Source organism: Microplitis mediator, chromosome 7 (genome assembly GCF_029852145.1).
Source record: "Microplitis mediator isolate UGA2020A chromosome 7, iyMicMedi2.1, whole genome shotgun sequence".
NCBI lineage: Eukaryota > Metazoa > Arthropoda > Insecta > Hymenoptera > Braconidae > Microplitis > Microplitis mediator.
Genome location: NC_079975.1, coordinates 25,605,822 through 25,660,691, shown reverse-complemented (window position 1 = coordinate 25,660,691; position 54,870 = coordinate 25,605,822). Strand labels below are relative to the sequence as shown.

The window sequence follows — 54,870 nt, the reverse complement described above, 5'->3', positions numbered from 1 at the left end:
TTTATTTCAAAAATTTATCAACTAAAAAAAAAAAGTTTATTTTTATAAATTTTTAGTGACCAAATTTGCCTCTTATATAGAGAAACGGCCGAAAAATATGAAAAAATGATTTTTTCGGAAGTTTCGGCTGGTCCATTTTGCCCCAGGTGTTATGCGTAGGGCTAGAAAAGTGGAATTATAATAATTTTTTTTTAATTTGACGATAAAAATATGAAAAAATCACTTTTTCAAAATTTTGGGCTTGTCCATTTTGCCCCAAATGTCATGCGAAAAAAAAAAAAAAAATTTTTTTTGATCAAAATTTCAGGGGGGCCGCTTTGCCCCACCCTCCCCTATGTCAAATTTTATTAAATTCTGAATGGTAATTCGAAAACCGACAGTACTACCTTAATATAAGAATATAGTCATCATATTATTTATATTTCAATAGATTTTAAATATTAAGATTCCTAAATTCTATACTTATTTTTCCTTGACAAACAACTGCACATAGAAATTGATAAATCATAAAACAATAATATTTATGACTCATCCATCCAGTGACACTAAAAACTTAAAATAGCGAAAAAATTGGAATTACCGACATTAAAAGTTAATTAGTAAAGTAATCATAGGTTTAAATTAAGACATTTCGGCAATCCTTTTAACGAAAAAATATTATTCTCTATCGGTTAACTGACTGAAAATGAAGTATTTTCCGCTTATTTGTGCACTTGAATTTTTAATTTTATTCACATCCGAGGTAGATTTGAGTCTAATCACAGGAAATTCGTTTGTGCGTAATGGGGAGCTACTTAAAAATGTATTTAATGATGCAGCAGAAAGTGAATATTCACAACCGATATAGACAGTACGTAGGTCACTTGTTACGGCAAATCGAAGTCATACTTGGGATCAAGGTATCGTTCCTTATGAAATTGATAATGTTTATACCGGGTTACAACTTGTATAAAATTTGCCAAAAGAAGCAAAGAGCTGGATGAAGATTATATATTCTTCACTAAAGCAACATGCAGGTAAATTATTTTTGTATTTGTCTATTAGAATGTCTTGGAAAAAAATAAATATATTTTTTCTTTTCGTTTTTACTCACAACAAAGTTAGCAGATGGTAAAAAAAAATTTTAAAAGGCCGCTGAAAAAAGTATTTTGCTATATGCTAAATTTGTTGGTGACGCGACCAGAGATCTGCGACATTAGATCCGACCGATATTTGATCTGAAGACGTATATATAATAAATCGTAAAGATTTAATGTCGTTCGGATCTATTGTCTTCGGATCTTCGGTCGCGTAACCAAATTTGTTAAAGGTGAGAGCGTGTATAAGAAAATTTTTTTTTTGGGCCATCCTATTGTCTGTACCGAAGGGGGGCGAGTTTAGCCAACTTTGATTCGCTTCATCACATCAAAGTGTTCAAAAATTCGGAGAGTAGAAAATTCATCGGGGACTGAACAAGTGGATAATAGCTTCTTCGAAACTGAATTTTAACAAATAGAGGGACCCATTTTAGACTGTGAAGGCGAGATTGGGTCTCTCTATTTAGTTCTGATGCAATCTGTTGATCAGTACAGGAAATTAGTGCCAGGGGAGGCCTCTGCAAACCCACTTTGACCAGGGTCTCTTTATTTCCTGAGATAGGCGAAGTGTATGGCCCACAGAGGTATGAGCTCGTGGTTAGATATCACACACAATGAGGATTTTTGATCATACCTCCGATTAATGTCCACCCTTAGTTATTAGATAGATTAAATTTTTTGGTATTACCAATAATACGGATTGTGTATCAAATAGTCTAGAGATCCGAACTAGTTACTGGAGAAATACTGGTATCATAGGTGCGTTCTCATATTTTTTAAAAATATTAGTTTAAATATCAAGTGTATAGTCCCAAAGATAGCTTGGGATTTTTTTCTAACAGTTTCTTCCCCCACCACCATAATATTAGAATGAGCGCATGCGCGATTACATGTGCGCATGTGTCAAAGCTACCAAAACCAACATTTAAAGGGTGGGGGAAGAAACCGTGGTGGGGAAAAAATCCCAAGCTTTCGTCGGGACGACTATAGTTGTGTATAAGACGTGAGTTCCGACGATTTTCAACACAATGAATGTCTTCTACAGGACTGTCCCCCATTGAAAAAATTTATAAAAAAAATGTATGATAAAATATATTAAAAATATATATTTAATATATGTATAAAAAATATGTTTTAAATAGCTAACTTTTGGCCGATTTTTGTATATATTTTATATATTAAAAATATATCTTAGAATGTATAAAAAATACATGTATAAAAATATACAAAAAATATATTTTTTTTATATTTAAAATATAAAAAAAATAGGTATGGTAATATAAAAAAATATATTAGTAATATATTTTTTATATAATTTTTTTATATTTTTTTTTACCTAGGTTGTTGGTTGAATTAAAAATATATTACTAGTATATTTTTTTTGTTACCATACCTATATTTTTTTTATATTTTAAATATAAAAAAAATATATATTTTTTATATATTCTAAGATATTTAAAATATCTACGAAAATCGGCTAAAAGTTAGCTATTTAAAATATATTTTTTATACATCGCGTGCCAAATGCCAAAAGGGCGTATTACAGCAGTTAGATAGGGTTCCATGCCAAAAGGGCGTATAAAAAAATTTTTTTTGTCATTCTTTTTAGAATCGCTCGAAACGTAAAGATCTGCAGAAAAAAAATTTTTGACGTACTATCGCCAAAAGGGCGTATATCTTTAGATCTTTGTATCTTTGTATCTAAAGATATACGCCCTTTTGGCTTTGGAAATTTTTTTTTTATTTTTAGGCTTAGAACATGTTTACAAAACGATTGGCACCAAAAACAAAAAAATTATACGCCCTTTTGGTTCTTCAAAGCCAAAAGGGCGTATAACTTTTATACGCCCTTTTGGCATTTGGCACGCGACATATTTTATATATATTTATATATTTTTTATGTATTTTGATATATTTTTTTTATAAATTTTTTTTATGGGCGGTACTAGATATATAGGTTAGTTTTTGTAAGAAATACTCGAAAAGTACGCCAATGAAAGCCTACAGGCGGCAGGTTACCGGTTGCAGATAATAAAAAAGATGATCCAATGAGTTACTTCGATATTTTTTGCACGCATGCTATAGTGTATGCAACTAAAAAATATAATCTTTTGCTTTGCTAATGTCACAATTTGAATAATTAAATACTTTTATTACCCGCCGTATTATTTATAATATTTTTAACTGACTATAGGCACTTAATGGTGGCCATTTTGAGTATTTGCACAAAAATATTATCATTTAGATTTAAATTCGTTATTTATAACTAAAAATTAAATTTCTTTCAGCTCAATATTGCGCAAATGTCAATACAACTGTTATAGCTAATAGTAATATTGTAGTAATTCTTCTTAAGTTAATGCACTACGAAAAAAATCATCTGGATTTAGTAATAGAATACGAGGCCGTTTGCGGAAAAAAAATTTTCATTGATAGTAATGAGACATTTTACTTGGAATCACCAAATTATCCTGGACTATATCGACAAAATGAAGTGTGCAGCTGGAACATTGATGTACCTATCGATCATTTCATATCTATAGAGTTTTATTATTTCGATCTCGAAGATAGCCCAAATTGTCGGCATGATGTTTTGGAAATACGAGAAAGTGATCATTTTAAGGGATCATATATTAGAAGTTATTGTGGAAAATATGATAAATTAAAAATAGTTTCATTACGAAATCATTTGTTGGTCGGGTTTTTTACTGATAATTCGAAAAACGGAAAGGGTTTCTCTGCTGCTATTACTGCGCGATCAGTTGATGATTACTAATTATTACTATTTTTAATTACTACGAGTTTTTGATTATTTTTGTTCAAAAAAATAAAATACTTCATTCAGGAATTTTTATAACTTTTATTTGTATCAGAAAAAAAATTAAGACGATTTCGAAGTGACAAATAAAATTCGTTACTCTGATTTTCGGGCAAAAGGCAGCCACTTCTCAATAATAAAAAATTTAACAAACTTGACATGTAATTTTAGTACGATATATGTATGGAATATTGTATAAAAATTGAAATTAAATAAAACTAAAACATAATATTAAAAAAAAAATAATTACAAATTACTAAGTAAAACCATTTCCACAAATATTGTTATTTGAGTCGCAGCATTCAACTTTTTACTCTTCTAAATCAATTTCGGTAGACATTTTGCGACTAAAGTAACTCTGATCGGGGTTCGAGGGTGTAAGTATTTTAGGGGTGGCGCCCACGTACGTTAAAATTTTGACAACGCTAGACCATTATTAGAAATCTGGTGCCCATGTACACTACAAAAAAACTTTAGACGGATTTCTCCCATTATTGGACACCCGGTATTTTTTTTCTGTATTTTAAATACAATTCGATTTTTGATGGTTCAAAAATAAAACTCATTTTTTTCAATACCGATACTGGTGGTATTTTAACACCCATTTTAGGGTCAAATTTAACACCAATAACGTAACCAGGATAGCTAAATTTTATACAGTTTTTTTTACACACTTTTACATCAAATTTGTGCGAACTAATAGGAAAATTACAAAACCCCCGGTCGATATCGAAGGTACACTTCAAGAAGTGCATGGCGTTCAACACCATACTGGTATGGTTTCAAGACAGATACTGTAACGAGTTCGAGAAGTATGGCGTTATTTACTATACCGTATAGTACTAGAGCTATTGTATTGCTCACACGTATGCATAGTAGGCACGGCGAAACAGCATGGCCCTGAGACCCGCCAAGGGCACAGTGCTACTAGTTTTTCCCGCCATAATTTCTGGCGTGTCAATCAATGTATACTATCGTATTACCGCCAAAACTATAAAGATGTCGTTAGACTTGGTTTATCGGCCAGAAGTATTATGGATACGGCGATGTAGTATGGGCTCGACGGCCATACTGACATTGCGGCATTCGCGACAACTATTGCCAATGTGTATACTATCGTATTACCGCCAAAACTATAAAGATGTCGTTAGACTAGGTTTATCGGCCAGAAGCAATGTGGATACGGCAATACAGTAAGGGCTCGACGGCCATACTGACATTGCGGCGTCCGCGCCAACTATCACCAATGTTACTATTCCCGCAATGGTTGAATCATCTATGCATACAATTTTATAACCTATAAAAATCTTCGATATCATACAATATGGCGTTGACGCCCATACTGGCATAGTGATATCCGCAGAATATTTATTAACGTGTATTCTAGAAATACCTCCCGCTTACAAGTAGATTCGAACCCAGTTCCTCCAGGTGAAAGTCTTTCATACTTCCGACCCCACACGTCAGTCATTCTATCAAATATTGTCTTTACAAAATTAGTAACTCATTTCCCCTTCTTTGGCTCCCTGTCCACAATATTTTCTATTTTTCACGATTATTAACACAATAAAATTATTTTTCAAACTAAATAACAATAGAATACATCTCTTACACCCATTGTTCGTTCAACAATTCCGTAAAGCGGTAAACCACATAATAACTCAAATGTTATCTCCAAGTTTATGTTAAAAAAATACTGCGGTAGAAATTTTATTTGTCGCCGTCCATTGAAATAGTCGATAGTCCATTAAGAGGCCAACCAAGATTTATATTTTGTGGTTTTGAGTTTAAACTGCACACGCACCAGATAAATAAAAATTATTTCACCTCTTAATTTAAAATACCGGCAATAAAATATTTTATTATTATTCATAAACCTGTGAGCGTAAATCATAATTATTTGTTTTTAAAATTAAAATAATTATGTCATTGAAAAGTAATATTTAAAATAGTTGTTGCTCAAGTGACGTGTTCATATTAAACTATATTTCGCTTGTGCAAATCGATAATACAGGATTAATACTACTTTCGAGTCTCGATAAATTCGTCGTGACGTTTATGAGCAAGTTAAAAAAAAACATATGTATTTGTATATGCATGATTGAATTTTGTCAGGTGTGATGAATAAGTCAATGCAATTATAGACAAATTGGTTATTATTTTTATAATTAATATCGCGATATCTTGTTCGTTATGTAAAATTTATAAATCTTGTTTTGTGTTTTATATATTTTGATGTGTGATATATGATATATATATGTAGTAAAATATTTTTTATATTACTTATGTCACCGCTGGAATTTATTTTTATTTTTAATTTATTCTGCTCATAACATCTGTTACATAACACGCGTTTAAATTTCCGCTCTATTAATTTTCGTAAATTTTTTTTTTTTCATTTTATTTTGTTTAGATTAAGAGAAAAAAATTTAATGACTGGGGGCTTTGTAGAAATGAATGGAGTAGAGATTAAGATTTCGCTTGTCAATTTTGAAATTTTATTTGTGTAGGATTTGCAAAATTAATTGAGGTGGGGGTAAACCGGATGTAGAACGATAGAGGTTTGTTTATGTTTTTAAGACTTTCGATTGGGTGAAAATTCAAAATTTAGTGGTCTATTTTGAATTGCATGAAAGTACAGAAGGGTAGAATGGACTGTGGAGAAAAAATTTGAAATTCTGAAATTAACAGATAATTTTTTGGTTTTTTGTTTTAACAATTAAATTTGAAGAAAAAAAAAAAACTAAAAATATGCACATGTAGAAAATTTAAAAGACTACAAGTGCAATTTTTTTAAATATTTTTTTTTTTCATAATTTATTGATTTTTAAAAAATTCAAAAATTATTAGACGTCGGCTAATCTCAGTATCATAAATAGTGACACATCTTTGAGAAAAATTAATTTTTTATTTTTGTCGGAGTGCGTAGTTATGGTTTGTAGAAAAGAGTGGGGTAAGTTGGTCAGCTAGAATAATGTGACCAATTAAAAAATTATTTTTGGAGTTCAAAAAGAACACTGAAAAAAAATAATCGGTAGCAGCCACCTGTAGGCAATCGGTAGCTACTACCGATTATTTTTCGGTAGCCGCTACCGATTATTTCGGTAGCAGTTGCCAAAATAATCGGTAGCTGCTACAGATTAATTTTCGGTAACAGCTGCCGATTTTTTTTTCGGTAACTGGTACTGATTCCAATCAGTGACGGCTACCGAAATAATTGGTAGCTGTTACCGAATAATTAGTAGCAGCTACCGAAAAATAATCAGTAGCGGCTGCCGAAAAATAATCGGTAGCTGTTACCGAATAATCAGTAGCCGTTACCGAAGTAATCGGTACCAGTTACCGAAAATTAATCGGTAGCAGCTACCAAAAATAATCGGTAGCTGCTACCGATTATTTTTTTCAGTGAAGACAATAAAATTTGTGCCTCGATTCCTGTTATTTCAAAATTATATTTATCAATTAAATTTATATGAGCATTAAAAATTTAGTGATGTAAAAATAAGTAGAATTTAATTTTTGAAAAATTTCTATTCTTTAGTCATTTTTTTTTTTTATATTTAATTTTATGTTGACTATTTTTATGTGAAGCTAAAATTGAATGCGTAATTGTTCATAATAAAAAATTGTATTAATATATATTTGAATTTACTTAAAAATATGATTGACAATTCAATCAAAAATTCATGAAAAATAATTGATCATCAATTACGTAAATTATCCTCTTAATAAAAAAAAAAAATTTAATAATCTCGAATCTCAATATTTATTCATCGCATTTAATTTTTTTGTGAATAAAAAAAAATTTTAAATAAATTCAGCCTCAAGGCAAAATGCAAAACGTCAGAATATAAATGCGGAATGAAAATATAAAAAATATGTAAGCTATCATATAAATGATCGCGTATATTTTAGCATATAAAAGGTGAGAGTCTTGGCAGTTGGATGAAATGCGTTTGAATACACAGTTCCCATTTGCAAAACTAATTTCAAAAACTTTCTTGCACTTACCCACACACACAACATCTCAACATAAATACAATAATAATAATAATATCAGTATCATCCACAAGATCGTTCATAATTACCAAGAGAAATTTATTTAACGACACAATAAAAAATGAATCCTCACTCGAAAATATTTTCATCTTTATTTTTTTTCTTATGTAAGTATTTTTTTTACAAATATATTAGTGTCACAATATCGCTAAATTCAAAATTTTTAAAAATTACAAAAATAATAAAATATTTTCTATAATAAATTTTGTAATAAAAAATAAATAATTACTGTCTATAATTAAACTATAAAATATATAATAAATAAATCCATCGTCTTTTTTTTTAATTCAATTTTTTAACACCCAGTTCATTGACTCGTACTCCCTAATTTCGCTGACTCATGCAGAATATTGACAATGAATATACTCATATATTTATTAATAATTAAAAAAAAAAACATAATCTCTTTACAGAGTTTATGTCTGGACTCTGACAATGATAATGAGATTAGATCATTACTTAATCGTATTATCTGTCAGCAAAAAAAATAAATAAACATATATAAATATAAATATATACATATATTTATTGAATTTAATGGTATGATAAAAGTTCCAAGTGAATAAATTGATTGGAACATTTAACATAACCAGGACTGATTTCTCTTCATAGCATCGAAGGTCATACATTTCTTGTATTAACTTTAGCACAATTTCCCGTCACTCAATCTATATGTATATATACAATACATATACATATATTGTGATACAGCTCTTTAAATCATTATTGAATAAAACTGTCCATTGCGTCATTAAAGTATCCTAAGGATCATATTTAATGGGATAGCTTAATAATCACATGACTGTTTTAATAGGCAATGAAAATGCCGTGGCTGTGGTTTAATTGATTTATCATAATCCATAATATTTATTATTATAAGAAAACACCAGTGTCTCGTCGTCTGAGATAAAACGCGTTACTTAATATCTGTAAAGTAGTATCCAAGATGACGAAGCAGAATTATTCATTTCATTTATTTCAATGGAAAATATGTACAGTCGACTACCCGTTATAAGCCTGGCCTGAGCCTCTTTCCCTAAATCGGCGGTTACTGAGTCGAAACCAACTTCCCCTTGGTCGTTCTTTTGAAATTTTCAGGCAGCCTCTTATAGGCCTGCGGTGAAATTTCAAAGTAGGAATAGGAAAAATTTCTGAAGAAAGTTTCCCTAAATCCCAGACCAGGCTTATAACGGGTAGTCGACTGTACTTTTTTTAGAGTTATTGTAAGTTCACCTTCGATGATTGTGCGCTCTGAAGTCTTTTCTTAGAAGTAATATGCCCAGAAACCTGAAAAATATCAAAATACTGTTTAGTTTTATTTTTGTTGTGGATAATAAATGCGGTCACAATAAATCATTGGAAAATTTTTTTAGGAAGCCTAATATTTACAAAGACATCCGGGTGAAATAGTGATTTCATTTTTACAAAGTTATTATTTATCGTCAATTAATTATAGCAATGATTTTAAAATACCCTTGGCAAGCATTTCTGTGGTAACTGTTTACAGGATAACGTCTGGTAGTAATTATTTCTGCAGTCTGTTTCTTGGCAATAAATTCAAGAGCTGCCGTCCCCTTTATAGAATTTATTTAATTGATGTTTGTAAGTTACCGTCCCTTAGAAGTTATTTTCCGAGAGACTATTTCTTTACAATCCAATTCTGAGTCATAATTTCTGTAATAACCGTTCCGTGATAGCGAATAGTACAGTAACTGTCTTTAGTAACGATCTCGCGAGGAAATATAAACATACATACATCCGAAAAAGCTATGTAACATCCGTTTTTTAGTTACCGTCACTTATTTATTATTTTCATAACAACTATTCGATAAAAAAGTTTCTAAATTACGGTCCGGTCATAGTTACTTTTACAGCAACTTCGAAAATATCGATTCTTAGTGTTCCGCAGTGAAAATTTTGTAAGTAATCGAGTTTTGGTTACCGTAGAAAAATAACTGTCACCTGGTCTACAAAAATAGTTACCATTTTTCAATGAGGATTTTTAGCGCAACTGTATTTCAGTAAAATTTTCCAGAATCAATGCATGACTACTACCATTTTTCAGCAGTTGTTTTCCAAGCTCCAGTTTCCAGAAATTAATTTCTTGAATTACCGTTTGCTGTTACTTTATTCTATGGTAATTATTAAGAAATTACCGTCTCGAGAAGTATTTAAATGTCACCTAGTCTTCAAAAATGATGACCATTTTTCAGTAAAAACTTTAAATGCAACTGTATCTTACTACCGTTTTCCAAAATCAATGCATGCATGTTTTCAAAGATTTAATTGTTGACACAAATCTCTTAAATTACCGTTTATTGTCACTTAATTGTATGGTAACTATTAAGAAATTACCGTCTCGATAAGTATTTAAATGTCGCCTAGTCTACAAAAATGATGACCATTTTTCAGTAAAAACTTTGACTGCAACTGTATCTTAATAACATTTTCCAAAATCAATGCATGCATGTTTTCAAAGCTTCGTTTTCCGACATGAATTTCTTAAATTACCGTTTGTTGTTACTTTATTCTATGGTAATTATTGAGAAATTACCGCCTCGATAAGTATTTAAATGTCACCTAGTTTACAAAAATGATGACCATTTTCCAGTAAAACCTTTAAATGCAACTGTTTCTTAATATCGTTTTCCAAAATCAATGCATGCATGTTTTCAAAGCTTCAACTTTTGACACTAATCTCTTAAATTACCGTTTGTTGTTACTTTATTCTACGGTAATTATTAAGAAACTCCCCTCTCGATAAGTATTTAATGTCACCTAGTCTACAGAAATGATGACCATTTTTCAGTAAAAACTTTAAATGCAACTGTATCTTACTACCGTTTTCCAAAATCAATGCATGCATGTTTTCAAAGCTTCAATTTTTGACACTAATCTCTTAAATTACCGTTTGTTGTTACTTTATTCTATGGTAATTATTAAGAAATTATCGTCTAATAATTATTTCACTGTCGCCTACTCTACAAAAATGATGACCATTTTTCAGTAAAAACTTTGAACGCAACTGGATCTTAATACCATTTTCCAAAATCAATGCTTGAATGTTTTCAAAGCTTCGTTTTCTAACTTGAATTTCTTAAATCACCGTCTATTGTTGACATACTTCGAAATATCCATCAGTACATTACCGTCTGTTAATAACCGTTTCAAAGAAACCGCCCCAAATATGGACCGCTTTGCAAAAAAAGTTTCTAAATTACCGTCCGGGAAAAATCATTTCCGCGTAACATTTTTTGAAAAATCGTTTTGACAGCAACCGTTTTTTGATTAAAATTTTTAATACAGTCATGTCTTAGTAATATTCAGTAATTGTATGTAAATTACCGCCCCCTAGAGGGAGTTACCAAACAATAGGTACCAAAGTAACCGTACCCGGAAACCTATTTCTGTAATAACCGTTTGCAAATTTCCATCTTCTGATACTGGAAACTGGGCTATCGTCCATAGAAATACTGATAAATAATCTTTCATTAAAAAATAGTTTAAATAACAACTATTTCAAAAATGTCTTCCTCATAAATATTGAATACAAAAATAATCAAGTCTTGAGTAACAGAAGTGGAATGAAAAAAATGGGATCATTGTCATGGACAAATGAGTTGTTTAATTGGCTGTAGGAGTTTTTCTTAAGCTATGAGCAATCCGAGTAAAAAGTTATCTAAAGTGTCACGTAGTCGGAAGTTATTTTCTCCGTAAATAAGATCTTGACCCTGACCAGTTAATCCACAGATCGTTGCTCTGTATACATCTGAGTAACAGAGCCTAAGGCGGTTGTTAATCGCTCGAGGTCACACAAAACCTGAGAGATCTCGACCTTGTATACCATGACCTCGTCTAACCCGTTACGCCGTTGCGTACTCAGTTTATTATAAATCCACATATATATAAAGACGCGTTTATAAACCCAGGAAGGCCGTAAACTAAACGAGTTTGTGATGCCTCAAGACATCAGACATTTAAACGCTTTCGCTTTCTCAATGTCCGGAAGAGCTATGAGATGCAAATGTTCAAGAGAATAAGATTCATTGTCGATGATGATCAACTTCACTATTTAACACTTAAACTCAACTACCGTTACAATGCAGGAAGACATTATTTACATCTACCATTATTACATACCCTTATTATTATCATTAGTATTCATTTTAACACAACATTAGTATATTTTTGTGCTTACTTACTATAAACAAGTGCATTCTACTCAGTGTTGGCAGACGAGTGAAACATTATTATTGTATCGGGGCCGTAAAATTATTGTACATTTCAAATTTATTTATAATTTTTTTTTTAATTACGTTAGTTACTAAGGATATAGTATAAATGTTACCCTAAATGTTTATTCTCAATAAATTCTGAAATTAATTAGCGACATTTCTTACAAAAGTTATAAATTTTTTTTATTTAAACTTGACATCTTATTTGGCCAACATATGGCGCGAAATTCAATTAAAACATTGAAGTAAAATTAATGACATTACTTCTAATTAATTTGTTTTCATAGTAAAAATAAAGCATATCGTTGAGATAAAAGTTAAAACAAGTGAACATTTGATAATATCTATTTTAATTTTTAACATTTTATCATGATGTCATTGGCTGATGTCAAAAAAAAACTACTGGCAGGCTGTCTTTTAACCATAATAAGAAATAATTACTATCGATACATGGCGGGAAAATACGCGGGACGAAAAAATTTTTGTAAAATAATTTTATTAGCGTAAGCATAGCGATCATTAGAAATTATTGTATTTTTCGTTGGATTGTACATTTAGGATTGAGGATTGTAGAGTTCATCAAATTATGGTACGTGTACAATAATTATTGTACGTATGCCAACACTGATTCTACTTAATTACTTAACTATAAATTTAGTATTAATTACAAAAAAAATTTCCTTTATTTCCTTAATTATTTAATTTTTTACGGGAAAGGAAGTAGAAGGAAGGAAGTGACTATTTTTATTATTTATGGTTATAAATTATTTCCAAGGTACTTCTGAGGTTTATCAGTCCGAGAAAATATTATAAATTATTTAAATCCATTTTCAGAGACAAGGATTATCAGGAATTGGATCAGGGTAAAATTTATTTTTTTATTCAAAATTTTTTATTTCATTTTTTGATTGACTGTTTATTCATTCGTGTGAGTTTAATGATATAAATACGTGAGGACTGGATGAGGATGATTTGATTTTTTTTTATAATTTGGGTGTATATATAGATATATATGATGATTGAAATTTAGCTATTGGTGCTTGTTAGATTTAGTTACAAATTTAAATCCAGCTGTTGAAACTAATTACGGGTGATTTGTTAAAGTAAATTGACTATCCATTGGATATTGGCCCTTATCGACCGTTGATATTGACGCCTTTACCTGAGTTTGGTGGCACGAATCCAAAGCCACTGGCTCCGACTATTACGCCGCTTGATTCTATGCGCTCTGACGGCGGGCCTGGTGGAAATACAACAGGTCCTGCAAGGCGAAATTAATTATTAATATTTCGTGTTTGTTAAAATTAACAATAGATCTTTTTTTCTCATGATAAAATTATTTCTACAATAAATCACAATATTTTCTTTACTTTTCATTACTTTAAATCTGCTCTTGCATAAAAAAAATTCAAATTAATCGTGACCGAATTTCTAAAAGTCGTAACCCGCGAAATTTGAAAATTTTTTACTATCAAAATTAAAACTCCAGAGTATTTTCCAGCTTATAGCCGAATATTGCCGAAGTGTATGCGAGAATTTTTAACCCAGCGCCATCTAACGGAAAATTTCGTAACTAAAATTTTATTGTTTCATTAGATGGCTTATAAAAATATTTTGGTATGAAAATGTGACTCCTAAAATAAAAAAAATTGACACTATTACTCAAAATTTTTATTTTGCCGAATTATCTCGCACAGAAATTTATATATGCGTATATATATGCATATATGCGTGCAAATAGTAAATATGTGAAATAAATTTGGTATAAATGTGGCGACGTTCATAAACTTTTTTCATATAATAATTTTTGGATTTTATTTTAGACAGAAAATTATAAAAAAAAAAAAATTTGAAAAAATTGCACCTGTAGTTTTTTTAATTCCCTACAAGTGCATTTTTTTATTTTTTATTTTTTTGTAATTTATTTGCTGGAAATAAAATCCGAAAATTTTTAATTATCTGCTAACTTCAGGATCATTATTTATTTAGTTAATATTAATTATGTCAAATTTTTATGCTGGTACACTAAAAATTTCAAAATGCTTGACTTCAGCAAAATAAAAAATTATGGAATAAAAAAAAAACACTAATTTCTTAAACTATCATTGATGATTACTCGTATTAAATAATAACAACAATAATAACGTAATAACAGTGCTATTATGTAGCAAAAGCCACAAATGGCGTGTGAAGCAAAATATAAATGAATAGATTACCCGTATTTTTATTAAAAAATAATGTGTAATGATTCGTAGCAAATAAATTAAAAAGAAGCGCTTTAATATTATAGTAAAGTTGTCCGTCACTGACCAACGAATAAAATAACTTTCTGATTTCTACACCTGTTAATATTGAGCGGAATATCGAATTATTACATGCGCTTACATTAATAAATGGTAATATAAATCAGTGATATTTTTCGTATCCATCAATTAATAAATTGCTAGCAGTGAATTATTGGTAAATAAATAAGATATTTAAAAAATAGTAACATTCCGATCATTGAAGCATAACATGAAGGTCAACGATTGGCTTAAGACTGTGATTACAAATGGATATGATTTGTTGATCTTGCTGTCGTATAATCTGCATTAATATCAGGCTTCTTTTACAGGCTTATATTTAACAGAGTCTATAGTTCAATATGCTACTATATATATACAGAAAAAAAGGATTTTTAAGTGTGATATATTTTTAATTACCCTAAGAAGAATTTTACTTGCAACAAGAAATTTTTTGTAGTAAGAATTGAAGCTAAAAATTTTCTTAGGACTAGAAAATTTTTTTTTAACCCTTCAGCACCCGCGTAAAACATTACCCGCGTGATGAGAAAAAGTCTCACGCTTCGGCGCATCGTAAATTTTAAGTTAAATAAAACAAAAATATTATGCACACTGAAAAAAAAGTTTTTTTCCACCTAGAAAATTTTTCCCTCCCGTAAAGAACCTGGTATTCTAGTTTTTAAAATACCAAAGTTTTTTTCCCACACACGGAAAAAAATTAATCGTGAATGCAACATGATGCAGTCTTGGTAAATAAACATGATGAAATCATGTTGCATTCACATGATTTGTCATGTTTCGGCTACATGATAATCATGTTCCGGTAACATGAGAAAATCATGTGGCATTCACATGATAATCATGTTTCGGCTACATGATAATCATGTTGCTGCCACATATTGTCATGTTGCATTCACATGATTTTCTCATGTTACCGCAACATGATTATCATGTAGCCGAAACATGATTATCATGTGAATGCCACATGATTATCATGTAGCCGAAACATGACAAATCATGTGAATGCAACATGATTTTCTCATGTTACCGCAACATGATTATCATGTAGCCGAAACATGACAAATCATGTGAATGCAACATGATTTTCTCATGTTACCGCAACATGATTATCATGTAGCAGAAACATGACAAATCATGTGAATGCAACATGATTTCATCATGTTTATTTACCAAGACTGCATCATGTTGCATTCACGATTAATTTTTTTCCGTGCACTAATAAATATTCTGATTGCTAAAAAACTCGGTTTCCTTCTCAGCAAAATACCAAAATAAAAAATATGGCTGACTTAACCTCACTCAGTTGACACATATTTAAGTAATGTTTATTTTACTACGAGCCTTTTTTTAATAATACTAAATTAACTACTAATTTTAAAAGTTGTATTTATAATAAAATTACTGGAAAATTTAATTTCTATAAAATGCAGTGATTAGGATGTAATTATAATTACTGCGGTTGCTATGGTAACGCAGCATTAAGTTTTAGCTCTAGAAAAAACTTAGGTATTCTCAGGAGAAAAATACCAGTTTTTTAATATTAAAAAACTTATACTGGATATTAAAATACTCGGATAAAAATATTTTGTATCCTGGGAGGAAAAAAACTTTTTTTTCAGTGCACTTTCCCAGTTATGACGTAATTTTAATTTATTTGAATATTTCGCTTGTTTTTATTTTTAAAGTTTCTATAATGTACTTGTTTTTTATTTTCTAAGTAATGACAGATGTAACGGCTGAAAAAAATGGCGATGATTAGCGAAAAAATTCGGAACTGTCCGAACTGAGCCGAACCGTATTAATTTTTACGTCTTACTTTACTCGCGTGATGAGAAAAAGTCTCATGGCTTTTTAAAATAAATCTTTTAAAAATATTATTTATGTTCGAAATAATTTTTAAATTTCAAAATCATAAAAAGCATAAAATTTTATGAAGATAAAAAAAATTTCACTAAGTCATTTTATTTGAAATTACTTAGAAAAAAATATTTCAAGTCAAGTGTGAGAAAAAAACTCATAGCGCGGGTGCTGAAGGATTAACACCGGGTAAATTTGAACCATAACCTTAACAGCGGGGTAGCGTAGACTCATGCTGTTTTTTTTTTTAAGTGTAGGTTGTATGTAGATCTTTCATGTGTATCAGTGAAAGTGCTAGTACATGTAATTAATTTAACGGATGAAGACGTTCACCGTAGACGGAAGTTACTTTTTCATAGTTTATGGTGCTATACATAAATTACTATCAACATCATCGCATTTAACGGATGAGTTAAATTTAAATAAAAATATAATTATGGTAATAGAAGACAAGTGAGTGAAAGAGGGAAAATTTAATATGTATGGATATATTCTTACCTGTATTAGATCTTGGATCTCTCATTGGGGATACGGCACGATAGTACGGACCGAAATCCGAGAAAAATGAATTGTAGTCATAAGGTATCGCCATTGCGGTTGCTAACATCGTGGAGATAAATACAAATATGGCGGTCTGAAATGTTAGATAACAAAAAAATATGTAATATTATTAATTAGTTAATTTGGTTTTAATTATAATTTACTTAATTATACAGTACAGATTTTCTTCCTTAGAAATCGAATGGTGTAAGTTAATATCATTAATTATCAAATAAATTACTTATGACTCATGAATAATTGCATTGGCAGTTAATATTAATCGCTAATTTTAGAATAGTAATATCAGAAAATATATAAATAAAAAAATATAATTTACTCCTTGAAAAATGAAATTAAAAATCTGACATGATACAGCCAAATCAGCAGATTAAATTATATCTAAACACGGCCGACAATAAGCCCACGCAATGAACACAAGTTCAATAAATGGACAAAATTTGGCTGAAATTACGCCAGATCAATTTATCGGCTAACTTTAGGCTTCTTTAAATAAAATTATATGGTTTCAGTTCGGGGGTCAGCAAAATTGAGCCTTTTTGGTCTCTTCCAATTAAATTCTACGGCTGCAGCAAATTTTCGGCCAAATTCAGGCTGTTTTAAATAAAATTCTGCTCTCTAATAACGAATTAGTGAAAATCACGTGATAATCACCATTTGGCAGTGAACCGAATATAGTATAGTGCCGGATAGCTCAACTGGTAGAGCACTCGGCGCATTACCGAATTGGTTTGTGTTCGATTCCCAGCTCGGGCTATCTATGTTTTTCTCAATTTATCTATAAATTGTCTTATTGAGAAGGTTTGCATGCTTAGGTTTCCACTATATATTCAAATATTGCTAGTGAAAAGTATACTATTGTTTGAATTAGTGACATACACTGAAAAAAATAATCAGTAGCGGCTACCAATTATTTTTCGGTAGCCGCTACTGATTATTTCGGTATCAGTTACCAAAATATTCGGTAGATGCTACCGATTAATTTTCGGTAACAGCTACCGATTACCAATCGGTAGCTGATACAGATTCTAATCAGTAACGGCTACCAAAATAATCGGTAGCTGTTACCGAAAATTAATCAGTAGCCGCTACTAAAAAATAATCGGTAGCTGCTACCGAAAATTAATCGGTAGCTGTTACGGAAAATTAATCAGTAGCCGCTACCAAAAAATAATCAGTAGCTGCTACCGAAAATGAATCGATAGCTGTTACCGAAAATTAATCACTAGCTGCTACCGAAAATGAATCGGTAGCTGTTACCGAAAATTAATCAGTAGCCGCTACCAAAAAATAATCGGTAGCTGCGACCGATTATTTTTTTAAGTGTACTTTTCACTAGCAAATAGTAAATAGTCACTATTTTCACTGTTTTAAATTTAAAAGAGTATGAGTTCGGTGCGATTTCAGTCAATTACTCTTACCCGGGTATGATTACGTATTAGTATAGATCTTATAGGATCTATATTTTCAATTTTACAGTATGAATTTGTTTCCAATCATAATCTAGTAGACTTACACAAATTTGTAATCGCAAGTACGGTTATAATTATACTTAATTAAAATTTAAGTAATTGATATTCTAGTTGATAGTGCACTTTTTACAGAGTAATGAAATATTAAATAAATTAAAATATTTAACGAGTAATTGTAAAAAGAAAATAAAACTAATTATTTAAATAGAAAACATAAAAAACTTATATCGTGTAATCTTAAACGATTATTTTTTTATAATTTATTAATATTTGCGCTTAAGTAAATGACTTGTAACGTGGAATATATGCCTACAAAAGAACTGTTTGTGAAAGTTATATTTACAACAATTATTATTTCATTTATCAAAGTCTTGTAATAAATAAATAATGCTCACTACATTTAACTTTTATGAAAATATGATAGTGATAAAATTATAAGTACTGTTAATGCGTGTACAATTTTAACGGGTAGCTAAATGTAACTGTTAGTTTCATTATTCACAAGTCGGAAATGATAACATTGCCCCCATGAAAATATATATGAATATATGTAATCTATGTAGTAAAGAAAATTCACGTGATATATTTATTATATATAACACGATTTATAGAAATGGATGTAAGTGAAATTTCGAAAATGTTAATCAGTTTCTCAAAAAAAGTCTGGTATTGAATATTTGGAAATTTACTCAATAATTAAAAAAATATATGATCATTATCGAAATTTGATAAAAGTTTTTGATTGTCAAAATCGTCAGAACTAGTTATTATAATATATGAGATATATATTCAATTTCGCTCATATATATCCTGGATTTATTAGATACCATCAAAAAAGGACTCTCGTCACTCTGTCAATTAACAGCAGAGGTCCTGTCTCATGATTGCTTCAAGTTTGAAATAGAACAGTTCTGAAATATATTTTTTACCAAGGATACTGCACGTATTTCTATATTTAGGGGAGAGGGGGGCAGAGTGGGCCCCTTAAGGAAAATAATTATAATATCTAATTTTTTTACGCGTTTACTTCTTTTTAGACCCTTGATACTTATTTTTACTTCATTATGCTGCGTCCATTAAAATTGAAAAATCAAAAATTAGGGGCAAAATTGGGCCCTCCAAAAAATTTCGGATTTGATATTTTTTATTCTTTACACGTGTGATATTTGCAAATAACTATAAAACAATTGTATTAGTCTGCTGCGATATAACTTTAAAACGTGATTTTTTTATCTTTAACTTTCTCAATAAATTATGATTAATGAACAGTTTTCGTGGTTTATTTGAGCCCTCATTGTATAAAAATACGGAAAAAAATGATTGACAATAATTGTAGTTCAACTTCTAATTATTTATGTTATGTTCAATAACTAATGTCGTTTCAATCAGTTAAATTATGATTTTAATGTTTAAACTGCTATAATTAACAGTTAATCGTTGAAATATACTGCTTGACTATTTAAAATTTCTACTTGAACCTTAAAAAACTACAAGACACTTGTCAAAAAAATGCGTCTGTTATTAATTTCTTACGTTCTACTCCATAATATTTGTTGAGATTCGGTCTAGGCGCGCTGTTGACGAGAATCTCAGTAATATTTACTAATATTTTTTTTCCGTGAAATTTTGATAAGCTTATTATTCGTCCGAATTTATTAGCGTATAGAAAATTTTTATTTGCCCACTTTGCCCCCAGGGGTCCACTTTGCCCCCTCCTCCCCTATCTTTTCTCCCAAAAAAATTTTCTCTTGTTTTGAATCTCGATTCTAGCCAACACCAGCGAGAGTAGTTTGGTGCTCGCCACTAGATCGCGCCCAACTGCCTGTTGTGTCCCTGGTAAGAAATATATTTCGGAACTGTTATATTCCAAACTTCAAGGCAATTTTTTTCTGGGTATCTCTCTGTTGTTCTACAGAGTGACAGCTGCTTTTTTGATGGTAATAAATCTTGTAAGACTCGTTATAAAAAAAAAAAATTTGAATTTGGAAATGAATAAAAAATTAAAAAGACAACGCAATGCATAAATCACTTACAACTTAATTCAATGTAAAATAAACTAAGTACTTATATCCTGTTGCTCCTTACCATTAATTAAATAATGTCATGCCATAATTGCACTGATATGTCAGTATCCTTATAAATGAGTAATAAAATAAAATGAACAATTTTCCCGACGAAATTAATTTTTAAAAACTAGATTACTGCCCATAAACTAAATAACCTAATTGGCATAAGTATATTTCACCAAACCCACGTGCATTCATGCGAAAATCTATTATTTTTTTGCATATTTGATTCCTGAATTAATTATTTACGGCCTTCTCTTACTCGACGTTAAATTTTGCAATCCCGGTTTAAATAAAAATATAAATAAATAAACACTCGATCGGCTCAAGCATACACGAACATTATAAATATAAATGATAAAATAAAATAAAATTACATATATATATATATATATACATACATAAACTATCATATATTCCAATAAATGGTAATTAGCAAATGATAAGCATCTTTTTAAATGTTGACATTAAATTAAATATTTTTTGAACCTTGGATCAATTAAATAAAATTTAATTATTGGTATTTAATATATAAATTTATGATATTTTACATTTTGTAACTAATTATTATAGAGCAAGATATTATTATATTTGCGTGACTATTAAATACATGGAAATATTGATATATATGTATATATATATATATATATATATATATATATATATATATGTGTGTACATAATAAATAAATAAAAATTAAAATAGAGTTAGAGTTTAAGTAACAAAACATGTATTGAAAGGAGGCAAATAGGTGAGGAATGTTCACACGATATATGAGTATGTATACATATATATACTCATATATGCGTAACGACAATGATCAAAGCATAATATATAATATATAATACAGTACTTGCCAATTTACTCAGCACAGCTACTTTATGACCTCTTAATAGAGGGTTTCATATATTTCATATTTTATATTATGTATTATATGAAATTCAAGGTTTTTTTTTGTTAAGTATTAATATTATGTGTGTAGTAAAATTACGGTAATAAGCAGCGTAATATTTTAGTTGGTTGATATAAATTTTTTTGGACTCGATAATGCGATTTTTGGAAAAGAAGATTTAAGTTGAGTTTTAATGGGGTAGTTTAATAGTTGTATGGAAAAAAAGTTGATTGATAATTTAGGTTGAAAGTGTTATAAAGATTTATGGGTATTTATTGCTTTCGATTTGTCTGAATCACTTTTGTAATCGATTGTCCTTGACTCGTTTCCAATAGAGTTTAAATGTTGATAATTATTAAATGAGTAGCGGATGTGAATTTTTATTATGAAAATTTGAAGAAATATTTTTGTGATTTTTTTTTTACCCGCAAAAATTTAAAATTGTAGTAGAAAATTTAAATTTTTTTAATTTGGACTGAAATTTTTCAATCTGCGGTTTTTTTTCTGATAAAAAATGAAATTGCAGTCATAGAATTTTTTTTAAACTGTACACGTGTGAAAAAAGAATATATGGTTAAAATATATAAAATATTATATGTGAAACAAAAAAATATGTGATATATTATATTGTATATTATAAAAAATCATATAGAGATTTTTGCCGATTTAATATAAAATTACATACAGTAGTAAATATATGTATTCCATATATGTAACTTATATGTTTTTTATATTAAGCTATATATACATTTACATTTACCTTATAATATATTGTATTGATATATTTCCTTTTATATTCAAAAAATATAAAATTTTTATATGAAATGAAATATTTGGTAGCATATAATTTATATTATATATGGCACCATATATTTTCTTTGTTATATTTAAGCATATATTTTATTCGGTGTATGTATATGTATATGGGTATATATATTCGCATCAAATTAACTAATTTTGAAAATTTTGACTGCAATTTAAAGAGTATATTAAAATTTAGATCTAATTTAATTGGAGTTGGTCATACGAATAAGAAACTTTTTTTTTCCATACACAATATAAATATATGTTTTTATATATGATCAGAATATATTTTTTGTATATGATAGAAATATATATTTTTATGTATGATAAAAATATAGTTTTCGTATATGACAAGAATATATATTTTCATATATGATTAAAATATATTTTTTGTATATGATTGACATATATATTTTATATATGCTAAACATATACGGACTCGTATATGATGAATATTATATATTTTAATATAAAAAAAAATATATCAGAAAATATAGTTAAATTGACCACATATATTTTCTGATATTTATCATATATTTTTACATATATTTTGACCATATATGTTATTTTCATATATGAAAATATAGTTTCCATATATATGACAAGAATATATATTTTCATATATGATAAAAATAAATTTTTTGTATATGATTGACATATATATTTTATATATGCTAAACATATACGGACTCGTTTATGATGAATACTATTTTTTTTAATATAAAAAAAAATATATCAGAAAATATAGTTAAATTAACCACATATATTTTCTGATATTTATCATATATTTTGACCATATATGTTATTTTCATATATGAAAATATAGTTTCCATATATATGACAAGAATAAATATTTTCATATATGATAAAAATATATTTTTTGTATATGATTGACATATATATTTTATATATGCTAAACATATATGAACTCGTCTATGATGAATATTATATTTTTTAATATAAAAAAAAATATATCAGAATATATAGTTAAATTGGCCACATATATTTTCTAATATTTATCATATATTTTTACATATATTTTGACCACATATGTTATTTTCATACGGGTACAGAGGCAAGATGGGCGATACGAAATTGAAAAAATAAATTTTTGGAATTTTTTGTGAAGGTCATATTTGTTGGGATTAATTAAAATTTTTTTGACAACTGGGTCATATTGACCCTGGATATTTTGTCAGTTAATCATAAAAATATTAAAAAATTGCCACTAATTAAAATAATCTCAAGTTCGAATTTAAACTGACGCAAATATTTCTCAATAATTAAAAATTTTATTGGATATTTAGGCGGTGAAATATTAATAAGGTATAATAAATTTTTATATTTATCGCCGGTTCTATAATAATATAAATTTATGAAATTATATATTTATATTCAGCAAGTTTCATTTTAAACTGTAGCATAATTATAATAAAATTATCATAAAAAAAATACTTTTTTCAAATAAATCAAATCTTGAGGCTACTGTATTTTGTAAGAAAAAAAAATATGGTGTTATCGCGTAAGAATATGCAATTTTACATCGACACTCTATATTTTCCTATCCTATAATGATGAAATTCAAGTAAGACATTAAATTAACATACGAAACACATAAGATAGAATGTATAGACTCGGGGACTTTATTTTCTATTCTAAAGAAATATAAAAAAAAAAAAAAAAAAAAAAAAAAAAAAAAAAAAAACAATAAGTAGTGAAGTAAATTTTCTATAAAGTCAAATAAATTCAAATAAAAATCCTGATCTCTACAGGCAATTTACTCATTATTCCCATAAAAAAAAAAAATTTGCCGTTAAAATTTGCTATTAATATGAAATGAATAGACTAATGATTACGCGGAAAGTGTATAAATCTTGAATTACAGGAATAAAATAATAAATTAGTAATCACGATTAAGTCTAATGTTGATAGCACACGAATAAGGACTACCTGCAGCAACGGCAATTACCCGAAGTGTGTAAAATTACCTTGTTATTTTATAAATATGTTTTTTATTAATTAATTTGTATACGTAATGCATTAAATCAGTTTAGTTACAGAAATCGTTCTCCGAGTCATGAAACTCGATTTCGGTCGTAAATCTCAAGTACGTTAGTTTTATAATACAAGACTCTTCCTCATGAAAATATAGACAGTTAATATATGTACTGAGTACGTGTGTACTGTGTAGTCTATTTACGGTAAATAAAGAGATGTATGGCTGAGTAATATAAGCGAGGATGTAATTGTTAAGGAGGAGTCGAAACATACTATTGCGTACTATTTTTTTTCCTTTTTTTTCTATTCGTTTCAGTGACCGCATTACGTAAAAAATCATGTATATATATATATAGATATATTTATATATATATGATGAAACTATTATAACGTTTTGTGATCCAACATATCTTGTGTTTACGTTGACGATCACAGTAACGATTCAAATTAAAATGGAGAATGTGCCCTTTATATGTGATACTCGTTATATTTTATTATTGTTGTTGTTGTATTTGTTCATGTTGTTGTTGATGTTGCTGTTGTTGTTGTATGTGTTCATATTGTTGTTGTATTTGTTCATGTTGTTGTTGTATTTGTTCATGTTGTTGTTGTTGTTGTAGCCGTTGTTGTATTTGTTCATGTTGTTGTTGTTGTTGTTGTTACGGTTGTTTTTGTTGTTGTTATTGTTTATGTTGTTGTTTTTGTAGTCGTTGTTGTATTTGTTGTTGTTGTATTTATTCATGTTGTTGTTGTTGTTGTTGTTGTTGTTGTTGTTGTTGTTGTTGTTGTTGTTGTTGTTGTTGTTGTTGTTACTGTTGTTTTTATTGTTGTTATTGTTTATGTTCTTTTTTTGTAGCCGTTGTTGTATTTGTTGTTGTTATTGTATTTGTTCATGTTGTTGTTGGTGTTGCTATTTTAGTTGTTCATGTTGTTGTTGTTGTTTTTGTTGTTGAGCTTGTTTTTGTTATTGTTATTGTTTATGTTGTTGTTGTATTTGTTGTTTATGTTGTTGTTGTATTTGTTGTTTATGTTGTTGTTGTTGTATTTGTTGTTGTTGATATTGTTCATAGTGTTGTTGTGGTTGTTGTTGTTGTTGTTTTTATGTTTAAAAACTGTTACTGATGTTCTTGTTAAGATAAAGTATATATACTTATGTATTTATAAATATATGAACATATATTATTTAATTACAGGTATTACTCGAGTTAATTGAAGGTAAAGTTTAAGAAAAGAAAACACTATTGTTATACAATCGGATGTTACAAGAAAATTAATATTAAATTAAACTTTACAATATTTTAGTTACTGACATTAATTATTCCATGAAATACCAGGTCGTTTTTAAAAATACGGTTGAAAGATATTAATGATTGGATATTAATGAAAAAATAGTGAATGTGTGTATACCTTTTTTTTTAATAATAAATTTGAAGGGAAGTAATGAATTTTTAGACAAGGAAATTGTCTTGTTGGGACTGAGTATATTTCAAATATTTAGTCTACTTTCACGTGTCTACGTCATGTTGTTGTATTGAAAGGTATGAGATATGGACGTTTTTTCGACTTAATTATGCGGGCTGATATTTACTTGCGGTCATATATTGTGGGAGATAATATATTCATTGGTAATTAAAGGAAATGTGGTTTAGTAATTGTCATTAACTTTTTTTTTTTTTTAATTATGATTAAGAATTTTAAATGGGAACTAAATTTGTATCGAAAAAAAAATTTCACTTAATTATATACTTATTATTTGTTACAAATATTAATAATTATTATTGATATTAAATAAATTATTATTACCAGTGTCGTAATAATAGAATAATTAGCAATTAACATATAATTGTTATGTAAATCAATAAAATATTATTTAATAAAAAAAGAAATGTCTAATTAAATAATAGCCTACAATTATATTATACAATTAAATTGAATTATAATTAAATTTATGATTTTATTTTATTGTGAATTGCGGAGCAAGACTTTGAAAAAAAAAAATTAAAATTTTTTTTAATAATGAGTGAAGTTAAAAAATTTGTTTTATAATTTTTTAATGATGGTATTCTAGTAAGTGTAATTACAGGAGGATAATAATTCACGGGTATTTAATTTTTACAGAGAGAATAGAAAGTATCAATGAATCAGCATGATAGTTCGAATTTGTTATTTTCGTATTATTTTTTAAAAAATAACTTTCTATCGTTAGAATGCGTTAATTATTGTGTGACAATAGACTTTTTATTCTAGTCATCATATTTCGCGTGTTCTGTAATTCAGTATAGGTTAGGTACGAGTCCGCGCCCATCACCGACGCCGACTATTCCTTACAAGGAAAATAGTAAATAATGTATGTTATGGTAGGTAACAATATATCACCTCGGAAGGATCTCATGGGTCACGGTGATCGCACATGTGTGTCGTACGCCTTATCTTGGCCTTGCTTTTTTTTTTATTTACTTATTTATAATTAATATAAATTTATATAAATAATTTCTCAGCGAATTTCAAAAATTTATATCAAATTTTTTTTATAATTACTTGTAAATTTTTCATTTAAAAAATTTAATGATATATATATGATTAAACAACTGAATTCGAGCGAATTAAAAATTTTAATTTTGTTATATTCTGTCGAATTCAGCAAAACAGAATTGAACTGAATTGAAAATTTGAATTTGAATTGAACAGAATGAAACTGATTTAAAAATTTCAAATTCGTTTTAATTCAGTTTAATTCGGACTCAGAACCAGAAATTGAAGAATTATTTTCGAATTAATCAGAATTAAACTGAATTCGACCGAATTAAAAATTTTAATTCTGTGATATTTTGTCGAATTCTGCAAAACAGAATTGAACTGAATTGAAAATTTGAATTTGAATTAAACAGAATAAAACCGATTTAAAAATTTCAAATTCGTTTTAATTTAGTTTAATTCGGATTCAGAACCAGAAATTGAAGAATTATTTTCGAATTAATCAGAATTAAACTGAATTCGACCGAATTAAAACTTTTAATTCTGTGATATTTTGTCGAATTCTGCAAAACAGAATTGAACTGAATTGAAAATTTGAATTTGAATTAAACAAAATAAAACCGATTTAAAAATTTCAAATTCGTTTTAATTCAGTTTAATTTGGATTCAGAACCAGAAATTGAAGAATTATTTTCGAATTAATCAGAATTAAACTGAATTCGACCGAATTAAAAATTTTAATTCTGTGATATTTTGTCGAATTCTGCAAAACAGAATTGAACTGAATTGAAAATTTGAATTCGAATTAAACAGAATAAAACTGATTTAAAAATTTCAAGTTCGTTTTAATTCAGTTTAATTCGTATTCAGAACCAGAAATTGAAACCGAATAGAAATATTTAATTTGGAAAAATTCTGATTTTCCTGCCAAGTTAGACAGAATTCATTGTTAAGTTATGTACCGAATTAACAGAATTTATCTGAATTAAATAGATTTAAAAATTTAATTCTGTTTAATTCGATCGAATTCAGTTGTTTATTCAGGGTAGGTAACTATTTGATTAAAAAAGTCATCCGAATAACCTAAAAATATAATAATAAGTTGTACGTACTATTCTATGAAAAATTATAATCATATGGGCTAATTAATATTTTTTATTATCGTATTAGTGTATAATTATTAAATTAATTTAATTGTCTGGCAATTTTATCCGTTAGTCATTAATGGCACTATACCATGAACTATGCTAATATGTTGTACAGGGTACGAGAGGACGAGGTAGCCGATAACATGAGAAGTAAAAATTCATTCGATTTCCGAGTTTAAATAAAATGATATATAACTTTGGTTAGAATTATTTCTCTTAACAATTTATTTTATTAATCGTACAATTAACTAAAAAAATAAAATTAATCAACCCAATGCAGTGCCAATAGTAACTTATTTGCAATAATAAACCATCAATGTCTCAATAGAGCATTAAGAATTATTTATTAGACATTTTAATAACAATAACATGTCCAGGGCTCTAAACTAACAGTATAGGTTACAATAGCTATCGAAACCTCAGGATATAAATCGATAAATAACGTCATAAACCCGCGGCAGCACAATAACCCGTACTATGGAGTTTTAAAATGTCTGGATAAAGTCTGATCATTACGTTCCCGTTTTACTGGCCCCCGTCATGAAAGACGGCGGCGTCATGTACTATATCTATAACCAATATCGATATCTAACCAATATCCACATTCCTTAAACTCTTATGCTACTATTTCTTCAGTTATCTTTTACATTTCATTATCATTATTATTATAATATAGCCATAACTATAACTATAAACTATAAAACACAACCGCATAATATTTAATTCCGTTCTATTCTAAAATAATCTAGAACCCGCACATGTGCATTACCATAAATCGGCTGAAAAAAATATCTTTACAACTCGCTATTAAATATAATAATAATAATAATAATAAAAAGTAAACTATTATTTCAAATTATTAATATTAATTTTTATATTCAATTTACGGCAATAAATTAACTTTTTCCCCTTTTACTCAACTGATTGACAATGATTTAATCTTCGATACTTTATATAAATGCCTAAACGTCTCAAAAGAAAACTAATGACTCGTTTATATATTTTTATATTTCATAAATAAAACAACCAACGAATCTTTTAGTCACGAGTTATTATAACGACTCAGTTTATCTTACATCGAATCGAGGATATTATTAAATTTTCATCAGTGTGAGAATAACAACAACAACAACAACAGCAACAGCAACAACAATAATGATGAAAATAGTTACTGGTAAATTATTGTTGTAACTGCATTCTATATATACATATACATACATTTTTTTTCTTAATACACATATACCCCCATAAAAAAAATTTATAAAAAAAATCTATTTTTTATTTAAAAAAAATATATTAAAAATACATAAAAAATATATAAATATATATAAAATATGTATAAAAAATATATTGTAAATAGCTAACTTTTGGCTGATTTTCGTATATATTTTACATGTTTTAAATATATCTTGGAATATGTAAAAAATACATATATAGAAATATATTTTTTTTACATTTTTATACATGTATTTTTTATATATTTTTTAAATATATAAAATATATACGAAAATTGGCCAAAAGTTAGCTATTTAAAAAATATTTTTTATACATATTTTATATATATTTATATATTTTTTATGTATTTTCAATATATTTTTCATATAAAAAAAATCTATTAAAAATACATAAATATATCTATAAAATGTGTATAAAAAATATATTTTAAATAGCTAACTTTTGTCCGATTTTCGTATATATTTTATATGTTTTAAATATATCTTGGAATATATAAAAAATACATGTATAAAAATGTTCAAAAAATATATTTCTACACATGTATTTTTTATACATTCTAAGACATATTTTTAGTATGTTTAAAATATATAAAATATATACGAAAATCGGCCAAAAGTTATCTATTTAAAATATATTTTTTTTTACATATTTTATATATATTTATATATTTTTTATGTATTTTTAATATATATTTTTTTTATATTTTAACATATATTTTTTTTATAAATTTTTTTCATGTGGGTATGTATTGAGAAAAAAATAGAGATACAATTTAATGTTCATATACTTGAATTTGATAAATTATTGATACTCTCTCGTGAAAATAGATACGGTAGATGAATTTTAAAGATACAGAGATAGCTGTTACACTTGCCGGAAGAGAATGGACACGACGTGCACTCGCGATTCTTTAACAACACGAATAGAAGGTTATACTAGTTCTAAATTACTTGCTTTGTCTACAAACCAACGGCATCTATATATATATTAGGGTGCTTCATTTGAAACGAACATTTTTTTTTTTTAGAGGACACAAGAAAATTTTGTTGTTTATGTTGAGAGAAAAATTCCCTGAAAATTTCAGCTCTTAATTTTAATTTTAAATACTTTCTATCGAGCATCAAAGTTTTCCCATTTAAAAAGCATGTAAATCGAATAACTTTTTTTTAAAATTACTATAACTTAGCCCGATTTTAAGCTATCGTTTTGAAACCAGTTTTTATTTGTAGAGTAATTGTTGCTTTTTAAAAGTGTATGAAACGGATTTGGTCTAACTTGATCCATGTCGATTGTATCAGCTCCGAAAGTCAATTTTTCACTTTTTTCATTTATTTTTGTTAATAGTGAAGAAACGGCTCATCTTAAAAAAAATATGCATAGGACCAATCTTTTAGGAAATTTTGTCTTCTACAAAAGTGCTTATGACATTTATATTGCTAAAGTGCACTGTTCATGAGATACATGCATTTTAACATTTTACAGTAAAAAAAATTGTAAGCTTACTATAGTACTAATCTTTTTTACTGTAAAATGTTAAAATGCATGTATCTCATGAACAGTGCACTTTAGCAATATAAGTGTTATGAGCAATTTTGTAGAGGACAAAATTTCCTAAAAGATTGGTCCTATGCATATTTTTTGTAAGATGAGCCGTTTCTTCACTATTAACAAAAATAAATGAAAAAAGTGAAAAATTGACTTTCGGAGCTGATACAATCGACATGGATCGAGTTAGACCAAAACCGTTTCATACACTTTTAAAAAGCAACAATTACTCTACAAATAAAAACTGGTTTCAAAACGATAGCCTAAAATCGGGCTAAGTTATAGTAATTTAAAAAAAAAATTATTCGATTTACATGCTTTTTAAATGGGAAAACTTTGATGCTCGATAGAAAGTATTTAAAATTAAAATTAATAGCTGAAGTTTTCAGGGAATTTTTCTCTCAACATAAGCAACAAAATTTTCTTGTGTCCGCTAAAAAAAAAAAATGTTCATTTCAAATGAAGCTCCCTAATATATATATATATATATATATATATTTGATTAAGTCAAATTCGCGAAAGTTTTTTTCATAAGATTTGAGATAATAATTTATTTCAACGGCGGTAATTGTTTCTTAATAATTTTGTTTTTTTATACACGCTAGGGTTATTTTTTAAATATTGACTCAGCAATTAAAATTATGTGTTTTTAAATTATCTCATTTGAATAGTAATGAGACAAACAAAGTTTGAAAATAATTAAAATTGTCTTTAAGGGAAAATATTAGTGGCATTGTCATGATTATCTGGATGTAATGATTATTAATTGTCTTTAAAGATCTTACGAAATGGAGAAAGTCCTTTCTTGGGAAAGGATTTTATTGAAGTAGTTAGATATATATGTATATGTATATATATTTTATTTTAATGATTTTCTGTCGGGTGCGGGCAATTTTTGTGAACAAGAGAAGGTTGCGCAATTAATAGGCTAGAGGATTTTCAGGTAAAAATAGTAAATTGTGAGCAATTTTAAGAATAATAATGGTTCGCTCCGAGGGCTTATCACTGGGATATAATTTAAATAACATTAACATTTGTATGAATGAAATTTTATGCACGAGTGGTGCTTAAGTGGGGTATTAAATAACAATTATATACTGAGTTTTAATGTTACTTCGAGTTATGACGGTTGAGTGATTTTGAGGCAAAAAATTTGGTTGCTTTCCCGGGTCAAAAAATAACGATTTTGAATTTTTGATTTCCCGTGTAAAAAAAATTTGTTCCAAAAAGATTCTAAAAAATTTCCGCATGTGGAACTTCTAAAAATGAGACAGATTAGAACTTCGAATGGAACTTTTTTGGAACATTAGTAATTTTGATGGTAAAAAAAAAGTTTTTATGAGCAAATTTAGAGTCAAAAAGGACGTTCTTGGAATTTTTTTGGAATTTTTTATGGACGTTATTTTTAGTTCTATAAAAAATTCAAAAGTAATGATTTTTGAACTATTTTGGCATGTTTCTAGAACGTCTTTAGTCTACAAAAGATGCAAAAGTAGTGATTTTGGAATGCCTTTTTTAGTCCATAAAAAAGTCAAAAGTGGTAATTCTGTAACTTTTTAGGAATTTCCATATAAAATTCCAAAAAAGTTCCAAAAACGTCCTTTTTTGACTCTAAATTTGCTCATGAAAACTTTTTTTATATAATCGAAATTACTAATGTTCCAAAAAAGTTCTATTCGAAGTTCTAATCTGTCTCATGTTTAGAAGTTCCACATGCGGAACTTTTTTGGAATCTTTTTGGAACAAATTTTTTTCACACGGGTTATTGGAGTTACTTTTGACTCAATTAATTTAATTTTGGGCACTTTTACTTTTTTTAACTTCAATATGGAAGGAGAATTTTTTTTTCTCAGCACCTGAGTCTCGATTTTCTATAAAATTTCTTAGACGACGATCATGACCAAAATCATTGGAGGCCTCGGGGGTATCGACTAATCTTTTGGAAGAACGGTAGCACATAGAAGTGAATTTGTTAGAGAAATAAATTACAATTTTATGAATCGGACTGGGCTATAAATTCAAATTTCAGTGAAAGCTATTGGAATTTTGGATTAATTTCGAATATTTTAAAATAGGTACTAATTTTGATTTATGAAATTTTGTGAAGTCGTTATAAAAATAGTCTAGTGAGAAAATTTGTCTCAATGATTTTATTAGAGAACTTTCATAAATGAAATTATTTCTTGATATTTTGAATCGGTATCTTTTTGAAAAAATTTGGATACGACGATAAAAGAAACTTACGGTATTTTAGTACAACAATTTATTATTTAAAATTAAGTATGACATATCGAAAGTATAATTAATATTTGTTGGAAAAAGTCATTCGGTATTTTTATCGACATCGGTCGGCCGACTCGCATGTGCGTGATCGCGGTATCTTCAGAAATTTTAATGAATCGGCCTGATTATTTTTGCACTGGTTTTATCTCTTGAATATATCACTCCTATTATAGTATTCATTTAATAGTAGAAAATATATATACATCGAAAATTCAAAATTTATTACAATTTGAGTCCTCAGATTTTTTTTTCAATTTTTTTTTGTACCGAGAATAATTTTTTTTCAAATTTGTACCGGGAATAATTTTTGCAAAAAAAATGATTTTAACCGACCGAAACTTGAGTTCTACCTCTACTTAGATCTAAGGTCTAATTTTGAAATTATTAAGATTCTATAGATCTACAGATCAAAAATAAAAAATGAAATTTTGCTAAAAGGTAAAAATTCAAAACTTGATTTTTAAAAAAATTTCAATAAATTTTCGGTTCTCCAAATTAGCTACAGAAAATTTGTAGCAGAAAAAAAAATCGGCAAATAAATTTTATTTTAAATTTCTAAATGTTAATTTAAAATTTCATTATTTTGAAATTAATTAAAAAATTAATAAATTACAACAATGATAATTATTATGAAACAAATAAATATACATATATATATATTTATAATAATATAAAATAACATTGACCTAAATAATGAAAATCTAAATCAATTCAAGGCGAGGAAAAATTCCCACAATAAATCACAATAAAAATGGATAAATATTACGCAGAAAATAATATATACTTTTTTTTTCACAGCTAATTTCAGACTCGACTTATGTTTTAACAAACAATTAGCTAACACGTGTACTCGCCGACATAAATTGTCAATAGACAATTTGAATTTATTAAAATTAATAGTCAGACAAATATGAGGAAAAACTTTTCAAAATTGTATAGTAAATAAGTAAACATATATTACATTGTAAAATTAAATAAACAATAATAATAGTAAAGAAAGAATGAAAGGTATTCAATAGTTGATTTCCATTCCCAACAAGTGTCAAGACTCTGACACATGAATGTTACCGATACTTGTGCTACAGAATCTACTGTACAGTAAATTTAAATAAAAATCTTACACAGGTTATCCAGTCGTGAGTATGTGATTAGTGTGATAAAACTATATGTACCAATCCATTGCAAAACTTTATAAACTAAATATATTTAAAAAAAAAAAAAAAAAAAAAAAAAAAATGGCTAAAAAAAAAATTTGATGGAAAAAATTACGACCTTTTAATTATGCAAATATTTAATAAAAAATATTACACCCAAAAAAAAAATATATATACATATATATGTATATATATTCTCAAAATTAATTTTTATTTTTCAAAATTTTGATAACGATTTTTTTTTTAGCAAAAATATAAATATTTTATTGACATATTAATTTATATGCAACCTTAATGCAACGTTGCAATAAAAGTCATATATTTTAATTTATTAAATATATATATATATATATTTAACATAACAAGTTATTGATATAATTCGATTGAGTTAAAAATATTTATAAATTAATTGTATTTTTTAAATATAATGGGAAGGTTAATTAAATTAATTTTTTTTGACATTAATGAACTTCAGGCTAAATATATATATATGGTATGTATGGATATATGTGATAGTAAATGAATAGAGAAGTTAATAAAGTATTTCAAGCGACAAGTGCTCAGTGAGCCGCAGGCAAGGTCGGAGACTTGTCTATCTTGCCTCGGGGTTTTTTATAAATACTATTTTATTATTTAATGTTATATATATATATATTTATATATGAAGAGAGATAAAAAAAGAACCCGTAAATAAAGTTAGACTCAACACATTTTGTTTTACTCACAGCTATTAGCTGTCATGAATATCATTATTACTTCCGATATAATTATTTTTGATTTATATATTAATAATATAAATTTAATGCGAATAAAATGGGCATCAAAAAAAATTTATGTTCATTTTTTTTTATTGCAAGTCATTGTGGGGTTAACTTGGTTCTCAAAACTTTCTTCGGTAATTTATTTGACAGAAAAAAAATTTAATTCGACTTGAATTATCTTGTAAGAAAAATTAATCAGTACTTGGAGAAGTCAACGCTACTATATAATTAAAATTTGAATTTTTTTGAATAATCCTTTCTATTATTTTTTGTTAATATTTATTTTTATATTCATTAAAATGCTGGCTTGATAAAAAATTTAATTCATTTTTTGATAATGACTAATTTTGACGTTTTATAGAAAATCAAATTTTCTATAGACAAATTTTTTCATAAAAAATTTTTGCTACGCAATTTTTCCCTCCTTGATGTGAACGAAATTTTGGGTGTCCATTTTACCCGGGTCGTACTCATAATTAAATTAAAAATTTTTTTTTTGGAAAACGTCAATAAATTTTTGAAAAATAAATTTCCAGTTTCCTTTGAAAATTATATCAATAAAATATATATATATATATATATATATATATATATATATATTTTTTTTTTTATCATAAATATTAATAACCAATTATGTGATTATTACGCACATTACAAAAAAAATATGTATATATATTTATATATATAAATAAAAATGAATATTCCAGCGGGTATCTCATTAACAGCAAAACAGTACAACACTTTCAATCTGTTTTCACTGAATATTATTCGCGACACGCGTTATCTCAGGGAAACTTGCATCCAGCAAAACCGCCGGTGCATTCATTCGTATCGAAACTAACTCGAGATTTTCTTTGCAATAATAACTTATACCTCAGCATTTTTTTTATTTACTTATTCTTGGCTATAGTTCTTCAACTACTTAAGTAAATTACACTATTCATATTTAAATATATATATAAATATACCCGAGTAAATAAAATTCGTTCCAATAATTCCCAAAAAAGTTCGTAACCGTGAACTTTCAAATTTGGTGCACAATTTTGAACTTTAAGTTGATTATTTTTGGAACTTTGAAAACTCAAAAATAAAAAAAATTTCTACTGAACACTTTTTTAGAATTTTTATGCAAAAATAATTTCATCGAAAATTTTGCTATTTACGAACATTCAAAGAAAATAAAAAAATCAAAACCAATTATGAACTTTTTTTGACTCTTTATAAAACTTTTTGAGAACGAGGACTAAAAATTGAAATTTTTTTGACTCCAATTTTTTTGTTCCAAAAATTATTAACTCGAAGTTCAAAATTGTCTTTAATTTTTTAGTTGCACTGTCATAAATTTTTTAGGAATGAAATTTTTATACGGGTATATATTTATATATTTTTGACTCGAACTTTTTTGAAATTCCAAAAATTACCAACTCAAAGTTCGAAATTGTCTCTAATTTTTAAGTTGCACTGTCATGGATTTTTGAAGAATGAAATTTCTACATTAGTATATATATGTATATATATATATTTATATATATTTGATTCAAACTTTTTTGAAATTCCAAAAATTACCAACTCAAAGTTCAAAATTGTCTCTAATTTTTTAGTTGCACTGTCATGAATTTTTGAAGAATGAAATTTTTACATGAGTATATATATATACATATATATATTTTTGATTAAAACTTTTTTGAAATTCCAAAAATTACCAACTAAAAATTCAACATTGTCTCAAATTTTGAAGTTCACTCTCATGAATTTTTTTGGAATCAAATTTTGACATGAATTTATATATATATGTATGTATATGTATGTTTGCACATATATGTGTATATGTACATATTTATAAAATACTACTTGTAAAAAATCAAAAATAATCACATCACTGTCACTCTTTTCACGTTTCCACAATAAAAGTGAAATTAAAAAAAAAATATATATATAAATAATCAAATTATTACTATAAATACTTACAAGTCTCATGGCTCTTGATTTGTAACAAACAAAACCAAAACAGATATATATAAAATAAAAAAAAACCGTAAACTTTTTAAAAAATCACAACAATTAATAAAAGGACAGGCTGTAAGTCGTCCAAGTGCGGCCTCCTGTCCCGCGTCAGTATCGCTCGTTAACTGTCGAGTATTAGCACGCGTTGGATTTAAAGAGAGAAAGAGGTTTTACTGAAACCGTTGTACGAATAAGTGTACAGGGTTGCCGAGAAAGAGTAACGTACGTAGTTTCAGAGGGTGGGAGTATCAGAAAATGTATCTCCGACTTTAGGTCTAAGTCCAAGTCCTTATATATCTCTTACATATAAATGTCCTTTTGTTGTTAAATATATCAGATGCTTAATACAGAAGTGAGCACTTTTTAACTGTACGTGCTCACCAGATTGTTGTATTCCGTAAAATGTGTAGAGGGGATTTGTGCTTGGATTTATATATCGCAGGTGCTGGAGGTCGCGAACCTCCTCCACTTGGATAAAATTCAAATAAAAAAAAAATAATAATGATAATAAAAGTTGGTCCTCCTTAAGAACTCGAGACTCTGTTGGACGGTCAAGGCAACCCTTACTACTTGCTACAGACCTTCAGACCTTGAATACTTCTGACGATCGTGATTGTTGAATTATACTCTTAAATGAATAGAATGTTTGTTAATTTATATGTATATATATATATATATATGTGTGTGTATGTAGAGATAAGTATGAAGGAATAAGTCATCTGTCGCTCACCGGAAGAAATTGATAGTCAAGGTTGCGGTTACTTGCCTGGTTTTTTTTATTTTTTTTATTATATTTTCTTTGTTTTTTTTTTAATTAATGCTTGGGAGGGACATTTGTTGCTGAGGTAATAGGCGAGTTAGAGGTGATGAAATATTTGGATTATCTAGTCAAATTATTTGAGAGAGGATCCCTTAATTGTGTCAATGACATTTTGATTTTTGTGTTTTGTCATTGGTGGTATTTATTATGTGAAAGATGGGCGTGAAGATTTGGAAATTGTAAAAGGCGGTGATGAAATAAATTTTGGTTGATGATTAATTACTGTCATTATTTTATTTGTTGGGTAATTTTTTTTAGATATGGGATTTTTTTTTTATTGACTTGACTTTTGGATGGGATGGAAAAATTTTTTGGACGGAAAATTTGACTGCGAAATTTTTGGCTTTGTGAGTTGAAGTTTTTGAAAAAATTTGGTTTTTTTAATTCGGTGTATGAAGAGACAGGAATTTGTGTAGGAAAATTTCCGAAAATGGTAAAAAAAAATTTGGTAGTGAACGTCCAAATTTGAGACAATTTGGAATTTTTGGAACTGAGAAAATTAAAAAAACATTTCTACTTGACCTCATTTAGGGAAAATTCTGATAAGTATTTGATGGATTTTTTTACGATTTTCGAATCTGCAAAATTTTGAAATAAAATCAAATTTTTGCTGAAAAAATTTTGAAACTCAAATTAGTCAGTTATTAATTTTTTCAAATTTCTAAAAACGACTGACTCAAAGTTTATAATTGTCTCAAATTTTGAAATTTGCTACACAGAAAAAAATAATTTCTTGGTGCAAGAAATTTTTTGTATTGTAAATTGAAAACAAACATTTTCTTGAGACAATAAAAAATTTCTCGGTTCAAAAAATTTTTTCTTGCTCTAAAAAAATTTATTCTCGTTTCAAGAAATTTTGAGTTTTCAATTTATAATTCAAAAAATTTCTTGAGACAAGTAAAAATTTTTTTGGGACAAATAAAAATTTCTTGCACTAAGAAATCTTTTTTTTCTGTGTATATATAGGAACAAATTTCATACATTTTTGAGAATAGATTCTATGCTAATGTGCGTAAAAAAATTCTCCAGGCAAAATTTCCATTATCAGGATCAAATATTAGGCATAGATATTTTTGATATTTGAAATTTTAAACTTAGAAATTTTTGATCGAGGATTTCTACTCAGACTTATTATGGAAGCAGTCTGTGCTTGACATTCAGATCTCTATTCAAAATTTTTTTATACAAACGAAGACTACTTTTACATATTTACCGATTTTAGTCTAGACAATCACCGATTTCCATGCATGCAACTTGCTAATAAAAATAAATTTATAAATTGAATAATTCCATCCGGACATTCTGATGGATTGTAACATTTGTCCATTATCAGTGATAAATTATTTACAGCATCGGTCAAAAAAATTTCAAAAATTCCTCAGCACTACGGATCTTAAATTAATTATTATAATAAATTAAAATAAATAATAAATTAAAATAAATAATTAATTTATTAAATTGAATTTGATTTATTATCCATTGATTCTGATAAATTGATTCACTTAATATTTAAATAATTTCCTCATAAATTTTATCACATTCTCAATTCACAATCAACAAACAAAGAAATAATAATCATAATATTTTTTTTATAATTTATTAATTCATTATTATTTTGTGTTTCTCATAAATTTCGTAAATTAGTAAAATAAATTTTCCTAATATTTTTATTTGAATTTTTAATTCAATTATTTGTTTGAATTTCAAATTCGCACTGGCGCTAAACACCGACGGGGGCTTCTGGAACTACGACACTGACATTCAAAATTTAAAAGTTTAAAAATATTAGCGCGTCGTCAAATTTAAGGCTCGGATATCTAATTAAATCTCGAGTTTCAGATTTTTAATTACGTTTTGAATATATATGAGATTTGAATGATAAAAAACTTCTGAGGAAGTGCGTCGTTATGGAAATTATTTAATAAATAATTAGAAATTTAAAATTCGCGATTTTGTTTGGTGCCGCTCAGCCTTAAGGCGCTGCGACGGTTGGAACGCACATGCGCAGAAGCCCAAAGTTCAGTTCAATGGCCGGCTGATCGGTGCCGTTGTTATTCGCGACTGAATATCAGTAAAATAATTAATTTATTTATTATAATATTCAATTCTTATATTTCTAATTAGTTAATATAAATTATTTGGTGATCAAAACTTGAAGTGTCAGTGAATGTGAGTTTTTAAATAAATTAAATTCAGTGTTGGCTTTTTTTCTTATCAGTGTACGCCGGGTTTGTTGCTGAAATTTAAATGCCGGAATAAAAGTAATTAAATGTCTCAGAATTATTAAAATTATTATTTTTAAGTGAGCGTTTGAGTTTTGTGATCAATCAGTTGCATAAATTTTGTATAGTCAGTGAATTTGTAGTTAAATTTTATCAATTTGTTCAAGTGTTCGTCGCTGACAAGAAAGCAGTAAAATGGCGGCAAAGTGAGTAGTCTTTAAAATTAATTAAGTTAACTATTAAAATTTGCTATCATTATCATGATCCTGAAGTTAGCCGAGGTCTAATAATTTTTGGATTTTTTTTTAGACAATAAATTATAAAAAAAAAATATTTTGAAATTTGCACTTATAGTTTTTTAGATTTTCTATGTGTGCATTTTTTAGTTTTATTTTTTTCTGGAATTGAACGGTTGAAAAAAAAATCTAGAAATTTTTAATTGTCGTTTAACTTCAGGATCATATCATTATCAAATATAAGACAAGTTGATGATACTGAAGTTAGCCGACGTCTAATAATTTTTGGAGTTTTTTAGAAACGATAAATTATTAAAAAAAAAATGTTTAAAAAAATTGCACTTGTGGTCTTTTAAATTTTCTACATGTGCATATTTTTGATTTTTTTTTTTTCTTCAAATTTAATTGTTAAAAAAAAACCCAAAAACTTTTAATTGTTTGCTAACTTCAGGATCGTGACAAGTTGATATGATAGACCAGGTATAATCCTGAAGTTAGCAGACAATTGGTAATTTTCGGATTTTTTTTCCAACAAATCAATTACAAAAAAACAAAAACCAAAAATATGTACATGTAGAAAATTTAAAAAACTACAGGTGAAATTTTTTCAAATTTTTTTTTTTTTTTATAAATTATTGTTTAAAAAAAAAAATACAAAAATTATTAGACGTCGGCTAATTTCAGTATCATAGGCCAGGTTATTAAGTGAAAACGGAATTCATTTAAATTCTGTTTAGCATAAAAAAGCATATTATCAAAAGTATTTGTTGTCAGTTTTGAAGTTTTCGGACGAATAGAGTCAGCGAAATTTTCTCAGTCAATTAGCTACAAAAAAAAATTTTAATTCATGCATTTTATTATGATTTGCCATTTTCAATTTTTGAACCCAACCCTGATTGAACAACTGAATTCGAGCGAATTAAAAATTTTAATTCTGTGATATTCTGTCGAATTTTGCAAAACAGAATTGAACTGAATTGAAAATTTTAATTTGAATTAAACAGAATAAAACCGATTTAAAAATTTCAAATTCGTTTTAATTCGAATTCAAAACCAGAAATTGGAGAATTATTTTCGAATTAATCAGAATTAAACCGAATAGAATTATTTTAATTCGTTTTAATTTGGACAAATTCTGGTTTTCCTGCTGAATTAGACAGAATTCATTTTTAAGTAAGGTACCGAATTAACAGAATTTATTTCAATTAAATAGAATTAAAAATTTAATTCTGTTTAATTCGATTGAATTCAGTTGTTTAATCAGGGAAGAAAATAGAAAAGTTATGAGTAATTTTGAGCCCTATACCCTCCACAAATCCATGTGGATGTCCATCTTCTCTATGAGTCAATCGGTATTTTTTTTTCCATTCTGACTTCTGATCGTCATCCCCCATTAATTTTGAGTCTTTCAATATCTAAAATAATAAATAATACAGAAGGAAAAAATTTTGACTGTCGACCGTTTTTCTGATTTTTTTATTAGATATTATGACTGCGATATTTAGTCGTAACACCTATGAAAACATTTTAAATATTCAAATACTTTATTTATTCAAAAGATGCCTTAATGCAAAAAAATATATACAAATATGATCATTAGTTTTTATCCATTGTCTATATTTTTTATGACGATCTTATCTCATAATACTATATCTCGATCAAATAGTCTATTACGTAGGTTATAATTTATAATATAATATATATTAGATATTCTCCACGTGTTCAAACAAATCTCAATGTCATTTGGATCCTGTGACAGTCACTAGTGCACCTGGAATCCGGATATCAAAACCCGCATACACTCAATGCACATGCGTACATATATATATATATATACATATATATACAAACAACATAAATTTGACATAAATATGAATAAAGCAAATTAAAACGGTCCAATAAATAAATAAATTAGTCGTCATAAGAATAAATGAAAGATGAAATGATCACGTAATTCAAAAATTACCATATAAAAATATAAATTATTTATTTTAAATCTTACGAACGTCATCTCTTGTGATTTTATGAATTTATTATAATTATAATTTCAAATCGACAATCACAATTACAATAGTAATTACTTACAATGTTAATGCATTAAATAATTATTTCAAATGGGTGACTCAGATTTTATTCAACAAACATTAATTGTTTGATTAAAAAAACACAAGAACAAGTTCTCTGCTAATTTTTCTTTTATTCATTAGTTTACTTAACTTTTTATTTAATTTTTTAGTTTACCACTCGATAGTTAATTGCATAATTATAAACAACTGTTGTAGAGAACGTGATAGCAATCAAGACTACTATTGAGGACCTCACGTTATAATATTATATATATGTATATATATATATATATAGGGAATGCAAAAGCACGATTACTAGGTTGTGTGTCGCATTTATAGTGTTTATCGTATATATAGTGAAAGTAATTATCAGATCGCTTCCGTGATCCTCGACATATAATCGATTTGCCATGCCACTGAATGAGCGTTAAATATTTTTTTTTAGTTAATTATTAAGTACAAAAACAAATGATTATAATAATGCTTGAATTTTTTTCAATTTGCATCAAGGCAATAGGATTTCTTAAGTAATTTTTTTTAGAAAAAAATTCCATTAATTAACATATTAATATATATATTTTGAAAGGTAATTAAGAAATTACATTATTTGGATATTTGATAAACGCGAATCGAATTTGTTATTTATGATTTTTGGTTATGGCGGAAGTATTTTTGTACAGAGAAGAACCAGACTGGAATTTAACAATTTTTTTTTTAATAAAAGATTTGGGATTTTGGAATTATTTTTGAGGGATTCGAAGCCCAAAATTAGTTACATTCGAGTCATGGAAATTAAAAAAAAATTTTGTTGTTTTTGAACTTTTAGGTTTGGGGTCATATTCACACGACTATTTTTGAGCTTTTCAAATTTGGAAATACGACTTTTCGACTATTGGAGTTGAATTCGCAGTCAAGTTTCAATTTTTGATAAATTTTATGTGTTTTTTCTAGAATTTTGAAAAATAGTAAAAATTGGAATGACAATAATTTTGAACTTCCAAAATATCAAATTTTTTTGAGATAAAAATTATGCGATAAAACTTTAAAAAACTCTTTTTTATGCAAAAAAGTAGAATATCATTTTCTCTATCATATTTTGTTATTTATTTGCTTATATATGTATATATATATATATATATATTAGGGTGGGTTGAAAAAAAACTTTTTTTTTGTTTTTCTTAGCATGGGGGTAGAATTTGTACCTTATAAAAAAAAAATTTTTTTACTCAACATTTTGAGGTGGCCCACTCGTTTTTTTAAATAAATAATGGATTAAACGGGGTAGTTCCAACAAAAAAAAATTTTTTTTGTCCAAAATCGTGGAAAACATCTAATAATTGTCGAATGTGATTTTTTTGTACTTCACTTTCATTTTAATTCAAAAGAAAATGCTTTTCATTTTTGGATTTTTTACTTAAATTAAAAAAATAATAGGATTAAAATTTTTTCAACTTCTGACTTTCAATTAGCTTTCAAGGGGACACCCTACAGATTCTAGAACACCGTGTAATTTTTTTCGTTGGGACTACACCCCGTTTGATCAATTATTTATTTAAAAACGAGTGGGTCACCTCAAAATGTTTAGTAAAAAAATTTTATTTTTCTAGAAAAAATTTTTTTTTTATAAGGTACAAATTCTACCCCCATGCTAAGAAAAAAAAAAAAAGTTTTTTTTCAACCCACCCTAATATATATGTGAATTTGAAGTTTTAAATTCATATAAATATAACATTTGACTAAATAATTTTGAAAAAAATTATGACAAAATCTCATACATTTTAGATTTTTTAAATTTTCAACTTTCCGGTAGTAGGACATAATTTATGCATTGGGACACTTAATGACACTGACCTAATTCATATTTACAAAAGTTGACATTCTCGATACATGAAATATGTCACCTCGTTTGCGTAAAAACTTATTAATTTATTGACTAATTAAGAGAGCGGTTTGTTATTTAGTGGCCTAGGTCTACACGAAGCCAAGAAACCAAGGACTCGGATATTTATAAATATATCAATGAATTTTATAGTCTATATATTTTCTAAATTCGGCGTGACCAGTATCGCGAGGCCGTTTGGAGAAATTTTCAGAACACCTTGTCATTATTAATAATTGATATTCATGACATTTATTATTATTTCAATTCGCTGTTTATTTTTTAATTAGGTTTGTGTTACTTCGTTAGTATTTTAATAATATATCGTACATTTCAATGAAATTTTTAATTGAAAAAAATTATATATTAATGACTTTGTTGAGATTTGTGTCAAATGATTTATTATATTGAGAAATAGAAAAAAAATAATAATAGATGATAATTAGTTACATAATTTTTTTTATTACTACTAAGTAACTTTTATTAATTAAATTTTATTTTTTATTATTTATCTACTCTCTAAACATGAATTAGTGAATATAAGTGAATATTTACTAATTCCAAGTGCAAACCGAACCACTAATTTCAAAAAGTAATTTGGTTGGCACTCAGAATTAGTGAATATTCACTTATTTCACTTATTCATGTTTAGAGAGTATTTTAAATATTTAAAAGAATTTTTTTCGCGGTTATAAATTTATAATAATAATAATAATAATAATAATAATAATAATAATAATAATAATAATAATAATAATAATAATAATAATGATAATAATAATCCCTGATTAAACAACTGAATTTGACCGAATTAAAAATTTTAATTCTATGATATTCTGTCGAATTCTGCAGAACAGAATTCAACTGAATTGAAAATTTGAATTTGAACTAAACAGAATAAAACTGATTTTAAAATTTCAAATTCGTTTTAATTCAGTTTAATTCGGATTCAGAACCAGAAATTGGAGAATTATTTTCGAATTAATCAGAATTAAGCCGAATAGAATTATTTAAATTTGTTTTAATTTGGACAAATTCTGGTTTTCCTGCCGAATTGGACAGAATTCATTTTTGAGTTAGGTACCGAATTAAAAGAATTTATCTGAATTAAATAGAATTGAAAATTTAATTCTGTTTAATTCGATCGAATTCAGTTGTTTAATCAGGGATAATAATAATAATCATAGTAATAATAATAATAATGATAATAATGAAAATAATAATGAAAATAATAATAATAATAATAATAATAATAATAATAATAATAATAATAATAATAATAATAATAATAATAATAATAATAATAATAATAATAATAATAATAATAATAATAATAATAATAATAATAATAATAATAATAATAATAATAATAATAATAATAATAATAATAATAATAATAATAATAATAATAATAATAATCAAATGTAAAAAATAACTAAAGAAATAGTAGCATAAGAGTTTGCGGAATGTGAATATTGGTTAGATATCGATATTGGTTATAGATATAGTACATGACGCCGCCGTCTTTCATGACGGGGGCCAGTAAAACGGGAACGTAATGATCAGACTTTATCCAGACATTTTAAAACTCCATAGTACGGGTTATTGTGCTGCCGCGGGTATATGACGTTATTTATCGGTTTATATCCTGAGGTTTCGATAGCTATTGTAACCTATACTGTTAGTTTAGAGCCCTGGACATGTTATTGTTATTAAAATGTCTAATAAATAATTCTTAATGCTCTATTGAGACATTGATGGTTTATTATTGCAAATAAGTTACTATTGGCACTGCATTGGGTTGATTAATTTTATTTTTTTAGTTAATTGTACGATTAATAAAATAAATTGTTAAGAGAAATAATTCTAACCAAAGTTATATATCATTTTATTTAAACTCGGAAATCGAATAAATTTTTACTTCTCATGTTATCGGCTACCTCGTCCTCTCGTACCCTGTACAACATATTAGCATAGTTCATGGTATAGTGCCATTAATGACTAACGGATAAAATTGCCAGGCAATTAAATTAATTTAATAATTATACACTAAAACGATAATAAAAAATATTAATTAGCCCATATGATTATAATTTTTCATAGAATAGTACGTCTTGAGATACTAATAGAAGCCAAGGCAATCTGCTAATTGGTATTAACGCAAAGTCAATGGGCATAACCTAGATTTTATTCTACGCCAAGCATTATTACGTTGATATTTACCGCCCTTGGATTATAAAAATCGGAAGTAATTTCTTTTAATTGCCTGAAGGTAGATGCTTTAATGAATTTTATTCATTATCTCCATGCCCATGAAAATTACTGCTAATATATATATTTTTTTTTCCTTCAAAATATATATACATACATATTATCTTATATAAATTTTATATGATCGGAAGTAAACGCTAATTAGCCATTTTTTTTTTACACACACACACACACATATGCTTAAATATGTATATATGTATATATGTAATATATGTATATTGAGTAGTGAAAAAAATTAATTATCAATTAAAATTAATTTCCGATGACATAAAATTCAGTTCACGGTTACGCCCATTTTAAAAATATTATGACGCACATAAATTATTTGTTATATTGAGAAAGTCAATGTTAAATGATTTGATGATGATAATAATAATAATGATGATTATGATGATGAAGCAATTAAATGTACAAATGTATACTTTTCTAAACAAGGACTAGATGATGATTACCTTCGATTACAGGTGAATGCTTCTCATTTGATATAAAGTTTAGATTGTTCTTTAATTTATCTTAATTAATTAAAATTACATATGATATAGTAATAGAAGTGCACAGTAAAGGAACGAAAACCATGAATTAGTGATCATGATTTAAAATTTTTTAATTATTTGTTTGCTTTTCTTGAAACCGGAAGCGAAATTTTTTGATTGCAAAAGTCCGGTCGGATTGGTCACTCGATTGACACTTGATATCTTAGGGGGATTTAAAGGAAATTACGGAGAGAACAGCAAAATTACTTTTGCTCTTTAGGTTGCCGACAGCAGAGTTCGGCGGTGGTTTACAAAGTTAATTAGTTCCCACATTTTTTTGCGGTCAATTTCCTTTTTGCTTGTAATTTATTTTTTTTATCTAAATAAATTTTAAGATTTGCGCGAAAATAATATTTTATCTGACCTCTGTCGATGCATCAAAAAAATTTTCAAAAATAATTAAATTGGCGCCAATTTCTAGTTTCAAATTTCCAAAAAGTTGTTCTCAAATTTTCAAATTACCTATAATTTTTTGACGCTTATTGAGCTGAACATTTTAAATTGGCGCCAATTTCTAGTTTCAAATTTCCAAAAAGTTTTTTTCAAATTTTCAAATTATCTATAATTTTTTGACGCTCATTAAGCTGAACATTTTAAATTGGCGCCAATTTCAAGTTTCAAATTTCCACAAAGTTTTTCTCAAATTTTCAAATTACCCATAATTTTTTGACGCTCATTAAGCTGAACATTTTAAATTGGCGCCAATTTCTAGTTTCAAATTTCCAAAAAGTTTTTCTCAAATTTTCAAATTACCTATAATTTTTTGACGCTCATTAAGCTGAACATTTTAAATTGGCGCCAATTTCTAGTTTCAAATTTTCAAAAAGTTTTTCTCAAATTTTCAAATTATCTATAATTTTTTGACGCTCATTAAGCTGAACATTTTAAATTGGCGCCAATTTCTAGTTTCAAATTTTCAAAAAGTTTTTCTCAAATTTTCAAATTACCTATAATTTTTTGACGCTCATTAAGCTGAACATTTTAAATTGGCGCCAATTTCTAGTTTCAAATTTTCAAAAAGTTTTTCTCAAATTTTCAAATTATCTATAATTTTTTGACGCTCATTAAGCTGAACATTTTAAATTGGCGCCAATTTCTAGTTTCAAATTTCCAAAAAGTTTTTCTCAAATTTTCAAATTACCTATAATTTTTTGACGCTCATTAAGCTGAACATTTTTTTTGGCGCCAATTTCTAGTTTCAAATTTCCAAAAAGTTTTTCTCAAATTTTCAAATTATCTATAATTTTTTGACGCTCATTAAGCTGAACATTTTCACAACAAACTTTTACCCAGTTCCCGCATACCTGCCAATCCATAATAAATTAAATTTTATGTAACCCACGCCCACCCTTTTACCCACTTTTAAAACAAATTTTCGATTAGAAATTCAGATAAACCCGTATATATATGCAGGTATATATTTATTATATACAATTATATAATCATTAACTAATTAATTCTATCAATGCAACCCAAGTTAATCATAAATATAATCAGCCCACTGAATATTAACGAATATATACCAGGTAAAAAGATCTCAACCAAAAGATTCGGTTGTAATGATATGTTGTAACAGGACATCGATGGCCGTAATAATTACGAAATAATCCATGCGAATGTCTGCACACGCCGCACTCTAGACTCCACACCATAGTAACAGTATCTATGTTACTCTACATACACATGCACGTATGCATTACTAGGTCCAACATATGTGACCATGGTAAATATGTCTAGTTCCGACACGTTTCATCGAACATATTAAGTTTAGTCATAAAAAAAATTTAAACATTCAACTATCACAAAAAAAAACATTCTGCGCACACGTGTACTATTTGTATACATATATGTGTGCATATGTCTCTATATATTTATTAAAACACATTAATCGCCCACATATCGTGTCGTTTTGCACCCTGCTAAGATAATATTGTCAGAAAGGGTGATTAAGTAAATCTATGACGTTATCGAAAATTTATTAACTTTTTTTTTAATCGCGAGTATATTTCTTATTTATTATTAAGAAAATAATATATCATTTATTTTTCCATATTTAATAATAATTCATTTAGTTTGAAATAAGTTTTGACAGATTTTCAAATATAATGACAGTAAAAAAAATTTCTTGGTGCAAAAAATTTTTTTCCCCCTAAAAATTTTTGTCTTCAATTTACACTGAAAAAAAATAATCGGTAGCTACTACTGATTATTTTTTGGTAGCCGCTACCGATTATTTCGGTAGCAATTGCCAAAATAATCGGTAGCTGCTACTGATAATTTTTTGGTAGCCGCTACTGATTATTTCGGTACCAGTTGCCAAAATAATCGGTAGCTGCTACCGATTATTTTTTGGTAGCCGCTACTGATTAATTTTCGGTAACAGCTACCGATTCACTTTCGGCAGCAGCTACCGATTATTTTTTGGTAGCGGCCACTGATTAATTTTCGGTAACAGCTACCGATTATTTCGGTAGCCGTTACTGATTAAAATCTGTATCAGCTACCAATTGGTAATCGGTAGCTGTTACCGAAAATTAATCGGTAGCAGCTACCAATTTTTTTCGGTAACTGGTACCGATTCCAATCAGTAACGGCTACCGAAATAATCGGTAGCTGTTACCGAATAATCGGTAGCCGTTACCGAAGTAATCGGCACCAGTTATCGAAAATTAATCGGTAGCAGCTACCGATTATTTTGGCAACTGGCACCGAAATAATCGGTAGCTGCTACTGATTATTTTTTTCAATGTATAATCCAAAAAATCTCTTGGGGCGAATCAAACTTTTTTTTGAGCGATTTAAAATTTTTCGCGCCAAAATTTTTACTCGACCCTAGAAATTTTTTGCATGACAATTTTAAATCAAAAATTTTTTTGGGCCGAGTAAAAATATTTTGTATGAAAAAATTCTTTTTTTCTGTATAAATATATATATATCTTTATTACAAAGTACAAGTATATATATAATTTATGTAATAAAGTGTATGTTAAATAAGATGTAAATGTATGTAAATATAATATATGTAATGCGTGTTTCCAGTTTTAACGATTGTTAGTTGATTATTGATAGAAAAATAGAGTGGAGTCATCGATATTCATTGACGATACGTGTGAAAGTATACATCTGCATAAGTGCATAACAGAGTATTTGTTATTTCTGATACACGTGTGTACGGATGAATAGATGCATAGAGATAATAAGTGATACTAGTGCGGTAGGTTTGTCTACTTAGTATTATGAAATGTGAACTAGTTTACGTGCCAGGTGATGAGACGTTAGATGATTACTGAATTTTTTTATTATGCACTTCGCTGTGAAAAATATCTTTTTTTTTCAGAACCTTTTACACTTGAGTAGATTTATTTTTTTAGACCGCTTTTGAGATATATGAGAGATATTTTGTGTCAGAGAAATTTAAAGTAAATATAATGTTCTTAGTGTCGTGAAATGGAAAGTAAATGCAATTTTTTCATACATCGTAACAAAATTATTTGTACACACGATAGAAAAAAAATTTTAACGCTAGGAAAAATTGAAATTTTGATACCAAAGAGGCGAAGTTTCAAATTTTTTATTTTGAATCCAAAAAATGTTTGAAATTTTTGACTGGTATTTACTCGTGTTCAAAATTCATTGCAAAAAAATTTCATGTTCGATTTGTGGAACTTCGAAACTTGAGGCAGAGAGTAGAACTTCTGGAACTTTCAAAATTTGAACTTTTGTTATTTTGATAGTAAAAAAAAAAAAATATGCAGGATTTTATAAACGCAAAATTTGAGTTAAAAGATCGTTTCTCAAAAAGTATTTTTACAACTTTTTTTGTTTCAAAAAAAGTTCCCATTATGAACCAATGCCTGATAAGAATCAAAAACGTTGATGAAAAATTCAAAATTAGAGGTTTTTTAACTTTTTTGAAACCAGGGTAAAATGTAGTAAAATTCTGTTTTGAAATATATATAAATTTGTATATTCATACAAAAATTTCCAAAAATGCAATTTTGAAAAAAAAAATGGGATTTATTAAATAGTTCTTAAAAATTATTATAATAATTTTCCTTAGACTTGGACGGTATCCAACTGTTGGCAAGTAAAAGTACTCATGTAGATTTCTACTCGGATGTACTAAAGACAAGTTAGATTTCTGTCAGGTAAAAGTAATAAATAAATACGAGGTTTAATATAAAAACAAGTTATCTCATGCATTCATAGCGCAGTTACTTGCTAGATTTTTAGACAGAGGAAGCTAGCGTACTATTCTTCATGTTAAATTCCCTACTAACTAATTAAAAGTTTTAATTTAAATAATAATTATTTACCGGCTGTATTATTGTATTAATTTTACTTAACTGCTGGCTTATAAAGATAAATAGGAGGCCGGAAAATTTAAAGAGCTGAAAATAAAAAGGACCACTTTGGCATCTGCATTGTCCTAGATCTAGTGAACATCTTGATGGCACCCTGCCAGGACTAGATACCACAGATGCTACTAAACTACTGCGCTTTACAATATTATATTATGTATATAATATATGTAATATATATCACATTATATTGTGTAGATATTGATATACATAGGGATCAAACATTTGATTTGGGTACGGAATCATGGGAAATTTAATATTTAATTTCAAATTTGTAAAAAAAAAAGTTTAATTTTTTATCCTCTAATGGGAAAGTTGGGCAAAATGAACCAATAAAAAATCAAAAAATTTTTTTCTTAACAAAATTTGAATTTTTTCATGAACTTGAAGTTAACAGACAGTTAACAATTTTTGGATTTTTTTTAAGCAAATAAATTACGAAAAAGTAAATAATAAAAATATGCACATGTAGAAAAATTTGATAACTACAGGTGCAATTTTTTTGAATATTTTTTTTTTTTAATAATTTATCGTTTAAAAAAATCCAAAAATTATTAGACGTCGGCTAACTTCAGTATCATATTTTTTCGTAAATTTAAACAAATTTTGAATTTTTTTTGTGGCCCATTTTAACCCGGTTCCACTCTAGTAAGTGCGCGTCATTACTATAAAAATTAAATTAATTTAATTAAAAATTACCCCAATTTCATGTTAATTAAAAAAAAAATTATTTTTTTACTCAAATCTCAAAAAAATTTTTTATCGGCTAAAATTAAAAAAAAAAATATTTAAAAAAATTGCACCTACAGCTTTTTTAATTTTCTACATGTGCATATTTTTCTTTTTTTTTTGCAATTGATTTGTTAGAAAATATAAGACATATATTTTTAAAGTATCACACTGCAGTTAGCCGACGTCACATAACTTTTGGATTTGTTTTTTTTTAAATAAATTGTAAAAAAAAAATATTTGAAAAAATTGCACCTATAGCTTTTTCAAATTTTCCACATGTGCATTTTTTTCTTTTTTTTTTTTGCAATTGATTTGTTAGAAAATATAAGAAATATATTTTTAAAGTATCACACTGCAGTTAGCCGACGTCAAATAACTATGATTCTAAAGTCAGCGGACATTTATAAAATTTTCGGATTTTTTTTTCGACACTTAAATTTGAAGAAAAAAAAAAAATCAAAAAATGCACATGTAGAAAATTAAATAAACTACAGGTGCAATTTTTTAAAATATTTTTTTATTATAATTTATCGTTTAAAAAAAAATCCAAAAATTATTAGACGTCGGCTAACTTCAGTATCATCAAATAACTTTTGGATTTTTTTTTCAAATAAATTATAAAAAAAAAAATATTTGAAAAAATTGCACCTGTGGTTTTTTAAATTTTCCATATGTGCATTTTTTTCTTTTTTTTTTTTTGCAATTGATTTGTTAGAAAATATAAGAAATATATTTTTAAAGTATCACACTACAGTTAGCCGACGTCAAATAACTTTTGGATTTTTTTTTTTCAAATAAATTATAAAAAAAAAATATTTGAAAAAATCGCACCCATAGTTTTTAAAATTTTCCACATGTGCATTTTTTTCTTTTTTTTTTTTGTAATTGATGTGGAAAAAAAAATCTTGAAATTTTTAATTGTCTGCTAACTGCAGGATCATATAATAGAAAAAAAAATTAAATCGCTATTATTTTGAAATAAAAAAAAAAAAACAGTATAATATTTTTTTTTACTCAACTTCCGTAAACCACACCCAGTAATTTTCACTAAAGTCGACATTGATTATTGTTAAATTACTTGTTCATCTATTAAATGAGACAAGAGTTGTCGCAGCTCTCCTCAAGACGAAAGATAACAAAGTTACCGTTGTATTGTCGACAGATGAGGAGGTAACACAGTAAATTGACGTCATCATGAATATATTACCGTAGAAATTGTTATTTGTAAATGGGTTAAACCCGGGAACTTCACTAAAAACTAAAATAGACGAATAAATAAAATAATAATGGCCAGCACTTGGGAGATAGTCATCCGGTGTTTCAAATTCAAATTTAAGTGAAAAATTTTCCATTACACTCAAAGCACGTCTTGATTATTTACGAAATTAAATTTCAAATGTTTGTTATTTACCTCACATAGAGTAATAGAAGATTGTAATTTACTTTAACTTTTTTTTTTTTTTATTTTTGTCAGTTCTTTGACGGAGAAAATATTAAAGTCATGACTGACGTTAATAAGTATGTGGACTTACGTGATATGAGACGCTTTCTCCGATTTTAACGACTGCCAAGATGTTACTGATCATTTAATTAAATATCTCTGGCATTTTTATGTACATTGTAAATAAAATCCGCCGTGTAAATGCGCGGGTTTATTTCATCTTTTTAGGGAAAAATTCACTCGTGATTTTTTAATCGCATTTTTATTTTTTTTATGTCAAATTTAATTTCTTTCATTAAATAATTTTTTTTTACGAGCATTTGAAATTTATACTTTTAAATTTTACGCGATTCTGAACGATCCTGAAGTTAGCGGACAGTTAAAAATTTTCGGATTTTTTTTTCAACAAATCAATTACAAAAAAATTAAAAATTAAAATATGCACATGTAGAAAATTTTAAAAACTACAGGTGGGTTTTTTTCAAATTTTTTTTTTTTTTTTATAACTTACCGTCTAAAAGAAAATCCAAAAATTATTAGACGTCGGCTAACTTCAGTATCATGATTCTGAAGTTCGCAGACAATTAAAAATTTTAAGATTTTTTTTTCCACATCGATTTCAGAAAAAAAAAAAAAAAGAAAAATATGCATATGTGGAAAATTTAAAAAACTATAGGTGCATTTTTAAAAAATATTTTTTTTTTAATAATTTATTGTTTAAAAAAAAATCCAAAAGTTATGATCCTGAAGTTAGCAGACAGTTAAAAATCTTCGAATTTTTGTTTCAACGACTTAATTTAAAAAAAAAGTAAAAATAAAAATATGCACATGTAGAAAATCTAATAAACTATAGATGCAATTTTTTCAAATATTTTTTTTGCAATTAATTGTTTAAAAAAAAAACCAAAAGTTATTTGACGTTGGCTTACTGCAGTGTCATACTTGAAAAATATATTTCTTATATTTTCTCACGAATCAATTACAAAAAAAAAAAAAAAAAAAAAATGCACATGTGGAAAATTTGAAAAACTATATGTGCAATTTTTTCAAATATTTTTTTTTTTTATAGTTTATCGTAAAAAAAAATCCAAAAATTATTTGACGTCGGCTAACTGCAGAGTCATACTTTAAAAATATATGTCATATATTTTCTAACAAATCAATTACAAAAAAAAAAAATGCACATGTGGAAAATTTAAAAAACTATATGTGCAATTTTTCCAAAAATTTTTTTTTTTATAGTTTATCGTAAAAAAAAAATCCAAAAATTATTTGACGTCGGCTAACTGCAGTGTCATACTTTAAAAATATATTTGTTATATTTTCTAATAAATTAATTACAAAAAAAAAAAAAAAATGCGCATGTGGAAAATTAAAAAAACTATAGGTGCAATTTTTTCAAATATTTTTTTTTTTGTAATTTATCGTAAAAAAAAATTCAAAAATTATTAGACGTCGGCTAACGTCAGTATCATAATTTTTTTATTTATCTTATAAATATATAAAATTACCATTATTAGCTTGGGTAATTCGGTTTCATTAAATAAATTTTTTCAATTACATAA

The 54,870-nt window shown here is 27.1% G+C and overlaps 1 protein-coding gene across 3 annotated transcripts; it reads right to left on the bottom strand.

Annotated features, from left to right (window-relative positions):
• Positions 1-8,026: 8,026 nt before the first annotated feature.
• On the bottom strand, positions 8,027-37,163 carry LOC130671472 (uncharacterized). Of its 3 annotated transcripts, XM_057475382.1 has the most exons (5): positions 36,709-37,163; positions 16,847-16,982; positions 13,351-13,449; positions 9,187-9,240; positions 8,027-8,880 (listed from the first exon to the last, which is right to left on the bottom strand). In XM_057475382.1, the coding sequence occupies exons 1-4, from the start codon at positions 36,715-36,717 to the stop codon at positions 9,218-9,220; spliced, it is 267 nt and encodes an 88-aa protein (XP_057331365.1). In that variant the 5' UTR covers positions 36,718-37,163; the 3' UTR covers positions 8,027-8,880; positions 9,187-9,217. The 3 variants fall into 3 exon arrangements, with proteins under 3 accessions (XP_057331365.1, XP_057331364.1, XP_057331363.1); XM_057475381.1 differs by having other exon boundaries at positions 8,027-9,240; XM_057475380.1 differs by lacking the exons at positions 8,027-8,880; positions 9,187-9,240 and having other exon boundaries at positions 12,299-13,449; positions 36,709-37,162.
• Positions 37,164-54,870: the final 17,707 nt, after the last annotated feature.

What these genes read in the sequence shown, in the direction of transcription:
- LOC130671472 (XM_057475380.1), bottom strand. An exon ending in AGATCCAAGATCTAATACAG is followed by an intron (nt 13,450 to 16,846) that starts GTAAGAATATAT and finishes TTCGCCTTGCAG; the next exon opens with GACCTGTTGTATTTCCACCA.